At 35.0% G+C, this 72089-nt stretch overlaps 7 protein-coding genes and 1 long non-coding RNA gene across 12 annotated transcripts; 4 read left to right on the top strand and 4 right to left on the bottom strand.

Annotated features, from left to right (window-relative positions):
* Positions 1 to 34817: 34817 nt before the first annotated feature.
* LOC126927339 (uncharacterized) lies at positions 34818 to 35439 on the top strand. The gene is made up of 2 exons (XR_007715395.1): positions 34818 to 35095; positions 35211 to 35439. It is a non-coding gene; the product is annotated as an uncharacterized LOC126927339 (long non-coding RNA).
* A 2940-nt stretch (positions 35440 to 38379) lies between these two features.
* On the bottom strand, positions 38380 to 39907 carry LOC126927124 (mitochondrial genome maintenance exonuclease 1-like). Of its 2 annotated transcripts, none has more exons than XM_050743468.1 (4): positions 39244 to 39907; positions 38975 to 39182; positions 38720 to 38852; positions 38380 to 38611 (listed from the first exon to the last, which is right to left on the bottom strand). In XM_050743468.1, the coding sequence occupies exons 1-4, from the start codon at positions 39725 to 39727 to the stop codon at positions 38606 to 38608; spliced, it is 831 nt and encodes a 276-aa protein (XP_050599425.1). In that variant the 5' UTR covers positions 39728 to 39907; the 3' UTR covers positions 38380 to 38605. The 2 variants fall into 2 exon arrangements, with proteins under 2 accessions (XP_050599425.1, XP_050599424.1); XM_050743467.1 differs by having other exon boundaries at positions 38380 to 38646; positions 39244 to 39904.
* A 2543-nt stretch (positions 39908 to 42450) lies between these two features.
* On the top strand, positions 42451 to 43484 carry LOC126927269 (acanthoscurrin-1-like). The gene is made up of 3 exons (XM_050743520.1): positions 42451 to 42552; positions 42914 to 43046; positions 43223 to 43484. The coding sequence occupies exons 1-3, from the start codon at positions 42541 to 42543 to the stop codon at positions 43369 to 43371; spliced, it is 294 nt and encodes a 97-aa protein (XP_050599477.1). The 5' UTR covers positions 42451 to 42540; the 3' UTR covers positions 43372 to 43484.
* Positions 43485 to 43716: 232 nt separating this feature from the next.
* LOC126927228 (40S ribosomal protein S12, mitochondrial) lies at positions 43717 to 49137 on the top strand. The gene is made up of 5 exons (XM_050743510.1): positions 43717 to 43885; positions 44177 to 44224; positions 44345 to 44392; positions 48113 to 48331; positions 48882 to 49137. Exons 1-5 carry the CDS (start codon positions 43822 to 43824, stop codon positions 49013 to 49015), a joined length of 513 nt encoding a protein of 170 aa, XP_050599467.1. The 5' UTR covers positions 43717 to 43821; the 3' UTR covers positions 49016 to 49137.
* A 5842-nt stretch (positions 49138 to 54979) lies between these two features.
* On the top strand, positions 54980 to 58960 carry LOC126927153 (D site-binding protein-like). 4 transcript variants are annotated; one of them, XM_050743478.1, is made up of 3 exons: positions 54980 to 55227; positions 55353 to 55678; positions 57479 to 58960. In XM_050743478.1, the coding sequence occupies exon 3, from the start codon at positions 57479 to 57481 to the stop codon at positions 58403 to 58405; it is 927 nt and encodes a 308-aa protein (XP_050599435.1). In that variant the 5' UTR covers positions 54980 to 55227; positions 55353 to 55678; the 3' UTR covers positions 58406 to 58960. The 4 variants fall into 4 exon arrangements, with proteins under 4 accessions (XP_050599435.1, XP_050599436.1, XP_050599434.1 ...); XM_050743479.1 differs by having other exon boundaries at positions 54980 to 55232; XM_050743477.1 differs by having other exon boundaries at positions 54980 to 55673.
* On the bottom strand, positions 58899 to 60088 carry LOC126927213 (zinc finger protein 511). Its single transcript, XM_050743489.1, has 3 exons — positions 59775 to 60088; positions 59485 to 59686; positions 58899 to 59414 (listed from the first exon to the last, which is right to left on the bottom strand). The coding sequence occupies exons 1-3, from the start codon at positions 59912 to 59914 to the stop codon at positions 58968 to 58970; spliced, it is 789 nt and encodes a 262-aa protein (XP_050599446.1). The 5' UTR covers positions 59915 to 60088; the 3' UTR covers positions 58899 to 58967.
* A 289-nt stretch (positions 60089 to 60377) lies between these two features.
* On the bottom strand, positions 60378 to 70245 carry LOC126927280 (uncharacterized). The gene is made up of 3 exons (XM_050743522.1): positions 70051 to 70245; positions 69920 to 69985; positions 60378 to 60633 (listed from the first exon to the last, which is right to left on the bottom strand). Exons 1-3 carry the CDS (start codon positions 70147 to 70149, stop codon positions 60541 to 60543), a joined length of 258 nt encoding a protein of 85 aa, XP_050599479.1. The 5' UTR covers positions 70150 to 70245; the 3' UTR covers positions 60378 to 60540.
* Positions 61025 to 64973, bottom strand: LOC126926994 (uncharacterized). Its single transcript, XM_050743299.1, has one exon. It carries the CDS (start codon positions 64245 to 64247, stop codon positions 61377 to 61379), a length of 2871 nt encoding a protein of 956 aa, XP_050599256.1. The 5' UTR covers positions 64248 to 64973; the 3' UTR covers positions 61025 to 61376.
* Positions 70246 to 72089: the final 1844 nt, after the last annotated feature.

Genomic DNA, 72089 nt, shown 5'->3' with positions numbered 1-72089 from the left:
GAGGTGACTACGCAAGAGACCCGCCCATGGGTTATTTATCTTTATACATTCATCTCGACATTCAACCCATTGGCAGAATGTCGAGTACCGTCTCTACTTGACCATGGGCCTGCGTAAAGAAATAGTTGTTTCGTACCCTAACTGCGAAACACGTATCTCCAACGCAGCATTTACATGAATCTTCACAAACGTAGAACAACATACATAAAAGAACATCTATCTCCCACACAAAGATTACATCGATCAGTACATATATCGTACATATATCAGTACATAATTCGTAGCCCTACCGGCAGCATTCGGTATCAAAGACACATTTATCTAACTTGGAACGAGTGAAAGAAAATCAAGCTAACGAACGTACTATCAAACGTACACGACGTACTCCCGTGCACCGGATAACCCGAAGGATTAGCGGAAAGCCCAAGTATTAACCATAACTGTTTCGCCGTTCGAAACTTATACGAGTCGCGGTCGATGGCGCCGACCGATGATGCCAGTGATCCGCTGGTGATCCAGCCGTGGATCCAGCACATAGGCCGGTAATTTAACACACTCCAACTGAACATGTGGAACCCTGGGAGGGGCCGCTGAACAGGATTACGAAGGCAGAGGCCTCAACTGAACAGTGGGGCCCACCCCTGTGGAGGGGCCGCTGAACAGGATTACGAAGGCATGATCTTCGACTGAACAGTGGGGCCCACCCCCACGGGCCCGAACAGGATTACGGAGGACGTGAAATTACAGGTCCCTGCCCGAGTACCGAAGTACCAATCGGACAGGAGTGCAGATCCACGACTGAATCCCCAACAGATTCGCAAGCATCAGCGGCGCGACGACAACTCCCGCGATTCGATGCGAACGTCGTGCAGTCGTCGAGCAGTCACCAAGTCTGAGGTGTGCTTGGGCCGCCTTACGAATCCAAAGAGTTGTCCAGTGCACGTTGACCCGCACGTACCCGGAATACGCACGAGCGAGTACGTCACGCAACAGTTTGAAACAACTGAGCGATCGCGAACCGACAAATCGCGGGTACAATTTTTCGTTCCAAGATGGATAAGTATCGTTGTACAGAATGAGCTCACAATGCACTGTACATAGGTATCTACTTTACGATTAATTAAGCCTAAAACGCACGCATTCTACGGTGTCCCCCGGTGTCCAACGATATCCGACTATGTCCAACGATGTCCAACGATGTCCAACGATGTCGAACGATGTCCAACGATGTCCAACGGTGTCCAACGATGTCCAACGATGTCCAACGGTGTCCAACGATGTCCAACGATGTCCAACGGCGTCCAACGGTGTCCAACGTTGTCCAACGGTGTCCCACGGTGCAGCCCAGTCTGGATCATCCAAAATTCTGTTCGCGGCATTTGGAGATCCAAACCGGACTGGTGCGTAGTTCTTAGCTTGGCATCGTTTTCCAAAGATTAATCAACGGATTAATTTTTTGGAAAACGATGCCAATTACCAGGTCTCACCACGTGGAGGTGACTACGCAAGAGACCCGCCCATGGGTTATTTATCTTTATACATTCATCTCGACATTCAACCCATTGGCAGAATGTCGAGTACCGTCTCTACTTGACCATGGGCCTGCGTAAAGAAATAGTTGTTTCGTACCCTAACTGCGAAACACGTATCTCCAACGCAGCATTTACATGAATCTTCACAAACGTAGAACAACATACATAAAAGAACATCTATCTCCCACACAAAGATTACATCGATCAGTACATATATCGTACATATATCAGTACATAATTCGTAGCCCTACCGGCAGCATTCGGTATCAAAGACACATTTATCTAACTTGGAACGAGTGAAAGAAAATCAAGCTAACGAACGTACTATCAAACGTACACGACGTACTCCCGTGCACCGGATAACCCGAAGGATTAGCGGAAAGCCCAAGTATTAACCATAACTGTTTCGCCGTTCGAAACTTATACGAGTCGCGGTCGATGGCGCCGACCGATGATGCCAGTGATCCGCTGGTGATCCAGCCGTGGATCCAGCACATAGGCCGGCAATTTAACACACTCCAACTGAACATGTGGAACCCTGGGAGGGGCCGCTGAACAGGATTACGAAGGCAGAGGCCTCAACTGAACAGTGGGGCCCACCCCTGTGGAGGGGCCGCTGAACAGGATTACGAAGGCATGATCTTCGACTGAACAGTGGGGCCCACCCCCACGGGCCCGAACAGGATTACGGAGGACGTGAAATTACAGGTCCCTGCCCGAGTACCGAAGTACCAATCGGACAGGAGTGCAGATCCACGACTGAATCCCCAACAGATTCGCAAGCATCAGCGGCGCGACGACAACTCCCGCGATTCGATGCGAACGTCGAGCAGTCGTCGAGCAGTCACCAAGACTGAGGTGTGCTTGGGCCGCCTTACGAATCCAAAGAGTTGTCCAGTGCACGTTGACCCGCACGTACCCGGAATACGCACGAGCGAGTACGTCACGCAACAGTTTGAAACAACTGAGCGATCGCGAACCGACAAATCGCGGGTACAATTTTTCGTTCCAAGATGGATAAGTATCGTTGTACAGAATGAGCTCACAATGCACTGTACATAGGTATCTACTTTACGATTAATTAAGCCTAAAACGCACGCATTCTACGGTGTCCCCCGGTGTCCAACGATATCCGACTATGTCCAACGATGTCCAACGATGTCCAACGATGTCCAACGATGTCCAACGGTGTCCAACGATGTCCAACGATGTCCAACGTCGTCCAACGGTGTCCAACGTCGTCGAACGGTGTCCCACGATGCAGCCCAGTCTGGATCATCCAAAATTCTGTTCGCGGCATTTGGAGATCCAAACCGGACTGGTGCGTAGTTCTTAGCTTGGCATCGTTTTCCAAAGATCAATCAACGGATTAATTTTTTGGAAAACGATGCCAATTACCAGGTCTCACCACGTGGAGGTGACTACGCAAGAGACCCGCCCATGGGTTATTTATCTTTATACATTCATCTCGACATTCAACCCATTGGCAGAATGTCGAGTACCGTCTCTACTTGACCATGGGCCTGCGTAAAGAAATAGTTGTTTCGTACCCTAACTGCCAAACACATATCTCCAACGCAGCATTTACATGAATCTTCACAAACGTAGAACAACATACGTAAAACAACATCTATCTCCCACACAAAGATTACATCGATCAGTACATATATCGTACATATATCAGTACATAATTCGTAGCCCTACCGGCAGCATTCGGTATCAAAGATACATTTATCTAACTTGGAACGAGTGAAAGAAAATGAAGCTAACGAACGTACTATCAAACCTACACGACGTACTCCCGTGCACCGGATAACCCGAAGGATTAACGGAAAGCCCAAGTATTGATCATAACTCGATTCCTGTTTCGCCGTTCGAAACTTATACGAGTCGCGGTCGATGCCGTCGACCGATGATGCCAGTGATCCGCTGGTGATCCAGCCGTGGATCCAGCACATAGGCCGGCAACTTAACACACTCCAACTGAACATGTGGAACCCGGGGAGGGGCCGCTGAACAGGATTACGAAGGCAGATGCCTCAACTGAACAGTGGGGCCCACCCCTGTGGAGGGGCCGCTGAACAGGATTACGAAGGCATGATCTTCGACTGAACAGTGGGGCCCACCCCCACGGGCCCGAACAGGATTACGGAGGACGTGAAATTACAGGTCCCTGCCCGAGTACCGAAGTACCAATCGGACAGGAGTGCAGATCCACGACTGAATCCCCAACAGATTCGCAAGCATCAGCGGCGCGACGACAACTCCCGCGATTCGATGCGAACGTCGAGCAGTCGTCGAGCAGTCACCAAGACTGAGGTGTGCTTGGGCCGCCTTACGAATCCAAAGAGTTGTCCAGTGCACGTTGACCCGCACGTACCCGGAATACGCACGAGCGAGTACGTCACGCGACAGTTTGAAACAACTGAGCGATCGCGAACCGACAAATCGCGGGTACAATTTTTCGTTCCAAGATGGATAAGTATCGTTGTACAGAATGAGCTCACAATGCACTGTACATAGGTATCTACTTTACGATTAATTAAGCCTAAAACGCACGCATTCTACGGTGTCCCCCGGTGTCCAACGATATCCAACTATGTCCAACGATGTCCAACGATGTCCAACGATGTCCAACGGTGTCCAACGGTGTCCAACGATGTCCAACGGTGTCCAACGATGTCCAACGGTGTCCAACGGTGTCCAACGATGTCCAACGTCGTCCAACGGTGTCCAACGATGTCCAACGGTGTCCAACGGTGCAGCCCAGTCTGGATCATCCAAAATTCTGTTCGCGGCATTTGGAGATCCAAACCGGACTGGTGCGTAGTTCTTAGCTTGGCATCGTTTTCCAAAGATTAATCAACGGATTAATTTTTTGGAAAACGATGCCAATTACCAGGTCTCACCACGTGGAGGTGACTACGCAAGAGACCCGCCCATGGGTTATTTATCTTTATACATTCATCTCGACATTCAACCCATTGGCAGAATGTCGAGTACCGTCTCTACTTGACCATGGGCCTGCGTAAAGAAATAGTTGTTTCGTACCCTAACTGCGAAACACGTATCTCCAACGCAGCATTTACATGAATCTTCACAAACGTAGAACAACATACATAAAAGAACATCTATCTCCCACACAAAGATTACATCGATCAGTACATATATCGTACATATATCAGTACATAATTCGTAGCCCTACCGGCAGCATTCGGTATCAAAGACACATTTATCTAACTTGGAACGAGTGAAAGAAAATCAAGCTAACGAACGTACTATCAAACGTACACGACGTACTCCCGTGCACCGGATAACCCGAAGGATTAGCGGAAAGCCCAAGTATTAACCATAACTGTTTCGCCGTTCGAAACTTATACGAGTCGCGGTCGATGGCGCCGACCGATGATGCCAGTGATCCGCTGGTGATCCAGCCGTGGATCCAGCACATAGGCCGGCAATTTAACACACTCCAACTGAACATGTGGAACCCTGGGAGGGGCCGCTGAACAGGATTACGAAGGCAGAGGCCTCAACTGAACAGTGGGGCCCACCCCTGTGGAGGGGCCGCTGAACAGGATTACGAAGGCATGATCTTCGACTGAACAGTGGGGCCCACCCCCACGGGCCCGAACAGGATTACGGAGGACGTGAAATTACAGGTCCCTGCCCGAGTACCGAAGTACCAATCGGACAGGAGTGCAGATCCACGACTGAATCCCCAACAGATTCGCAAGCATCAGCGGCGCGACGACAACTCCCGCGATTCGATGCGAACGTCGTGCAGTCGTCGAGCAGTCACCAAGTCTGAGGTGTGCTTGGGCCGCCTTACGAATCCAAAGAGTTGTCCAGTGCACGTTGACCCGCACGTACCCGGAATACGCACGAGCGAGTACGTCACGCAACAGTTTGAAACAACTGAGCGATCGCGAACCGACAAATCGCGGGTACAATTTTTCGTTCCAAGATGGATAAGTATCGTTGTACAGAATGAGCTCACAATGCACTGTACATAGGTATCTACTTTACGATTAATTAAGCCTAAAACGCACGCATTCTACGGTGTCCCCCGGTGTCCAACGATATCCGACTATGTCCAACGATGTCCAACGATGTCCAACGATGTCGAACGATGTCCAACGATGTCCAACGGTGTCCAACGATGTCCAACGATGTCCAACGGTGTCCAACGATGTCCAACGATGTCCAACGGCGTCCAACGGTGTCCAACGTTGTCCAACGGTGTCCCACGGTGCAGCCCAGTCTGGATCATCCAAAATTCTGTTCGCGGCATTTGGAGATCCAAACCGGACTGGTGCGTAGTTCTTAGCTTGGCATCGTTTTCCAAAGATTAATCAACGGATTAATTTTTTGGAAAACGATGCCAATTACCAGGTCTCACCACGTGGAGGTGACTACGCAAGAGACCCGCCCATGGGTTATTTATCTTTATACATTCATCTCGACATTCAACCCATTGGCAGAATGTCGAGTACCGTCTCTACTTGACCATGGGCCTGCGTAAAGAAATAGTTGTTTCGTACCCTAACTGCGAAACACGTATCTCCAACGCAGCATTTACATGAATCTTCACAAACGTAGAACAACATACATAAAAGAACATCTATCTCCCACACAAAGATTACATCGATCAGTACATATATCGTACATATATCAGTACATAATTCGTAGCCCTACCGGCAGCATTCGGTATCAAAGACACATTTATCTAACTTGGAACGAGTGAAAGAAAATCAAGCTAACGAACGTACTATCAAACGTACACGACGTACTCCCGTGCACCGGATAACCCGAAGGATTAGCGGAAAGCCCAAGTATTAACCATAACTGTTTCGCCGTTCGAAACTTATACGAGTCGCGGTCGATGGCGCCGACCGATGATGCCAGTGATCCGCTGGTGATCCAGCCGTGGATCCAGCACATAGGCCGGTAATTTAACACACTCCAACTGAACATGTGGAACCCTGGGAGGGGCCGCTGAACAGGATTACGAAGGCAGAGGCCTCAACTGAACAGTGGGGCCCACCCCTGTGGAGGGGCCGCTGAACAGGATTACGAAGGCATGATCTTCGACTGAACAGTGGGGCCCACCCCCACGGGCCCGAACAGGATTACGGAGGACGTGAAATTACAGGTCCCTGCCCGAGTACCGAAGTACCAATCGGACAGGAGTGCAGATCCACGACTGAATCCCCAACAGATTCGCAAGCATCAGCGGCGCGACGACAACTCCCGCGATTCGATGCGAACGTCGTGCAGTCGTCGAGCAGTCACCAAGTCTGAGGTGTGCTTGGGCCGCCTTACGAATCCAAAGAGTTGTCCAGTGCACGTTGACCCGCACGTACCCGGAATACGCACGAGCGAGTACGTCACGCAACAGTTTGAAACAACTGAGCGATCGCGAACCGACAAATCGCGGGTACAATTTTTCGTTCCAAGATGGATAAGTATCGTTGTACAGAATGAGCTCACAATGCACTGTACATAGGTATCTACTTTACGATTAATTAAGCCTAAAACGCACGCATTCTACGGTGTCCCCCGGTGTCCAACGATATCCGACTATGTCCAACGATGTCCAACGATGTCCAACGATGTCGAACGATGTCCAACGATGTCCAACGGTGTCCAACGATGTCCAACGATGTCCAACGGTGTCCAACGATGTCCAACGATGTCCAACGGCGTCCAACGGTGTCCAACGTTGTCCAACGGTGTCCCACGGTGCAGCCCAGTCTGGATCATCCAAAATTCTGTTCGCGGCATTTGGAGATCCAAACCGGACTGGTGCGTAGTTCTTAGCTTGGCATCGTTTTCCAAAGATTAATCAACGGATTAATTTTTTGGAAAACGATGCCAATTACCAGGTCTCACCACGTGGAGGTGACTACGCAAGAGACCCGCCCATGGGTTATTTATCTTTATACATTCATCTCGACATTCAACCCATTGGCAGAATGTCGAGTACCGTCTCTACTTGACCATGGGCCTGCGTAAAGAAATAGTTGTTTCGTACCCTAACTGCGAAACACGTATCTCCAACGCAGCATTTACATGAATCTTCACAAACGTAGAACAACATACATAAAAGAACATCTATCTCCCACACAAAGATTACATCGATCAGTACATATATCGTACATATATCAGTACATAATTCGTAGCCCTACCGGCAGCATTCGGTATCAAAGACACATTTATCTAACTTGGAACGAGTGAAAGAAAATCAAGCTAACGAACGTACTATCAAACGTACACGACGTACTCCCGTGCACCGGATAACCCGAAGGATTAGCGGAAAGCCCAAGTATTAACCATAACTGTTTCGCCGTTCGAAACTTATACGAGTCGCGGTCGATGGCGCCGACCGATGATGCCAGTGATCCGCTGGTGATCCAGCCGTGGATCCAGCACATAGGCCGGCAATTTAACACACTCCAACTGAACATGTGGAACCCTGGGAGGGGCCGCTGAACAGGATTACGAAGGCAGAGGCCTCAACTGAACAGTGGGGCCCACCCCTGTGGAGGGGCCGCTGAACAGGATTACGAAGGCATGATCTTCGACTGAACAGTGGGGCCCACCCCCACGGGCCCGAACAGGATTACGGAGGACGTGAAATTACAGGTCCCTGCCCGAGTACCGAAGTACCAATCGGACAGGAGTGCAGATCCACGACTGAATCCCCAACAGATTCGCAAGCATCAGCGGCGCGACGACAACTCCCGCGATTCGATGCGAACGTCGAGCAGTCGTCGAGCAGTCACCAAGACTGAGGTGTGCTTGGGCCGCCTTACGAATCCAAAGAGTTGTCCAGTGCACGTTGACCCGCACGTACCCGGAATACGCACGAGCGAGTACGTCACGCAACAGTTTGAAACAACTGAGCGATCGCGAACCGACAAATCGCGGGTACAATTTTTCGTTCCAAGATGGATAAGTATCGTTGTACAGAATGAGCTCACAATGCACTGTACATAGGTATCTACTTTACGATTAATTAAGCCTAAAACGCACGCATTCTACGGTGTCACCCGGTGTCCAACGATATCCGACTATGTCCAACGATGTCCAACGATGTCCAACGATGTCCAACGATGTCCAACGGTGTCCAACGATGTCCAACGATGTCCAACGTCGTCCAACGGTGTCCAACGTCGTCGAACGGTGTCCCACGATGCAGCCCAGTCTGGATCATCCAAAATTCTGTTCGCGGCATTTGGAGATCCAAACCGGACTGGTGCGTAGTTCTTAGCTTGGCATCGTTTTCCAAAGATTAATCAACGGATTAATTTTTTGGAAAACGATGCCAATTACCAGGTCTCACCACGTGGAGGTGACTACGCAAGAGACCCGCCCATGGGTTATTTATCTTTATACATTCATCTCGACATTCAACCCATTGGCAGAATGTCGAGTACCGTCTCTACTTGACCATGGGCCTGCGTAAAGAAATAGTTGTTTCGTACCCTAACTGCCAAACACATATCTCCAACGCAGCATTTACATGAATCTTCACAAACGTAGAACAACATACATAAAACAACATCTATCTCCCACACAAAGATTACATCGATCAGTACATATATCGTACATATATCAGTACATAATTCGTAGCCCTACCGGCAGCATTCGGTATCAAAGATACATTTATCTAACTTGGAACGAGTGAAAGAAAATGAAGCTAACGAACGTACTATCAAACCTACACGACGTACTCCCGTGCACCGGATAACCCGAAGGATTAACGGAAAGCCCAAGTATTGATCATAACTCGATTCCTGTTTCGCCGTTCGAAACTTATACGAGTCGCGGTCGATGGCGTCGACCGATGATGCCAGTGATCCGCTGGTGATCCAGCCGTGGATCCAGCACATAGGCCGGCAACTTAACACACTCCAACTGAACATGTGGAACCCGGGGAGGGGCCGCTGAACAGGATTACGAAGGCAGAGGCCTCAACTGAACAGTGGGGCCCACCCCTGTGGAGGGGCCGCTGAACAGGATTACGAAGGCATGATCTTCGACTGAACAGTGGGGCCCACCCCCACGGGCCCGAACAGGATTACGGAGGACGTGAAATTACAGGTCCCTGCCCGAGTACCGAAGTACCAATCGGACAGGAGTGCAGATCCACGACTGAATCCCCAACAGATTCGCAAGCATCAGCGGCGCGACGACAACTCCCGCGATTCGATGCGAACGTCGAGCAGTCGTCGAGCAGTCACCAAGACTGAGGTGTGCTTGGGCCGCCTTACGAATCCAAAGAGTTGTCCAGTGCACGTTGACCCGCACGTACCCGGAATACGCACGAGCGAGTACGTCACGCGACAGTTTGAAACAACTGAGCGATCGCGAACCGACAAATCGCGGGTACAATTTTTCGTTCCAAGATGGATAAGTATCGTTGTACAGAATGAGCTCACAATGCACTGTACATAGGTATCTACTTTACGATTAATTAAGCCTAAAACGCACGCATTCTACGGTGTCCCCCGGTGTCCAACGATATCCAACGATGTCCAACGATGTCCAACGATGTCCAACGATGTCCAACGGTGTCCAACGGTGTCCAACGATGTCCAACGGTGTCCAACGATGTCCAACGGTGTCCAACGGTGTCCAACGATGTCCAACGTCGTCCAACGGTGTCCAACGATGTCCAACGGTGTCCAACGGTGTCCAACGGTGTCCAACGGTGTCCAACGGTGTCCAACGGTGTCCAACGATGTCCAACGATGTCCTACGGTGCAGCCCAGTCCAGATCCGCCAAAATTCTGTTCGCGGCTTTTGGAGATCCAAACTAGACCAGCGGTGTCCCACGTTGCAGTCCAGTGTAGATCATCCAAAATTCTTTTCGCGGCATTTGGAGATCCACACTGAACCAGTGGTGTCCCACGTTGCAGTCCAGTGTAGATCATCCAAAATTCTTTTCGTGGCATTTGGAGATCCACACTGAACCAATGGTATCCCACGGTGTCCCACGTTGCAGTCCAGTCTAGATCATCCAAAATTCTGTTCGCGGCATTTGGATATCCACACCGAACCAATGAGGTCCCACGTTGCAGTCCAGTGTAGATCATCCAAAATTCTTTTCGCGGCTTTTGGAGATCCACACCGAACCAAAGGTGTCCCACGTTGCAGTCCAGTGTAGATCATCCAAAATTCTTTTCGCGGCATTTGGAGATCCACACTGAACCAATGGTATCCCACGATGTCCCACGTTGCAGTCCAGTCTAGATCATCCAAAATTCTTTTCGCGTTTTTTGGTGATCTACACTGGACCAACGGTGTTCTACGGTTTCCAGCGGAGTCCCACGGTGTGCAGCGGCGTCCCACGGTGTCCAATGTCGTCCCACGGTGTCCAATGTCGTCCCACGTTGCAGTCCAGTTTAGATTATCCAAAATTCTCTTCGTGGCTTTTCGTAATCCAAAATGGACTGTATTAGCGTGATTCTGAGCTTGGTATCGAATTATTGTGCAATGTTTGTACTTATCAATGTAGTTGTTTTCTGAAAATTAATCAACTGATTAATCTGCGAAAACAATTACATCGATCAGTACAAACATTGTACAATAATTCGCAACCGTACTGGCAACATTCGGTATCAATGATACATATGTCTAACTTGGAACCACAGAAAGGAAATGAAAGTACTGACACTGTATATACAATTTAGAGTTTTGCAAAAGAGACATACGACTCGTTGTACTAAGCTTATGAAGATATCGAAAAGTTATAAACTCCAACGTGACCGCAATATTCTTCTTTTAAAAATGGGAAAACGGGCAGAAGCCTGAACAATCAGACGATGGAAGAAAAATCATTTGGGCATCTAGCATACGTATTTAATATGCCGTGAAATGTTCATATATGTAACTGAAACGTATTTTCTGTAAATTGATAAATCTGAAACAAACTCATTTACTGGATTATGGTATATGGAAGAAACAGACATCTTTAAAACGAGAACATTTTATGAAACATTTTATGAAAAATAAACTATTAATAATGGTCAATTATAGATCAAATTACTATTGATTAAATTTTAGCAAATATAGAGAATCGTGTGTATCTTTTAATCGAAACTAGGGTTACGTTGGAAACAAGAATTTTAAGTAATTGAATTTAAACTAAATTAAAAATTGAAAAGTTCGTTTGGAATAACTAAGATGAGAGAAACCCCGGTTATTATACAATCACTTGCTTTATCTTTTAACTTTTAACAGTATCTGTTATTTTCTACAACAACGTAGTGATTTGCAACATAATAAACCGAAAGGTATGTGCATAAGTCATTTTTTGCAGAATTTTTGCTACAAACGTGACGATGTCTTTGTTTCGTGACGAAACTTTTGTTTCATGCAAATGAAATTCGAATATTTATAAAATTTTACATTACTGTTAAAAGATTGAAGTGAAAATATCGCGGTCGAAAAAATTCTAAAAGTTATGGTTCTAAGAACGAACAATCACCAGCACTAATTCCAATTGCAATGAATTAAATTTTAAAAAATATTTCCAGCCTTCCTAGCAACATTAAGATATTTCGTTATAATACTTTGTTGCGCATGAAATCGCTCACAATTTCATACATGTAAATATATATATATATTATACATTCGAAATAAAGTTCTGTATTTTAGCAGTCATGGTAACGTTAACGCTGACAAAGGAATATGTCTTATAGCAGTATTTTCAGTAATAAACGTAGTAATAAGGGGCGCATTAATAAGGGGCGCTGAAAAAGAAACAAAGCAGTAGCCAGAAGGGCTACTAAAATTCGATCGTCTTCCACTCTATATAAACCCGATCAACACGCCGAGAGTGGAACTGAATATTCTTGTTCCGCAACGCTAATTTACTACTAATATTTATGAAGCAGAAAATTCTCAAAATCAAACGCGACGAGTGCTTCGTTATATTTGCAATATCAATTAATCTACCATTAAAAAAAAAAAAAGAAAAATCTGAAAATTCCCGATATCTAATGCGCAACGCTAATAAGTATAAATCTACGCACTCGTATTTAAGCAATACGCAACACTAATAGCGAGAGATTGCAGTGCAACCATTTAGGAGGTTGCCGATGAACGATCACACTTGTACAGCTCTTTAGGCTGTACGTGTGATCCAGGAGCAGTGTCCGACAAATGTAGTCGGAGGGTTTGGGCAGTTTGTGAACGCAACTCTACTTAACAAAACGCGATCATTCATTATCGCAACGCTAACAGGAAAAATAAGTAGAACTCGCGATGGAACAATGTCGCAACGCTAATTCTTAAAGTGAATTTAATGAAAATTACTATTTACTATTTGAAAAAGCTACTTTAAATATCCTAGTATTGCTACTTAAACAGAAAAACAGAAAAAATTCTAAAAATTGCAAAAGACAATCGCGATAACGTAATTCGCAACTCTAAAGCAAACGCGATTATCATTTTATCGCAACTCTAATTCAAACCGTAATCATTTTCTCGCCACACTAATGAAAAGCCGTGATATTATTTCGCAACTCTAATACAACCCGTAATTAATTTGTCGCAACAATAATAAGAAAAATCGCGATTTGCCCAATGGGACGATGGACCGATATATACATCGGCCAAAAAAACAAAGACTACTACTACTACTACTACTACTACTACTACTACAAATACTAAAAGCGAGCATAGTGACAAAGTAGTAACGATAATGACTTCCCATGCTCCGGATGACCCAGAGGATGGGGAGCCATTAGTAGTTGCCCTCTTGAGTGACAGTTTGTCGGGCCTCTTCGGCTTATAGCCTCTTCCTTCTTCGGGCGCAATGCCCGCTGTAACTTAAATCTAAGCTCGAGACTTCTAAATCGCAAACAAAAAAAAAACTTATAAAGGTAAAATAAAAATATAAACCGCGGAAGCTGATTGAAGTGCACATGGACTGACCAACGATCACAGCAGTGATCGTTGCCCACTCGCACGTGCGTGCTCGAGCAATAAACGTTCGTTTCGAGCCCATTCGCGACCGCGACCGCGAAATTCGAAAAATCGAAAGGCAAAACCAGAGACGAGAGCATGCTCTACTCGTGCCAGTTTCACCGTCGATTTTTCAAATAAATTTCCAGAAACAGGTTGGTCACGCGAAAACGCGCCTACCCGACCAGAGACTGTGCCAACCTGCCCGGTCCTACCTACTTATAATTAACAGACATACCAGAAAGTATGCTACCTATCCTACCTAGCGCTATATTTAAAAATGGCAAAACAGGCACACCAACACACTCGCTCCACGGTTCTCACACAAACGCCCGGGCGCAAAGGTCCTACACTAGAGAGGACGTCCCGGGACGCCTCCGACACCCGAGCTTAACATATCATGCACACTCTAAGGTACGTACCTTTTTCCTGAAATCGACTGACGAAGGCTAGTGACCATTGCGTAATATGTGATAAAACACGTCTGAGGAAATTATATTTTTAAAATAGATATAAGTAAACTTGGAATTATAATTGCAATTGATAGCAATATTAAGTTAAGTATGAGTACACTTAGTCACGTGGATGATATTATCAGAAATTCTAATTGTATCGAGACGTAAATTGAATCGATATATGTCTCGACATTTTTAATATTTGAAGTTTTAAGGAATGAGAAAAAGCGACGCAATTCCACGACCTAACAACACACACACATAATGTGGAAAATACGTCGTGCACGATACACTAACACATGGTCAGTCGCTGAGAAATTATTTCATTACTTAATTCTAGGTCATCATGCCCAATGTCTTTCTCCCATTCAAGTAGCACCTGGGCACGTGAATGAGATCCTGACAATGGGCACGGAAAGGGTTAAACCTGAAAATCCTGATCTAAAAAGATGATTAGTTTGTGTAATTTTTATTTAACGGACTAACGTTCTTTGCTGCTTCTTTCTGATTAACTCTATTTTATTAATTTAATACTAACTAAATAATTCTACTTTATTAATTTAATAAATCGGAAGAAAATTTTAATATTGCAGAAAAGGTAGCGTTCATTGAAAAAGACTGAGACTCGATCAAATGGAATAATTGACTCTAAATGTATTAGTAAGAAAGAAATAATCTCAGGCGAACTCTTTATCAAAGCAAATACTCGAAAATGTAAAAGCAATGTTCAAAATTATTGCTTTGATTAAAAATTCTGCCTGTCGCGAAGTGTCTTCTTGCACGTAAAATTTCACACATTTTCGTACGGAAAAAATGAATTTTAACTCATATTTTAAGTTCTAGCCAAAGTGAAATAAACGAACGTGACTTAAGATTGTCACGATCAATTTATTGCTTAAGATCAAGTATATTCGTGTCATACAGATACATTCGTGTAGATATTTGCCATTTGCAAATATTCATACGGAATATTAACATGCATATTTATAACTAACACGAATATATTCTCAAGTGTATATGTTTAACCTAATTATTAAAAAACTAATTATTATAATCGCGATGTGCAAGAAGACCTATCCTAAACTAATAAATTTCAAAAAATGAGTGTTACTACTCACGGGTATAAGAAATACCCGCGGTCACTATGCTCGCAAAAAAATTCTACGTAATACAACCGATCACCCGTGCCGATTCGGACCTTTCATCCTACGACATGATTGAGTGACCGGAGGAACAGAAATGCATGCGACTCACCGTTCGAAGCGGAGAAACAAAGGACGTATCATGGATGCTGCGCCACCCCAGCGAATATCATCAGGAACTGTGTAGGGTCCAGTGGTGGAAATGGAGATTGCGAAAAATCTGTTACAGAACAAAACACGAGGAGTGATTGCTGATTATTTAAAAAGTTGGAGATAATGAAAAATGAAAGTTTATTAACTTTAGTAACTTTGGTAATAATAAAGATTGAAATTCTAATAAACTTTGATAAGTGTAAAAACTGAAACTCTAATATGAAAGTTTAAAATCTAAAAATTAAGAATCTAAAGATTTAAAAAATATGTTAGTCATTTGTTGCATAATTCGGTATTAAGATTTTAATAATTATTTTATTTTAATGAAAGAATAACCTCAGAAAATGCTGATCTCCTAAATTTTCAATCAAATTGTATTTCTTAATTGATAGTGATCAAAGAAAAATATACAGAATATACATAATTGAAGTACAATGTGTAAAGATAATTACATTTTTGGCTTTTTAGCCACTGTTAAAACATTCCCAAAGAAGACGAAGAAGTTGAAGCAGTGATATATACATAAGATATCATTAATATCGTTAATATATAATAACAAACTTGAAACTTTAGCAATAATAAAGACTAAACTCTAATAAATATGTAAATTTGAAATCTAATATAAAAATTTGAGAACAAATATTCAGTGATTTTTTATGAGTATCAGACAGTTTTATTGTACTTTAATGTTAAGACTTTAAGACTTTATTTCAATTAAAAAGGACATTTACAGCTTTCTAAATCATCAATCATTTTTATTTTGTAATTAACGATATTTCAAACAAAATATACTAAATAGAACAAATTGAAATACAATATATAAAACTACTTACATTCTTGAGCTCCTGGAGAGGCTTTATCCTCTTGAGGGAGGCACTGACTCTAATACCGGAAACGAATATTCAAAAAAATAAATATATAAAAAAAGAAAAATAAAAGACTACGTTACCGCGACCGCTTAAATTATGATCGGTGAACAAGAACTCTAATATCGCGTACAAATTTGATTGATAAAATTTTATTATTTTCGCGTGTGATTATTTGATCGAATTTGATGAAAACTATCGTGATTTTAAAATATTGAAAAGAAACTATTGCGTAGCAAACACTGACTCTACAACCGCATTGCGCGCGGTCACAAATATTCCCTGAAAATAAAGCAGTTTAGGGGCGGGGGTAGAGGGTGGAAAAGACGCGAAACGTCGTTTCGACAATTTTCTTCTTTTTCCCATCGAACGTTTATTTAAAAAATACTGCTATCTTTTTATATTTAAAAATTATTATTAAGAAATTAGAACAAGTATGAAAATATAAGTTGAAAATTGTGAGATATTTCTCGATAGCGAACAAATGCTTACGAATACCGTGAATGCAATGAAATCGTTTGCAAGAATTATAATGTTAGCAATTAGAATATATACTGTGAATTTTTGTTATTAGAATACGAAATATACATTCCACTAATACACTATAGTCGCGTGTTATAAATATTGGAAAATATTTGCAAGAATTCAAAAGTTCGCCACTATATACACTTAAAGAATACTTGACAAACGCACGCGAAACCTTGTTTCGAGGTATTTGAATCTAACTGTTACTAAGTTGCAAGTTTATGACGTTAACTGTAGCAAATACACATAATACAACAAAAGAAATTGAATTCCATAAGTGAATTATTGAGATATAACTCAATTTGGAACAATAAGCTAATTCGTTTGAAATAAGAGAATGATTTCATATATCGGAAATAGAACAATAATTTATTTAATCGAATCTATTGACACAGCATATACAATTTCGTGTCTTGCAAAAGGGACATTCGAGTCATTGTACTAAACTGTTTAACATTCTATTTTCGCGATTCTAAACTTTTGAATATATCGAAAAGTTATAAACTCTAACATGACCGCAATAATCTTCCCTTAAAAATTGGAAAATAAGAAACCTGAACAAATTACAATGAAAGGAAAATCGCGGCGCGAAATCGTACGTTCGCGATCTTTCGAAAGAATCAATGGATTCACGCGCCGTACTCCCGAGCTCAAAATAACCGCAAGATTCAGTGGAAAGGAAGAATCAATTTTTATATTTCATTCCAAGTCAGATAAGTATCATTGTACAGAATGGGCTCAGAATGGATTTGAGAGCCAAGACATATACCACAGTGTCAAAAGAAGTTCAGCGATGTCCAACGGTGTCCAACGGTGTCCAACGGTGTCCATCGGTGTCCATCGGTGTCCATCGGTGTCCATCGGTGTCCATCGGTGTCCATCGGTGTCCATCGGTGTCCATCGATGTCCATCGGTGTCCATCGGTGTCCATCGGTGTCCATCGGTGTCCATCGGTGTCCAACGGTGTCCATCGGTGTCCATCGGTGTCCAACGGTGTTCAACGGTGTCCATCGGTGTCCAACGGTGTCCATCGGTGTCCAACGGTGTCCATCGGTGTCCAACGGTGTCCAACGGTGTCCAACGGTGTCCATCGGTGTCCAACGGTGTCCCACGTTGCAGTCCAGTCTAGATCATCCAAAATTCTTTTCGCGGCTTTTGGTGACCCAAACTGGACTGGTGCGTAGTTCTTAGCTTGGTATCGCTTTCCAAAGATTAACCAACTGATTAATTTTTGGAAAACGATGCCAATTACCAGGTCTCACCACGAGGAGGTGACTACGCAAGAGACCCGCCCATGGGTTATTTAACATTACACATCGATCTCGACATTCAAACAATTGGCAGAATGTCGGGTTTTGACTCTACTTGACCATGGGCCTGCGTAAAGATCATTGCTTAAGATCAAGTACATTTATGTTATATAGATATATTCGTGTAGATATTTGCCATTTGCAAATATTCATACGGAATATTAACATGCATATTTATAAATAACACGAATATATTCTCAAGTGTATATGTTTAACCTAATTATTAAAAAACTAATTATTATAATCGCGATGTGCGAGAAGACCTATCCTAAACTAATAAATTTCAAAAAATGAGTGTTACTACTCACGGGTATAAAAAATACCCGCGGTCACTATGCTCGCAAAAAATTCTACGTAATACAACCGGTCACCCGTGCCGATTCGGACCTTTCATCCTACGACATGATTGAGTGACCGGAGGAACAGAAATGCATGCGACTCACCGTTCGATGCGGAGAAGCAGAGGACGTTACCCTGGATGCTGCGGTATCCCAGCGAATATCATTAGGAAGACTAAGATCAGGCAGGAACCGTTGAAAGTCCAATGGTATAAATATTGAAAAGAAACTATTGCGTAACAAACACTGACTCTACAGACCGCATTGCACGCGGTCACAAATATTCCCCGAAAATAAACTTGTTTAAGAGCAGAAGTGGAGGGGCGAGTGGCAAAGAAGCGAAATATCGTTTCGATAATTAAGTTAATGACTTAGATGTTACAAATTAATAGCTTAGATGTTATAAATTAATAGTTTAAATGTTGTTAACTAAGAGACATTAATTAACATTAACTAGATAAATGTTGTTAATTAATAGTTAAAATGTTGTTAATAAAGAGTTTAAATGTCATAAATTAATAGTTTGATTGTTAAAAATTAATGGTTTAAATGTTGTTAATTAACGGTTGAATTGTTATAAATTAATAGCTTAATGTTATAAATTAATTGTTTAATTGTTGTTAATTAATAGTTTATATGTTATAAATTAATAGCTTAGTTGTTAAAAATTAATGGCTTGAATGTTATAAATTAATAGTTTAATTGTCAAAAATTAGAGGCTTAAATGTTGATAATTAATAGTTTAATTGTTAAAGATTAATGGTTTAAATGTTGTTAATTAATGGTTTAATTGTTATAAATTAATAGTTTAAATGTTATAAATTAATGGTTTAATTGTTATAAATTAATAGTTTAAATGTTATAAATTATAGTATAATTGTTAAAAATTAATGGCTCAAATGTTGTTAATTAATGGTTGAATTGTTATAAATTAATAGCTTAATGTTATAAATTAATTGTTTAATTGTCGTTAATTAATAGTTTAAATGTTATAAATTAATAGTTTAATTGTTAAAAATTAATGGCTTGAATGTTATAAATTAATTGTTTAGTTGTTGTTAATTAATAGTTTAAATGTTATAAATTAATAGTTTAGTTGTTAAAAATTAATGGCTTGTATGTTATAAATTAATAGCTTAATTGTTAAAAATTAGAGGCTTAAATGTTGATAATTAATAGTTTAATTGTTAAAGATTAATGGTTTAAATGTTGTTAATTAATGGTTTAATTGTTATAAATTAATAGTTTAAATGTTATAAATTAATGGTTTAGTTGTTATAAATTAATAGTTTAAATGTTATAAATTAATAGTATAATTGTTAAAAATTAATGGCTCAAATGTTGTTAATTAATGGTTGAATTGTTATAAATTAATAGCTTAATGTTATAAATTAATTGTTTAATTGTTGTTAATTAATAGTTTAAATGTTATAAATTAATAGTTTAATTGTTAAAAATTAATGGCTTGAATGTTATAAATTAATAGTTTAAATGTTATAAATTAATGGTTTAATTGTTATAAATTAATAGTTTAAATGTTATAAATTATAGTATAATTGTTAAAAATTAATGGCTCAAATGTTGTTAATTAATGGTTGAATTGTTATAAATTAATAGCTTAATGTTATAAATTAATTGTTTAATTGTTGTTAATTAATAGTTTAAATGTTATAAATTAATAGTTTAATTGTTAAAAATTAATGGCTTGAATGTTATAAATTAATTGTTTAGTTGTTGTTAATTAATAGTTTAAATGTTATAAATTAATAGTTTAGTTGTTAAAAATTAATGGCTTGTATGTTATAAATTAATAGTTTAATTGTTAAAAATTAGAGGCTTAAATGTTGATAATTAATAGTTTAATTGTTAAAGATTAATGGTTTAAATGTTGTTAATTAATGGTTTAATTGTTATAAATTAATAGTTTAAATGTTATAAATTAATGGTTTAATTGTTATAAATTAATAGTTTAAATGTTATAAATTAATAGTATAATTGTTAAAAATTAATGGCTCAAATGTTGTTAATTAATGGTTGAATTGTTATAAATTAATAGCTTAATGTTATAAATTAATTGTTTAATTGTTGTTAATTAATAGTTTAAATGTTATAAATTAATAGTTTAATTGTTAAAAATTAATGGCTTGAATGTTATAAATTAATAGTTTAAATGTTATAAATTAATGGTTTAATTGTTATAAATTAATAGTTTAAATGTTATAAATTAATAGTTTAATTGTTAAAAATTAATGGCTCAAATGTTGTTAATTAATGGTTGAATTGTTAAAGATTAATGGTTTAAATGTTGTTAATTAATGGTTTAATTGTTGTTAATTAATAGTTAAAATGTTGTTAATAAATAGTTTAATTGTTAAAAATTAATGGCTTGAATGTTATAAATTAATTGTTTAATTGTTGTTAATTAATAGTTTAAATGTTATAAATTAATAGTTTAATTGTTATTAATTAATGGTATAAATGTTATAAATTAATAGTTTAAATGTTATAAATTATTAGTTTGGATGTTATGAATTAGTGGTTTAAACGTTGTTAGTAAATAGTAAAACTGTTATAGCTTAGTAGTTTAAATTTTTTAAGTTGATAATTTAATTCGCAACAGTTCTTCTTCGATGTTCACAGTGGGACAGGTGTGGGGCAAATGAGCTCGCGCGCGAGTAGCGTGTTCCTTATATGCCTTTGGCATGTACTTGACAATGTACTAAAATGTCAATCGAACGGTAACGGTTTTTTGATATCTTAAAAGTTGGTTTTTTCATTTTAACACAATCGAATTTAATAATTTTTTAATTTTTATTGTAAATTGACGCCTTCAAGAATCTATTATAATAACTATTTCTATAATTTTTATATTTTTTATCAGTTGAAATTAAATGTACATTTCTGGTACTACTTTTTGATGTAAAACTATTTTAATCTATATTCAATACTAGTTTATGACAAACATAATTTTATTATAATAGCCAAAGATGGAGTTGACCAGTGGTCAAGAGTCTCAAAGAAAAAGAATCTACATAATATTTCAATTTGTAACAATTATTGTTTTTTCGGTATTCTTTTACAAACATTTTCTACTTTAATGTTCCATCATAATATTTTATAACAATTTATCAATTTTCATAACTTAATTCTAAGCATATACCATCGTTCAACAATTAATTATTAAACATATAAATCTAATATGTTCTTACATGCACAAGTTTGTTTTATTTCCTAATATAATATGTATATATATTATATTATTTTATATATATATATGCTATATATATAATATATATAAATATATATAAATATATATAGTATATATATAATATAATACGCATGTAAGAACATATTAGATTTATATGTTTAATAATTAATTGTTCAACGATGGTACGTGCTTAGAATTAAGTTACGAAAATTGATAAATCGTTATAAAATATTATGATGGATCATCAAAGTAGAAAATATTTGTAAAGGAATACCGAAAAATCAATAATTATTACAAATTGAAATATAATATATATTATATAATATATAAAATATATATAATATAATATTATATTAAGAAATAAAACAAACTTGTGCATATTATATATTATTATATATTATATATATAATAATAATATATATTCGATTAAAACTTCTAAGAAGTACACTTATATACATAAACGGCATTTCAAATTATATTACATAGTATTACATCAAAGATTCAAGAATGGACAGTGGAATTTGGACTACAGATTGAAAAGTATAAATGAAATATTAATTGATTAAATATGTTTAAACGAGAAAAGCTAAAACTCACGAAGCAGCTTTTCATCCTTATCTGCTGTAAACTATAACTGTCAAATTCTTATAAAATTCTACCAAGCCTCATCTGATTTGTTTCAGATACCATCGAGAATCAACGAAAAATGGTTCATGCAGGATGGTACACCACTATATTCTACCAACGCAATGTAAGAGCGAGCACTTGTCCAGCTGTTTTGGAAACAGGTAAAATTTTAAGAGAAAAAAACGCACGACATATCGAGCTACTACTATTGTAATTTGTTATATCTTTTCTGTACACTCGCAGACGGAATAATTTTGTTCTCTCATAAACAAGCAAAATTTCCATCGCAAAGAATTAATAAAATACTTGAAATTCGTGTTTCCTGTTAAATATATCTCAGATATTCAGTGAATATCAGATTTAATCGTCAAATCTGAAATAAATCTGCAATCTATAAAAAGTCCTTTGTATTTTTACCTCCACCTTTTATCGACATAACAATGAACCTAACGAAAATTGAATAATTCTATTCTTCCTGTTATATCCACGAACGAAATTTATATTCTATAAATTTACATCCGATCGTCGGTTTATATTTTCCAATATTGTTGAAATATTAAATATTCGTAGTAAAATATAAAGTACTCGTTTATTCATGTTACAGTAAAAACTCATTCTTTGCTATTAGCTCTTCTAATACATTTTTCCATTTCATGCACGTTACTGATCATACAAATGGTCTTACGAAATGGTTTCAGGTCTTAGTTAGAACCTCGAGAAACATAGTGGATACAAAACTAGATATTAATATTCAAATTTCAAATCAGCATCACAAGGTCACCATCAAATTCTCAATACATATAAATACGAATATATCCCATACAAATGCAAAAGAATTAAAAAATACGATTTCAACGAATCATTCACATAAAAGTAAAAAGTTCTCAAGTTAAGAATACTTACACCGAATAAAATGAGAAGATAAGTATAAATCCTGGCATATTTTTATCATCGCGTGACTCTACCATCACAACATAAGTGTTAACCATCCGAGTTTACCATCCTCTAAACACGAACCATTTACCGTCGACGTAAAAAATTCTCAAGATAAGGGACCTACTTACCCCGAACAGGTGTCATAGTGAAGCGTTTCATTGTAAGAAGTTCTGGGAGGAAGGCATCGAATTCAGAACAAATGTCTCGCCTCGGAGTGTCCCTTTAAGAATCGCGCTCGAGGGGCTTCCGTTAAGTAGCGAAGTTGAAAAGAAACACACCGCCCATGCTAAACGTACCCTATCTGCATCTGTGTACATTTACATACAGGCTATTTCACAGAATTGGAAGCAATTTTCAGTAGCACGTAGTACAAATTCAAATAAATAAAAACTCTTAATAAAAGTAGATAAAATTATCTCCAACTTAGAAAGTATGCGGATGGTTACCATAGACAACTTTTATATATGAACCTTTCAGAAGCCAATGATTAACTCTACTTTTTAGTGGCTTTTTAATTTCTTTACATATCTTTCATAATTTCAATACATGATTAATATTCAATCCTTAAGGAACAAATAATTTACCAGTATATTTCGTTAATTGGCAGAAGACATAAATAACACCAAGATAAATTTGAAAAGCAGTGTTCGTAATGTCATTTTTTATTCAATTTTCAATTTACAGACTTGACTAATGTGACTCCTGAAAGACTCGCATATCGTTTGTAAATATTATACAAAACATTTTGAAATTTCAAATCTAAAAATGTACAGCCCTGACCATAAATATTAAAATACGTAATACACATACTCAAAAAAGTTTCTACACGTTTTCGTATTTTCACGAACAACTGTATATCGTGATTTGTTGTCGAACAAAAATGAAACAATTTCAAAAAGAACTTTCGTGGAATCTACTATTTCATATAGTTCTACGATATAATCACAGATACTCTCGTATATATTATGTAAAATTATGTAATATAAGAATTATATATCTATACTATACAGTATAAATAGAGATCAGTATCTGTACATATCAGTACTGTACAGATATATCTCTGTGTAAACAGGGATAGTATCCACTTGATCGATGCTAACGTCTTTTAACTCCGAAACTCATGATATTTGATCCCACGTTTATTAAGACACTTTTGTTCCTTTTGATGAGTACTACGTGTTCTTGAAGTTTGACCAACTTTTTGAAGCATCCTGTATGTATGCACACGACGCGCGTGTCTGCAGAGAGAAAACCATGCAACTCGCAAGTGCATCCGCATTCGGCGGCACACGTAAGCCGGCCACTTGCGCACCTCGCCCCGTAATGTATACGTTCCAACGCACATGACTGCCTCGTGTTCGCATTTTCGCGAGCCAATGGCTGTGAAATCGAGCGTTTTTCCCGGTTCTTTCTCCGTTTCGTCGCAGGACTCACCCCCTATACCCGCGAAATCCTCACAGTCGCCCTGGTTGGATTTCTCCATGAAACCGTGGCTGATCAATAATAAGCTTCCGCCGAAACCATCGAACGCTTAAATCGATTTATGAAATCTCCTCTGTACATCAGAGATAAATTTTCGTTAAATTTGTTCGTTTGTTGGAGCGCGTATAAGAGCGGTATTATATGACATGGAATTAAGAGATGATGTTTGCTTGAGCGGTGGCGCAAGAGGTCTTTTAGATTATGGAGGTGAGAATGAATTCTGAAAGAGATAAGTTTGTTGGAAGTGTGGATTTTTATTTTATACAATGCATATGATGTAGTACAGTAGTATGAACTATATAATATGCTTATCTAGATTTGAAAGAAAATTGATTAGCTGTAATTTTAAAGAAAGACTAGATTCTTTCCTTTTAATAATAAATACAATGATACGTATTAATATAATTATTAAAAGAAGCATTCGTCTCATATAATGTAATAGTACGGACTTAATTATTCACTGCTGTGGCACACTGCTGCAACGAAATATTAGAACATGGTATATAATTTATCGTGTTAGTTAATAATATTTGTTAATAATTCTTGCTGCATCCGTACCATGTACCATAAATTTGTACGATAAATGTGATTCGATATAACAAAGTAAGTCAATTTACGCTTCTACAAAACTCTAGAAACCTCCAAAATTCTCTCGTACGTTATTCAAATTACGCTAGACTTTCTAAAATCGCTTCAATATCACTCTTCGATATTCGATGCTCCACACATAGACTGTTCGATTGACGACTCATCCCACTCGCTCAGTCAATGTCAGATCTGACAGACTTTAATAAACGAGATTCGTTACTGCGGAATGAATCACGGCCGATTAACAAGTCGCAATTCTATTTTTCTTTGCTCCGGCTGAATAACAAAATTCACTACAGATCGCTGGAGATCGAAGCAGAGATCCCGTTAATAATTCAGCATGCCGGAGATCGAGCCACACACCGCCCTCCTCCCCGTCGATAAATAACGAAACACTGAAATGTAAGTCCATCCCCTTTGAGGTGGCGTTTTTCGCTTCGGTTTCGTGCCGGCGCAAATATTTACGCGAACGTCGCCGGCCGTTTATTAATAGAGACGAGCAGAGTCGCAGAAACGAAGTTGGGAAGAAAAGGCAGGAAGAAACGAAGGGAGGAAGAGTATAGCAAGAGAATGGGCTGGGTGGACGTTTGTGAAATATAAAAGCGATGGATGCGAAACGCGAAACGCTGGAAAGAAAGGAAATGCGATTTCTCAGGCAGAGGCCGTGGACGTTCCACCAGCCATTGGAATCCCGTACACGAACCTCGAAGGCGTACGAGAGCATCGGGGAATTTAAAATACGCTAGCCCGTGTTCGGGGGTTATATTTTCAAGCGCCGCGCGGATCTCGCCGATTTCGCGATATACACGCCACGGGAGTTTTCTTTGTAAAATATAGCACGCCATCAAATTGCTCGTAGCTAGCCTGAGCCCGTATTGCAGCTCGTATCACGGCCTGATTCTTATAAAGCGACTGATAGGATTGTCTGCGTGCAGGGATGTATAGAAAAATTGCTCGCGATGAAAAACTTCGAAGGGATGCGTCTTGTGATGCTTATGCTTTGTACGGGGGCGGTAGGAGAGGGGTTCCCTTTCCTTTCTTTCCTGATTTATTAAACCGGGGTCGAAAGTAACGATTTCACTTTGCAATATGATTTCAAGTTCCCTATACTTATTATTTTTGTAACATGGCAGGAGGTCGATGGTGGTATAATTGCAATTTTAAAAGATTAGAATATTAAATTATGATGAATGAAGATAAAATAAATAGAAACGTAAGCGTGTCATCGAGTCAGTTTTTTTACTGATTCTTAGGAGTGGAAATGGGGAAGCAGTGTTAGAGTGCGCGTCTGACAGAGTCTTTCGACGGGTATAATTTTCGATTAAAATGACGTATTAAAAATCCAGTTGCGTCCAAAAATGATAAAAACTGTATTTTTTTATATGTCTATTGACATTCACAATTTAAAGGATTAAATTAAATGTCCAACAATCAGTTTGTGTTCAATTGAACGCATTGACTGCAAAAAGTGATCAGCAATTACACGTGAAACGAGACTGAAATTATCGTTGTTAACGTCAAAGCATAAATCTACAATTAGTAGCTTTCCTAGAACGATGTAAACCGCTGAGAATATCATTCTTCTTCTGAGAACTAACGTTCGCGAAAAAGTGAAATAATCTTAAAATTCGTTTCTTTTGATCTTCTTATTATACATAGAAAATAATTTTGAATTCGTTTCTTCTAATCTTTTTACTATAGAAAAAATTGAAAAGCTTGAACTTTCATAATTCTACTTTCTAACAAACGTACATCTTTTACCAATACAGTAGGAAATTAAGAAAATATTTATAATATCCTATCTATATCTATTATTAATAATTCATAATTATCAATTATTAAAATTTATTAATATCCATGAATATTTAAAATATTGTAATTCTCTTCGTTTAGAACATAATTATCTTTCAAAATGAAATATTTTTAAATAGATAGTTTGAATGCCGAGATAATCTAGTCACCTTCTTTATGACAATCGTTCCATAGTAAAGAAGAAACAACGGAAAAGAAAGACAACGTACACAGTAATATTTCAACTTCGCATTTAGAGATACGAATTGGTCCTCCGATAATTTTCTTGCCATTGTCTACGCAGTAATAATCCACATAAATTTCCCGTCGTTCGTTACGTTGCGCAAAGAATAATTATCGTGTAATCTCCGAAGGAGTTTATTGTTCACGGTTTAATTGCTCTGGCAAACGACGCGTGAAGTTAAATCTTTTTCGCTGGGTACTTCTAGGTATAGACCCTTTTCCGCTTAAAGTATGCGTCATCAAAAGAACGAAAGAAAATATTTTACAGAGGCTGCATCGTTTGTTTTCAAACCCTCGGACTCGCTATTAAGTCGCATATGCGGTACTGAGTCAATTAATTCTTAGCATTTGAGGTCTATTAACGAAGCGATTAATTTATAACGGCAAGTATAACGAATATCGGATAAATTCATCTTTTATTGCGAAGAAAATAAAGAATGGGAATTATTGGTATTTTTAATGTTTCGAGGAATTTCGATGTTTGGATTTCTGTATACTAAGAAATGTTCTCTGAGAATATTAAAAAGTAAAAATTAAAATTCTGTCAATTAAAAAGTGTTAGATTTAAAATCTCCAATTCAAAGACTAAAAGTCATAGATTTAAAATCACGAAATTCCACATTCACTATTTCAACGTCCAAAAGTTCAAAGTTCCAGAGTTCCAAGATTTCAAATATTCCATACATATAGTAATACATAATTTTGTCTATATCTAATGCATTAAATATTTGAACATACGATACATGAATTTGAAAAAAATGATCATACTGTATGTCGGTACAATATACATACATATAGATATATCGTATAAAAGTATACGGCCATCTATACAGACTATTATGCTAGATCATTTTCGTGAGGAAACTCTCGCTGATTACAAATTTCTTCGTTAATAATACCTTAATGTAAATTTATTAAGTTCTCGAATGTTTCATAACTGCATAAGACATTCTACGCGTCGTTTCTTCATTCCCTTCATGGCTGAAATACTTCGCGAAGTATTCTCATTCCAACGTGCTCTAATAATTTCGAACGCAGTACGACGAGAAGACTCGATTTACGTAACAGAAAGAATACACAGTTTTGTTTGAAGAGAACGACAGATGAATTATTGGACTCGTAGAAGAGGTAGAAAAGGTCTCAACTCCTATGGAAGAGTCAGACTTGCCGAAACTACTTAACTTTTTTCTTCTAACATTTCTCCTTATCTCGTGACGAAAAACAGAAAGGTAATTTATTTCGAATGACTTATTGCGTTCCAGTAAATAGACTAAACTGTACTCTAGTACGTGATAACACGACGAAACAAATACAGAAAATGATCATTCTACCTCGACGTGAAACGTACATCATGGCGGAAGGAAGTCATTCCCAACAATTCGCTTTGAAACGAGAGGAAGAGTAATATCCGCCCCAAGATCGAACCTCTATGAATTCCTAAGAATTTCTGTACATTTTGTTACAGGCGAAAATTATCGTTTAATTTTTCTGTCTAATCTACATAGATAAAGTTACTATTAAAACCATTACTATTAAAAATTAGACAGCTGAAAGCTTGATCTCTTATTTCTTAAAAAAATTATTTTATTAATCACGTAACACAATTTACAATTTTGGAAACTTTATTCATAGAATGAGATAGAATACGGATCGGAGATTTAAAGCAAGTATGGTACTAGACAACATCTACACGTATGTACATATAATATTTATAAGAGAAAACGTAATGTACAAGAACAGAAGGAGAATTCTGTGAGATCGATCGTATATAATTATTGTTACAATTAATTCTAAACAATTTCCTTAAACTTCTTAATGAAATCTTGTTCGTACTTTGTTGGGAACAGTTTCTGTAATCCAAGCTCGGCATCTTCCAGTTTTACATCTTTCAATGCGAAAGTAACGCGGACAGTTTTATCAAGTTATGAAAGACGTTCGCTCACAAAAGAGGAATATTCTCATTATCGTCACGTTCACCTAACGCGCTAATTTTCATCATAGCGGTAATGACGTGCACCGAAACAACTACCCCTGGTTAAATAAACCAATCGATACTCGACTAATAATAAATTTGAACGACAGATGCACTCTCTAATAAACCGATACTTCCTCTAAATTATGCACCGTGCTGGAAGAGCAGCGACGTGTGCGGTCGAAACACGCGAGAAAGACGTCCGATAATTTTCGATACTCGCGCTTGTGCAGAAAACCAGCGAAGTCGATAATGCACGAGGTGTGAATAAGTTATGATCAGATATTTTGCAAACTGACGAAATACATCAGACATAGGGGTTTCCATAGGTGTTAGTTGTTATATAAATATTTTATTTTTTAAGTCACGAATCTCGCATAAATTTTGTATAAAAATCAACCGAAGGCCAAAACTGAAACATATGATAAAGATTCTAAACCAATTTCACTAATGAAAACTATCTTTTCATTTGATTCTCAGATTAAATACGTGTTTTTATCACGGTGTTGAATATCGATAATGTTAGTTATACATATCCATAGATATTAATTAAGTTGAACCACCGCAAGTATTTGATCAATATTGTTCATTTCTTACAAAACATCTTAAATTTTTTACGTGCAGAAAAATTTAAAAAATGAACGAGATAGGAAGAAACGAGGTTAAAATTAAGATTCTCTTGGAAAGAAATAGCCATATTTTAATAATAACGAATATATCAAAATAAATGAACGAGAATTCTTTCCCTAAAAGAGATGTATCTTTGTACTTTTGTATTTAAAGTACTTGTTTTAAATGACAAATTGGACGCCGAGAAACGAGAAGAATAATTTCAGGAGAGAATCGAGTTGGAGGACATACTTGTATGAATTACACCTAAGAGCATCGAATATAGAATTTTTTCTTCTTCCCAATATTCGGTATATATTGTGGAATATTTTGTAACGCAGATTGTAACGTGCGATAATACGTGGCAAGTTCCGATAAAAAGAATCTAACAATAAGAAATTTACATATCGACATTAATGTTGTAAAATATAAAATATTTGGAAAACGTGTATAAAATCCATTCTCATAGCGATTATTTTAATACTCGGTATTATAATACTTTTATCGCTAACGTGAAAGCATCAAAAATTCTAACAAGATTTTTCGGACAACTCAGATTAATCCGCCAAAATTCTCTAAAGAATTTAAGTCAGTCTCGTGCAAAATTAGCCGTTTCAATCACTCCTAATCACCATACTCGGTTCTTTCACACAAACGAGAGGCCTCGCACACGCCCATTTTCCCATCAAATCGCACGAGTTCTCTCATGCAGGTGGTCCAGACACCGCGTAATTCATTAACACCCTGTATGCAAACGTCGCGTTAGAGCGGCTGACGGGTGCCGTGCGAACGGCCGTTTTCCATCCGGCCAGTAATTCGGTCCTTTGTAGGCTGGCCATCAGATTATTAACTATCATCGGAAGGTAAATGTAGCGTGGTGCAGACGATCGATAATTCATGCGCGACTAAGTGTCTCGCTCTCGAAAAGGATTAATTCGGGCATACGAGCCCGCCCGTAACCGGCCATCGATAGACTTCGACGTCCATTGTCGTCTTCCAACTACCCCTTTGCATCCTCTTTCACTATTCAGCCATCCAACTTCGACGTATTTATAAAGTTTTCAACGGGAAAGCCTTTCTCAACTGGTTGAGTGGCCAGTAGATAGGTCTCTTCCTTCTAACGGAAGATTCGCGGAAGAAGAGCAGTGCCGTGAAAAGCGGCGCGATGAAAACTTCTTAATTCCAGGCCTGCTCCAGTTTCCGGGTAGAGAGGCTTCGTGATTGGTCCAGACTGCTTCTTTCTCCCGTAGACCTCTTATACGTGCACAGCGTTATTACGAAGCAAAGAGAAAAGTTCCGCTTCACACTCGACTGGCTATTAATGGTGGCCAACCCCCGCCGTCGTTAGTTCGCGACACGAGAACGTTAAGTCGTGCCGCGCCACGATAAATGCAGGCTGCCCCGTCGTAATCGGGAAATAAGTTCACCCGGGGAAACAGTCGCAAGCTGATTTATTTCGATCGCCGCCAGGACGGAAAACAACCGACCGCGGCAGAATGTATCGCGTGACTATGATTTTATTACCCACCGCCACGACGTCACCAGCTTCCGGCCAATTTACCGTGAATCGAGCAATCGCCCCGGAGCTGAGAAATCCTATCGGCTCATTTTGGCCGGTGAATGCGCCGTGCTTATCGGAGGATAAGTGACGTTGTAATTAAGTTTTGATTTTAGGGTGGGTTTAGATTAGACCACCGGAGACTCCAGGTATACGATATCGATCTTTGGTAGGTTTGCATCTACTGAGGATGGGAATTAATTTGGACGATCGAGAGTTGTTTGGTGGATTTGTTTCGTATGCAATTTGGATCAAGAGGTTGAAATCATCTTGTGATAAGGTTACAGGTGAGATAGGGAATGAATTGATCGCTCGTGTTATTATTATTCGTATTCATATCACATCGTGGTATTGTTACTCGTTACTATGTATCTCTTTTGTTCTATGTTTAGAATGAAATACTAAACTAGTGTTAACAAAGCAGGCTTGGGTTAATTTAATTTTGGTTTTGTGTATGTTCGATGATTTAAAATAGTCGGGTGTGCATGAGAGGTAAGAAGTAAGGAAATAAATTGTCTACGGTATTGCAGCACTGATGTAATGTGTTCTTAGCTAACGTAATCAATTTTATAGTTCAGATCCATTGATTTGAAAAGGTTATTACGTATTACAAAGCTCCAGAAACTTGAGGAAAACACGAGATAATGTAACAACGTGTACAATGCGCAATCGTAAATTAATCCAATCAGAAGCTAACTACGTATCTTCTTCTTCATATGAATGTATAAATTCTCAAGTTCTCAAATTTTCAAGTCTTCGAATCGTTAAATCGTAAAAATTTCGAATTCTTAGGTTCTTAAATGCTCTCCATTCAGATTTTAATTTTTTTAATTTTTGAAAATGAACAGAAAATTAATTTTAACTGTCCCGTATATCCTTTAGAAGTATCACCAGTGTTCCCTGTAAAACATTTTTCTGCAAGGTCTAGAATAACGTCTGTGCTTAAGTTAATCGCTCATAATATCTCAACTTGTCACATCCTGATTATTCCTTATTAATTCTAAGTACAAGCGTACTTCACGATATTAACGTTTAAGCTTTTAACAGTTTTTATATATATTAAATGATATATTTTCGATAATACTTTGCTATACTTTCATTAATGAGCCTTGACTATATATAATCGTTTTAATTGTGCTATATATAATCTATAAAAAATCGTTTGAAATATTACAGATTTCTACATAGAAGGATTGCTTCTAAAAGATTTTATATAAATTCGTTAATGTGTAGAACTACAGCTTGTTACTGTCTCGACAGATATAACCGTGGGAGGTTCCCTCTGTAAAAGTTATCGTTTTCATAACTCATCTCGTTCAAGGAGGGTGGTTCACACCAGGGGTTGACCGACCAATGAAAATATGTCCCTGTTACGAGAGGATCAGCAAGGATTAGCTAGAAGATTTAGGACAGTCTCTTGGTTACTGTTCGCTAAACGTCTAATCCGAAAATATGATTATCTTTCTACCGAACGCGCTTTAAGCACATTAGTACTCTATAGCATAATATTTTTAGAATCTACCTTATAACACAACCATAACTGAGAATCACTAGACATCAAATACGATGAATAATCGCTTCAGCTGTATTTTCTATTCTGAAAACATTAAAGCTAATAGTATTATGCGGACTGTTTTCGATTTGCCTGTCAATCTACAAGAGAATAATTATATATAAATGAAAATAAGAAAAAAGACGTTATATGAAGTTCTGCTTGATCGTAAAGTTATAAATGAATATTGAACGTAGCTTGAAATACATGTAGAAGCGGATTCTGTATCATAGGATATGAAAAATCGACCGTGTGTAATATATCTGCATTTACATAATACTATTACGTATAAAATACAGACTGCAATAGATTAAAAATTCACCTATTAATATTCAGCATAATTCTACTATATCTCTTTCTTAATTTTACTTGTAAATTATGATTCTATACTTTAGCAACAAAAATTGAAAATATTGTGTATACGTATGTCTTGAATAAAAGTACGTCATATTCTGTTTACAGTCGTAAAATGTATTTCTTTCTTCTTACTTTATATATATACGTTCTTGTATATCTAAATTTATCATAAATGCATAAACATCCGCGGTCTAATACATTAGTATGCATAATTTTTCGTTTCGTAACATCTTCTTAAAATATTGCAAATGTTTGAAAGATCGAAACATAAAAATTTAAAAATCACGTCAGGGTTAAAAGTTGTCGCCACAATGAATAAGGAAAACAGTAATAGTATGTGAACTTTATCCATGCTTTCATTCATGAGAAAATTCAATTTCACCCCATGTCGCCACTCTTTACGGTAAAAAGCTTTCGGATGATTCACTTTTCTCCATATCATTCGAGAAAGAAAAGGATAGCATACGGGGCAAACAAGTGTCTCATCCCCTCTGAAAGAAACATAAGAATGCAAGATAGTACGGATATGCTGAATTCAGCGAATTCGTGGTACACCCTTGGCAATGTAGTCGACGATGAACAAGAACGAACTTGTGTTCCGGCTCATCGCGTGCTGAGATTACAAGTTGGCCGAGTTGCCATCCACGCAAAGAAATGGAAACAGCCTTCTTATCTTGGGACAACTACGTAAATCTCATAAGAACGCTTTTCATAATTTCAGTCGAAATAGTTCCAGTTTCTTGTGAAGAAAAAGATTCTCAGCTACAAAGTATCCTCCGTGATTTTCTTCCACTGATCGTTTAATTAATTCAAAGGACAATAAAAAATTATACGTCTGTTTTATCCAAAAGAAATAATAATTGCTTGTATTTATTTCCTTTTTATCTTGAAACTGGTGCAAAGAACTTTAGAATGTATCACACTATTCCACAACTTGAAATGTTAATAAATACCCTAATATGAAAGGTTTATTGTATTTATTACTGAATAATTATTATTATCTTGGCTTTTAAGACCATGTTTCACTTTATCTGTTATTTTAATCTCTCGAATAATATATTCAAAGTTACTGCCGTCAAATCTTCCATTATATTAAACCTTTCACGCTTTATAATCCGTAGAATATTTCGTAATGATTAAAATGAACGAAAATTTATCAATGCTGAGTCCAAAGAACAGAGTAAATAACGTAATAATCTTCAATTACATTCTTTTAAATATTTATCCAATATAATGTTCGTTATTTGTAACCAAGAATTATTGTTAATATATGAAACAGAATTCCTTTCCGATTTATTACTTCCAATCATTTCTGTATTAATGCTATTTGTAATTCTAGTTACTAATTATAAATTTCATTAATTACCGTTCTAATAATTAATTTTAATGTAAAATGAATAAATGTGCAGCATTATTATCCCGAAATTCCATGTAAGTATCGTAAAGGTACCCGTTTGATTATATGCACGAATACGAACAGATTAAACGCCAATTAAACTGCAAACAACACAACAAAATTGCGTCATTTCGTTATCAGCTTATTCGTAAACAAGCTTTTCAACGTCTGCTGCTGTAATCAACGTTCGGCATATGCCGTGCTAATCTGGATGGTCAAGAATTACTCGAAAGTTCAAATACGGCGAAATACAATGAAAGATACGTTTCCGCTACATAGCTTCAGCATTAGTTTACGGTTCCCAGGGGCATGCGAAGGGTTGCGGATCATGCTTATAAGAGCCTGTAACGGGGAGTTGGGTAATGTCGCGCCCTACGGAGGGTGGCTGACTCCAAGTTATAATTGCTATATGTTAACCAACGTAGACAGGTGGGGAAGCGACTCCGTACATATGGAACGTTCTTGATACCTTTCAGGTAGGCACTGTTACGATTATTAGCACAGCAATTTATGGCAATGTATATTTAAACGATGATTTTCAAGAAGAAGATATTGTGTAATAACTTTTGTAACTGATTGGGATATTAATAGATATTTAACGTATTTAAAAGGCACGAGGGATTATGTTGAAAATAACAACGTGAGTTCTCGCTCGCCATCTATATGCTGACGGCTAGTTACAAAAGGAGTAACTAGAAGTTATTCCTAGGCACAGTCGATAGACCTGATCGATAGTTTTAGGACCTCTCTTGCCTTTTCTTCTTTCATTCGTTTGTGACCCTTCTAAGTGTGTGCAATAAAGGTTTTTCTGCTCCGAGAAGTGTGGATTTATTATCTATATAACATAATAATAACTAACGCGATCCTACCTCTAAAACATAAAATAACAACAGATTATTTGGAAAGATAGTTAGCGCTTTTTATATAGATATTTAAGACAAAATTCATAAGAACGAATTTTATTATGAAATTTATTAATTTAATAATATTATTAAATTTTATTATTATTATTATTATTGTTACTATTATTGTTACCATTATTGTTACCATTATTGTTACTATTATTGTTACTATTATTGTTATTATTATTGTTACTATTAATGTTACTATTATTGTTACTATTATTGTTACTATTGTTACTATTATTATTATTACCTTATTTCACGTATATTTATGTGCTACATAATATGAACAAAAGAAAGAAAGTTTAAAAACATTATTACCATTGCCAGTGCGTTATGGTTATAGCGTCATAACCAGCAAAAATGGGGAATGAAAAGCGTTAAAACGTCCTAACTTCAATTTCCACGGCAAATGAAATTGTTTACTAAAAGGTATAATTTACATCTCATGGCTAACATATGTACATGCTCGTTAATGAACGTTGCAACACCAACTGGTTTTCTATAACATTAGAAAATAATTGATCAGGATTACTAGATAAATGATACGATAAAATAGAATTTTTCGGTATTCGTACGAACCAAGGATAGACGAAACGCTGAGTGAAAGTTTCTGAGTGATAATTTCATTTATTGTAATTTCTGTTTCATAAAACTCAGTCTTACGTGCGTTTACTCGTTAAGTTTTTTCTTTTATACTCGGACGTACATGAAAGTTAAAGATTCCAAAGTACTCCGTTATACCGTGATAACCGACTATTGTTACTATTGTTACTATTGTTACTATTATTGTTTCTATTATTGTTACTATTATTGTTTCTAATATTGTTTCTATTATTGTTTCTGTTATTGTTTCTGTTATTGTTTCTATTTTTGTTGCCATTTTTGCTTCTATTTTTGTTTCTATTATTGAAAACTTGAATTTCTAAAAGTTTGAAAATTTTAATTTTTGAAAATTTAAATTTTTAAAAATTTGAAAATTTGAAAATTTGAATTATTAAATATTTAAATTTTTAAAAATTTGAAAATTTGAAAATTTGAAAATTTGAATTTTTAAAAATTTGAAAATTTGAAAATTTAAATTTTTAAAAATTTGATAATTTGAATTTTTGAAAATTTGAAAATTAGAAATTTTGAAAATTTGAATTTTCAAAAATTTGAATTTTTGAAAATTTGAATTTTTAAAAATTTGAATTTTTGAAAAATTGAATTTTTAAGAATTTGAAAATTTGAAAATTTGAATTTTTAAAAATTTGAAAATTTGAATTTTTAAAAATTTGAAAATTTGAATTTTTAAATATTTAAAAATTTGAATTTTTGAAAATTTGAATTTTTAAATATTTGAATTTTTGAAAATTTGAATTTTTAAGAATTTGAAAATTTGAAAATTTGAATTTTTAAAAATTTGAAAATTTGAAAATTTGAATTTTTAAATATTTAAAAATTTGAATTTTTGAAAATTTGAAGTTTTAAATATTTGAATTTTTGAAAATTTGAATTTTTAAGAATTTAAAAATTTGAATTTTTAAAAATTCGAAAATTTAAAAATTAGAAAATTAGAAAATTTGAATTTTTAAAAATTTAAAAATTTGAATTTTTGAATTTTTGAAAATTTGAAAATTTGTTTCTATTATTGTTTCTATTTTTGTTTCTGTTATTGTTTCTGTTATTGTTTCTATTTTTGTTTCAATTTTTGTTTCTATTTTTGTTGCCATTTTTGCTTCTATTTTTGTTTCTATTATTGAAAACTTGAATTTCTAAAAGTCTGAAAATTTTAATTTTTGAAAGTTTAAATTTTTAAAAATTTGAAAATTTGAAAATTTGAATTATTAAATATTTAAATTCTTAAAAATTTGAAAATTAGAAAATTTGAATTTTTAAAAATTTAAAAATTTGAATTTTTGAATTTTTGAAAATTTGAAAATTTGTTTCTATTATTGTTTCTATTTTTGTTTCTATTTTTGTTTCTATTCTTGTTTCTATTTTTGTTTCTATTATTGTTTCTATTATTGTTTCTATTTTTTTTCTATTATTGTTACTATTATTGTTTCTATTATTGTTTCTATTAGTGTTACTATTATTACTATTATTATTATTACCTTATTTCACGTATATTTATGTGCAACATAATATGAACAAAAGAAAGAAAGGTTAAAAACATTATTACCATTGCCAGTGCGTTATGGTTGTAGCGTCATAACCAGCAAAAAAGGGGAATAAAAAGCGTTAAAACGTCCTAACTTCAATTTCCACGGCAAATGAAATTGTTTACTAAAAGGTATAATTTACATCTCATGGCTAACATATGTACATGCTCGTTAATGAACGTTGCAACATCAGCTGGTTTTCTATAACATTAGAAAATAATTGATCAGGATTACTAGATAAATGATACAATAAAATAGAATTTTTCGGTATTCGTACGAACCAAGGATAGACGAAACGCTGAGTGAATGTTTCTGAGTGATAATTTCATTTATTGTATTTTCTGTTTCATAAAACTCAATCTAATCAATTATTTAATTTAATTATATTTTAAAATTAAATATTATGGGTCGTTTTTCCTGGACATGTTTTTATGTAATTTTGTTAAATAAAGAGAAATTGATTCACACTAATTTTCATGCAATTTGTTTGCATGACTATTCTACTTCAATATCACAAAAGATTATTTTTTTTAAATAATGTTGATAAAAAGTTAGAGAAGTTGTAATATTAAATGGAATTAATATAAATTATTTGGTTTTCTATTTTTAAATAAAATATAGTAATACAGAGTATATAGCCAGGAACACCTTTCTCTTTTTCGCCACAGTAAAAGAATTCTCATCTTCTAAAATTTTCCAAGTAAAAAAACATTTGTTACTACAAACAATATGATTTTATTTATACAAAAGTACTATAGAACTTGTTCAGTGAAATATATAAGTAGTATAATATGTACACTATTTTAATTTACAAATATAAATTAAATATTTAAACTATCTTTCTTTATAATTTGCGTGAAACTGTTCCAACCTGCTCAACCATTCTCTCCATGCTGTTTGTAAGGCATCACCCTTCAATTCATGAATACTTGCAGGTTCACCACTTGTATAAGCAACAATAACCAAACCTTTATCTATCTATTAGTGAAATTACATAATTTGCATAAAACTATTTGAATGTCTTTATATATTACTTCTAAAAGGTAGTTACCTTAGATGAATACTCATTAGAAGCATTAATAGCTCCAATATGAGCAGCAACTTGTATAGGTGTGTCATGAGTTGCTGCAAGCGATGTTTTCCGTGTCGTTGACCTTTTCCAGTAAATTAAATATGTGTGACCCCTAAAAAAATACTATTTTAAACTATAAAAATGTAAGTTTCAAATTAAAAACTAGTATACTATACTGATGACCACATGATAAGTTATATTTCCTCGTAACGATAAAGGCAATCTCTGTTATACCTAAAGGAAGCAATACAATCTACGATGCTTTTGTATCTCAATGTTGGATGTATTACAGTTATCTGAGTTTTATCAAAAATTTGTATTTTGTCTATTATTGGTTTTACACTAAAGTATATTGGTTTGATAAAAGATGGAATTTTAGTTCCTTCCTTTGAAAACATCATTTGTGCATAAGAATGAAATAATTTATTATTGTTCAATATACCTAAAATACATAATAGTCGCTGATATCTAAAGTTCTCATTTTTATTATACAAATGTTATACCTTTACAGTATGTCTTAAAATATTCTTCTCCACATATACCAATCATATCTTTCTTCCACCACTCTAAAGCAGTTTTTACTTTGGGAGATATGGTTTCGCTAAGAACATGTGTTACAGTTGGAATTTTTAAATCTTCATTATCTTCAATATGCTGTATTTCACAACTCTCAACTATCTCAAAACCAAAAATAGATACTGGTTTTATGTTTACCATTACTTTAAACTTATTTACAGATTTTAAGTTATTTGTTTCAGAACCTCTTTGTTGCTTTTGTAACATAGCTTCCATATTATTGATTTGTTTATGCACATCACCATCAATATCAGAGTCTGTAGTATCCTGCAGTTTAGATGTATCTTCTGTTTTTATTGTTCCATTGCTTGTCTTTGAATCACTCATACATTTGATTAAAAATCTATTTTCGTTGATATTTAATTTTAGAACTACTCCATTTACACTTTGTAGAATACTTAATCGTAACATATTTATAGAAAAATAGTAGTCAGAACAACTATAGCTTTATTAATAAAAGAAATATATGCATAATCTTATAAATCAATTTGGTAACATTTTATATGTTATAACTATACTATTATTTCTTTCTGACACTTACTAAGTAATTTCAGGAAGGTTAGAACAAAAACTCTAGCACTATTTTCAATACCTTGTCATGCCATCTATCGGTCACTGTGTTGCCTATTTAATGAGTATTTTTTTTCTGTCGATAACAAAATTTCCACTAAAAATCATTATCCTCCTTTGACATCGTTGTTATACGTATTACATACCCGGTTATCTTATATATTTTCTTATTTTCTTTAAAAAACAAAAACTATTTTCATGATATTAAAAACGAAGGTATTCATCTCATATTAACTCATATTAATTCAATTCTTAAAAACAATTCTTAAATATATCACTTCTTCCACATTTCATGTGATTATCATATAAAATGTATCATTTAAATTTGTAGTCAAGTCACGTCAAACGAAATGTATTAAAAATCTTTGAAAATATATGTACTCGTAAATTTATTAGAATCTGCGTACTATAAGTTTAAATTATCTTCGGATGGTGAACTGGTGTACTTTAAGAAGAAGAACGGTCCCAGAACCCCAATGGCTACACATCACCACAGCCAATGAACGTAAAACGTAGCCGTAATTTATCAGGCTTTACACGGTTCGGTTCGTTTTAGCTCACGATCGCAATTTCGAAGTTAGCCGCTTATCAAATTACCGGGTATCAATCTAATGATGCGGAGTGCGACCCTCTTCATCGATCTTGCACAATAACCCTGTCCGCGATCTCTGATACCTTTCGAAACTAATCACTTAGTAATATCTACGTGTGTAAACTTATAAGAAATTTGTTCAACTTTTGCCGACTGCGTTCCATTTACGTAATCGTAGTGGTATAATTACTTTTACAACGAAACAAACGAGAAAAATGCCGATCAAATCAACCTACCTTTATATCTTCTGCTTTTCAGATTCCTATCGAGCTCTAGAGTTGAGTCACATGATATTAAAACCGGCGATGCATATTGGGCGAGCCATTAATCAATCAGAAAATATTGCATGGAATCGTTCTGACGGGAAATATTTATTGCATTTTGAAAGTTGTTTACAAAACTTTGAATAATGAAACTTTTACTTTTCATTAGGTATTCTATTCTCTATTTGAAAAATCGTCATCCCTTATATCGAAATTCAAATATATATTTCGATGAATTTAGGGGATCATTTTAATAATTATTTTGTGAAGTTATAATATAATATAGCTGTAACTGGAAATCACGAATTCATTTATCAATGTTCTTTCGTGATATTGGAATGGACCATTTCTGAGATCTTAATAGTGCTTTTAGATGGCATCCTATATATTAAATCGCTAGCGCTTCTGCATGATGATATACGGGTTTGAATTTCAATTTACGAAAATGTGTTTGAACAGTACAAACTTGTTCTTACCATAATCTTTACAATAAAGGGTATAAAAATTCATTTTATATTAGATAGTGTAAATTGTAATAAAACGTGGCATTAATTCATTTAAAAAGTCGTGTTAGAAGAAAGATAATCGTAACAAAGATTTCTGATTTGATGTAGGAAATATTTGTAATAATTTTCTACACGAATCATTTACTTTTTCATAGAGAGTGCAATTCTTTGATAATAAATTCAATATATAGATAATGTTGTGTCACTTCAATATCCCTATTTTTCATACGCAGAATATTTAGTCCAATTCGCTATTACTTGATGTCCCTACGCAACACTCAAGGGAGGAAGCATAAGATGCAATATAAAAATTTGCATTCGTAATTTTACGTAACGATGCAACCGAAAACCGTCCTCTTAGTACGTTGTAATAGTGAAAGTTACACAGTATAGATGAAATTCGAGATGCGCGGAAAATACGAGCTAACGTCTCGTATTGAAATTCTTGTTAACCGACGTGCCAACTGAATCGAGTGAGAAAGGATCATCGTATAAAGCACGGCGTGACGCGACATCTCAAAGAAGCTCATCCACTTTTGGAGCATCCGATGCCATCCTTAAGCTAACCGTAAATATAATACTATATAATAGGAGAAGAACATGATAAGCCATCACTTTAGTTTTTACGAGAGTATTTTACAGTTGGATACTTCGTCGTACATGTTATCAAAATTATCTGAATATATTTATTTCATTCTCCCTGTGATTTTAAAAATATTACTTGTCATAATATTTTATAATAATAGTAATAATAATAATAGCACGTGGTACTAGGCATACGAGAAGTTTACTCGAGAAAGGAAAATAATCAACGTAACACTTGGCGATTTCTTTAATTAAAAATTCGTGTGCGCAAGAGAACCTGTATACGTTACTCTCTAAGTTTGGTGGAAACGACTGCTTGAATTTCGAGCGGTCAAACCGATTTCAAAACCAGGAAGAGTAACAAATCTATTGCTTTCGCGTATGAATGACGATTTCGTTATGGTATCTATTACTAATCTTCACAATTGACCTATTTTATTCCAACCGAATTGACGGTACCGTGCGGCTAATATCATGGCGGTGGCCGGTAGCCTCGCGTTGAAAAATTTTCGTGACAAGACAGCGACGGGAAAACAACGTATTAGAAAGGCGTGTAGACAAGTGCACACACACGCGTAATTCAACTTCGCCGGGATGCGATACCGCAAGAAAAAGGCTCGAATAGTATAAAAGGGGTGTATTCTATCCGACCTGCATCAGTTTCAGTCGCGAACCAACCGTCGCTACACATTACATTGCACTCGCAACATGAAATTTCTCGTGAGTAATTCCTTTGAAGTTGTACTCTTTATTTTGTTATACTATCTATTCATAATAATGTTAAATTACTGTTTCGCTTTAATTAGTAGTTAAATGTATATGGTACTTACACGATGCTAACAAATAAGGGTCTAAACCTGGAATTTACCCTAATATCTTGAATTACTCATTGAAAGCAGCAAAAAATATTTGATTGGTATTAAATATAATTAAACAAAGCTGTTAACTAACAAAATTACATTTTCGAAGGAAAGCATAATTTTATATTTTACGAGGAACTTAGGTGTTTACGTCGAAGTATATAGGTATTACGAAGTATACTTGCAAGATTATTACATACAACTTAACTTTCTATTTTCAGATTGTTCTTGCTATCTTCGCTTTGGCATCTCCCTTGTATGCCCAATCTGAGGAAAAGGTAATCGAGAAAAGAGGCATCAGCTATGGTTTGGGAGGTGGCTTAGGTCATGGAGGTGGCTTAGGTCATGGAGGAGGTAACGAAACGGAAAATTTTACTCTAATCTTATGTATTCTAATTTCTGCAAGGGCTACTCCTGTTCTCTAAACAATAGGATATGTTTAATAATTCCTATATTTATATTATAAAGATGATCTATGACTTGTCAGTTTACTAATATGACAAAAAATTCTTTTTATTTTTTACTTACAGGACTTAGTAGTATATCATACAGCGTTCCAGTAGTCACCAAAAGCATCCGTATCTCTAGCGGTGGACTTGGAGGATATGGTCTTGGAGGACATGGTCTTGGAGGACATGGTCTTGGAGGACTTTCCAGAGGACACGGTGGTGGATGGTGAAAAAGCCAATGTTAACTGTTCTGATCTTATGGTATTGCTTCTTTTCACGTATTGGATGGCGAAAGGAGCTTTTGTACTGCAAACCGTAAAATAAATTTTTAATAATTTTGTAATCAGTGTTATTACTGTTTCCCTGTTATACCCCATACGCTGTATGTAATTAATCGTTAAGTAAAATTTTGAATATATATCATAACCTACTTTAATAAAATTAATTTTAAGATTCTTGATGGTTTAACGAAAGAGTTGATTATTTTTATTAACATTTTTAATGAACAGTCATAGGGTTCGTGTCTCGGATAAAGATAATGTAGAAATGGATTTTATCTATCTTCACTTTGGTGACGTAACGAGGTTCGATATTTTGACGCTAGATTGAATTGTAAGAGTGTAGATGCAAAGTTTTATTTTATAAATTTGTGTGGTTAACAATTAAAAGTTGGAACAATCATGAATTTCTTAGCAAGAAGTATGGTGAGCGGAGCTAGATCTTGTCTTACAAGTTCCATCGCAGGTACGATTACTGTATCAGAGAATTATAACCTAATCCTAACCTAACCTCTAACCTAAACTATCCAAATAAAAAATATCACAATTTTTGTTTACCGATAATAATTCACGTTTTTTTATGGCCCTAATTTCATATACGTACCATAAATATTATTTAAAAGTAATTGGTTTCTGTTGTCAGAAATAAATCCTTGTATCGCTCCAAATTATCAATTTTTGCTTGCTATTTTAGCGTATTTTTTAATAAACATTAATTTTATACATGATTTTAATAGAAAATATATTTGTTTCACAGGTAGCAAACTACAATTAACTAGATTATGTGCAAACCCTGGAATTCAAGGTATTATTCTCCTAATTAACAGAGTTCTAAGTATATATTATAAGGCTATGATTGGAAAAAGCTAATTTAGAACATAATTTATTGTAATAACGTAAAAATAATATGCTTATTTCTGAATAGGAAATGTGCTGACTACTACTAACTCATATATTGGAAGCTTGATACAAGGTAAGCTATATTTTATAAATCAAAGACGATATTAGATATATAATATATATTGCAGAAGATATTTATCAATTAATAAGAACTTAGTAATCTTTCAATTTCAATTTCCTATTAAATAAAAAGTTGCTATTAATAACTGTTAGTAAAAGTATTCATAATCATACTGTAAGCAAATATCAAAACCCTAAATATTCAACAAAAATATTATAAAAATATTCTCCAAAATTCGTAAAAGCAGTCACTTTAATACCTAAAAATAATTGGAACGCTCGGAAAAATACAGAAGTTTTTCAAAATATCGATGAAAAGGGCTTTGCTTGAAGCAAACCAAAACCAGCATTGACCCATTTACGTGAAATCGTGTGAAGGTCCATCGGTATTATTTGCACTTTCCATAAGTGTAACCAGGCCAGACAATTTCATAGGAATTCGAGTGACATCTCGAATTTCCGTAAGCCTTTCCGAAAGATCGGTATCTCCGTTTTCTCAACGGAGTAAATGCAGTAAAAGGGGTGGTCGACCTAAAAAGGGACCACGATTTTCTTCCCTTATTCTTCGTCCGCGAAAAAGCGCGTGGCCTGCAAAAGCACACGCAGCGCTTTACCTCTTTGATGCCTACAAATAGAAAGAAGAGACATCTCAAAATGCAAAAAGGGATCCGGCTACTACACAAGAAAGGACACGAATGAGAGAAAGCAAGCTTTTCCTCGGCCAACAGCGAAAATCGCTGGGAATCGGAGGGGTGACGTGTCCATTTGTGGTTGACCAGTTGTCAGATGTGATCCTGTGAAGGATACAGCCTGCAGTAAGACTGTTATCCGCATTTTCCCAGTTTTCGCGACGATACAATGGACCATTCGTGGGATAGTTTCGTTCTCGACAATTAAGAACGGATGTTATCATTGGACGCATTTTTATTTATTTTTTTTTTTTTTTTTAGATCATTGCATGCGATATTATCTTTTTAAATATCGTTGTATATCTTGTATAGATTATTATCATCGTATTCATCTTCTTCCATTTTGGGTGCAATCTTTCATTTTTCAATTTCCTTGCTAAATTTGTATTTCTATGGTAAATGTAAAAATATAACTATAAAATTTGCAAACTATGATAAAAAAATTACTCGTACAATTATAAGTATGCTTTAGTTTACTCAATACAAACATCATGAACAAACTATAACAATTTCTACAATATTCTTTATTAATTTTATTAAACATTCTCACATTTCACTACCTTTCCTAATATAAAAAACGTCTTTCTATTCACTTCTCACTGTTTTCCTTTTTTCCATAAATGAATGAGATCCTTAATTTAAACTAAACTTGAAACACGACTGATCCTAATATTTCCAGATTACGAACAATGTTTGTTTTCCGAGCAAGACCTTTTTATCAGCTTCTAATTACACCAGTTGTTCATTTCATTCACTAATCAGTCGCAACCGGAAAGATAAGCCTCGGATTTAACAAGTGATAGATCCTTGGCACCGTGTATGCGACAAGGCGCAACTACGAATTCGTAAATTTTCGCAATGTAATCTTGCGTATTGATTTTCGAGAAAAAGGGTTGCCATCCATGCATAATAGGTTCTGCTGGTCTCTTGCACTAGTTAAGTCCGAGTTAGGTTGGATTAGTAGCAACAGGCTTGGACATCTGTCGTGTTGGAGAACGGTGGTCAGTCAGATCTCGAAATGAACAACAATGGCACAGTCTCGACTAACAGACCCTGTTAAATCGTGAACTTCCATGAGCGACCAAGGAAATATCACGAAAGTGTCGTGTCATCGTTGACATTTCACTTCGACTACGAATCTCGTCGGATTTATGAACGTTTTAGGCGAATTTCTTTCATACGACTGCGAACGACTGATTCTGCACGACGATTTAAGAGTGTTTCGAATATTTAGAATCTTTCGTGGAAAATTGAAATGTTCGATGTAATTATAGCGAACTTTTTATTGATATTTTGTTATTACTGCTTTCTTTGAAAAATTATAGAAGACGCATTAACGTATCTTTTCTGTTTCTAAAGTATCTTTCACTCCTCTATGTAATTTCATAAAATGTTGTATTACGTAAATGATTTTGAAGACTGGCATGCAGGTGGTAATTTATTATTCATAATACTCTCCTATTTTAATGTATTTTGGCTTTCTGATATGAATTTTTTCTAACAAATTGCCTATTATCTCTATTCAACATTAATTGCGTGCTAGCCTATAATCATTAGTCTTATGACTGTAATTACTACTTCCATTTGCATACATACATAATATCATAACTACTCGACTTAAAGAATTAGACAGAGAAAGTCAATCGAAGAATTTCATCACTACGTACTGTTCATTTTTTCCAATTTTGCAAACAGTAAATTGCTGTTCGTTTTCAGGTTACGCGATCTCATGGATCGTAGCGTTTTGTACAAAGATGGATGGACCTTACCTCGTAACAATGTTTCTTAATAAGCTTATACACGCTTCAGCGAAAAAGGTCTAAAACTTGGACGAGCGGCTTGCAGATGTCAAACGTCCGTCATATTTGATATTCCATCAACTCCGGCAACTCTCCTTTCCTTCGGCTCGTAAGATTATTTGCGAAAGAGTTTTCAGTTTCTCCGTACTGTTACCATGCAGTGGGTCTCCTATTTTTCCAGACTTCGTTGACAATAGCCTTGACTAGGACAGGGTCATCCTTAGGGATTATTTCCTTGTCGCAATCCTTAGTCATGTTGTAGGATTTTTTTCTCATACCATTCACGCAATTCTCGTGAAAATTGTGTCGACAATTTTTATTCGAATTTTAGTTCGAATTATTATGTAAAGACATTCAAATAATTATTCTCAAAGTTATTCTCAAATTATTCTCAAATTCTCATCTTTGTAGAACTGTCTCCAAAAAAATTTTATCAAGTATTTTGAACAATTATTTTCGAAGAAATTATGTCCAGATTTTTCTATTTCTTTTCTATTTCAAATCTTCTATTTCTTTTACATGTAAATAATTTCTCGCAAGGCATTCATTGCTCAACGTTTCCTAATTTATCGAGTTCGACAATTAGTTAAGAAGTCGTGTCCCTGGGCGTAATTTCGTCACCGAAAAGTAGACTCGACGCTAATTGGGCCCGGTTTGTCGTTACGTAATCGAAGAATTTCCAATGAAAATCCAATTGTACCCATTCACCGGGCGATTACTTTCCCTGTACGGCTATACATGTCTCGAAGATAAGAGTATCACGCCTGTAATTGCTTCACGACTACTCCTTTTATTTCCCTTAGACTTTTTTGGGGACCAAAGGTGTTTCCTCGGATTACCACACAAAGCCTAATACGTCCTCTTCGTTTGGTAAATACAGGTTTTTGTCTTTGGAACTTTGACAAAGGAACGCGAACGAGAGAAAGGCAAAACTGCTTAGGAAATGGGGGGAAAATAAAAGTTACGTGTTACGCTCTACAAAGTTGTTCGTAGCCACAAACATTCGCAGATATTTCATTTTTATTCAATCAGAACATTTATTGGAAGGGAAAAGGAAAAACATACCTTAATGTAGTAAACAGTAGGAGTCTACCAATTTTTAGAATATATTGAATGAGAGAGAAATTTGTTTCATATTAGTAGCTTATTTGAAAAAAAATTCTAAATTGTTCTCCTAATTTGTTATTTTACTTTATATTTGTTTTATCGAACTCATATTATGTAGTATGTATTAAATTAAATTAGGCTTACAGATAAGACTCGGATCATCATTAAGAAGGTTGCATCTATTTGGGCCGTATAAAAAATATAAGAAGAAGAAAAATCCTTTAGATGGAAAACCATTTGCAAAAGGCGTAGTCATACAAACTGTAATCCGAAAGCCAAAAAAACCTAATTCTGCGAATCGAAAATGCGTTATCGTTCGCTTATCAACCGGCAAGGAAATGGTCGCTTTTATACCGGGTGAGCACATTTTACATTTAATATTATAGAACTACTATAGAAATATGCTAAGCACGAGAAAGATATTTATATAGCAGCACATGGCCGTAGAAAAAGTTTTAAGTTGAAATGGAAAATTCAAATCTGGCAGAGACCCATATTATGCCTTTGAATACAAACGTTGTTTTGGGTTACAAGGTGTAGAAGCAAAAGAACTTTGAATAGATTGTTATTGATGTTTCTTCTAATCTTTAACCAGAGTTACATAAAAAGGTTAACTTTTTGTGGTAATGTCCGTTGATATAAATGTATGAACGTGCTCCCTATGATATCAATATTATTATCCTTTCTACGTTTGGTATAGTAGCATTGAGCGAGCGACGATTAAACCTAGCATACACTATCTATATATTTGTACTTATACTTATTTTAATACATCTGACTACTACAAATTCATCCATTCGTTACTTTATTAAATATACCTACACGTTATAACCACCTCATTAAATATAATACATCCTAATCATTTTATATATCAATATTATAATAATTATGTCTCCTATCGTTTTAGGCGAGGGCCACAATCTTCAAGAGCATAACATGGTTCTTTGTCGCCCAGGAAAAATAAAGGATACTCCAGGTGTTAAAATCAGATGCGTTCGCGGCAAGTATGATCTACCTCACGTAATAAAGGAAACTCGTTAGTTACACAATTTATCGCAACTTTTGTAAAAAATATTCTCTTCCTATATTATACTGTATAATATATGATGGTGTACAATGAATGATAATTAAAATAAGCTTCTACAGTTAATTTAAAACAACAATTTAATTTGATTTATAATTAAAGATCACAGACGAGAACCATGCCAACTCCATTTTTATTGATTTTTTGACTTGTATGCAAACAAGAGTAGTTTAATAAAACATAGTTGAAAAGAAAAAAATAGAGAAAACATTACTTCAAGAAATCTATAAAACAGATACTAGAAAATAAAGAAAAGGGATAGCAATATAATTTCATGACTGAAGTACATAATCCTATACATACAGGATTTTACGGAAGCGTTTTGAATTTTAAAATATTTTATAAAAAAAAAAAAAAAATAATAAGAAATGCATTATCATGCTTTCCTGCTGTGGTCTCAATTCTAATTTCAATTACAGATAGTTATCATACAGACATCATAAAAATTTTCCTGATACTGTCACGAATTCAATCGAACAAAGACAGAAAGGGTTCGTCGAGATTACGGTTTTAGAATCTAGCGGTCCACAAATTGTGGCCCTTTGACACACATTTTCGAGTGCCGTTTCTTACCGTACGTTTACCGTTAGCTGAACCATGCGTCGTCCTAGGAGATGGGCGAACGCCAACACAATGTACATTCTCCTATATCGACATGTCACAATGCGGAAAGAAGGGTCGTAGCACAACTCCCTTCTTTCCACGTTATTACGGAAGGGTTGGCCTGCTCTTGCATCTGCACCCTACATCCACCCACGCGGCCACTGGCTATTGGCCACATGACATGCTGACCAACATCCCGGTATTTTCAAAAGAATGGTTCTCAACTTTGCCTCGCCTTAAATAGTCTCCAGAAAAATATACTCTTTCTCATCTTGTCGATAAACGCAAGTGGTAGACGTTACAAGATTATGAATGTGTATTTGTGATAATATTATTGGATATAAATATGAGACTTTTTTTATAAAATAAGATTGGATTGAGAAAGAAATATAATACAAGAATGGAAGAGTAAATGAAATGAGAACCTGAACAATGGTCAACGATTGAAAGGGTTGACGATGGTGCAGCATGGATCCTAGATTCATTTCCCATGTATGATTTGTTTTTCGGTAATGTGAAAGAACACGAAAACTTAGTCGACCATCTTCTATCATGTTAACCTTACTGGTTTTTTTGAATCCATATATCCCAAAACATAGATAATTTTTAAATATTTAGCTTTAGTATCCTATATAATTTTACAATCTTTTGTGAATTGTAAACTTTTTATGAGTAGAGTATCCCCAAAAAAAGGTATCTGAAGAAGTGAAAAAAATAACAGGCTCAAAAAAAAAAAAAAAAGAAATGTGTGGAAAGCTAATTAAAACCTAAACCGGCAACAAATATCCTAAATATAACTGAAGGACTTCGTAAAATTGCAGTTCTTACCTAACAGGTAATTTTATATTATGTAAAACTAATAAAAACTACTCTGCAAATATTCGAAAGGAATAAGCTATCGTAAAAAATAAAAAATAGCGGATTATTACTTTAATCCGTACACTAAAAATCCTGAAGGTAGTGAGAAGTGTATTTTTGCTGCCTAAAGGTGGCTTTAGGTAAAAACTGTTTTCGAAGTTAGACGAAGTTAATTCATAGCGATGTAATCGAGTTTTCAAATTCTTACAGTTTTTCTTTTCGCTTCGTTATGAGGCAACTCTGAAAAATATAATAAACACAAATTACATCATTGTATTTTTGATGATGCCGTTATGAAAACGTGTGCAGGTAATGCAAAGTTTCATTGTGTAATTTGCGTCTACCTGGCTCTAATACAAGAAAAAATTCCTTATTACCATTTGGTAATAGCCCTTCGTTTCATATTGTGAAATCCGTTTTGTCATTTTTGTGACCATACCAATTGCTTTATGACTTTTCGTAATAATTATGCATTTTTTGTCACTTGCGAAATATTCTGATAAATCTCTTTTTAATCACTGTTTTTTCCGTTAAAAAATTGGGAAACTTGTAAGTATTTTCCAGGTTAATGGAATTCAGGTCTTAGACAGAGAAAGTATGGAGAGAATGTTACTAGTTTATAAAAGCTTATGGAATGGGGAGGGGGGGGGGCGATGGTCTTCGTAAGTTCGTAAACAATACACGAATCTTATTACGTTATTTTTTTTTGAAGGCTTCTTAAACAAATAGCATGTAAACGTTTTTGACCTTTTCTCTTTCTAGAAAAAGAGAGACATTCAAATCTTTTTTGTTTGTAATTGTACAGCTTAGTAACGAGTACCGAACGATCTGTCACGAATAGTGACAGTGTTCGTAGATGTTTCTGTCCTCAAATACTTTGTTTATTATTATTATTATACTTACTATTACTAAACTAATCTTGCAATCGGTGGATATTTCCATACTTATATTTTATAAGGATTACTATCGTATACATCGTAAAAAACATTGTTGTAATGAAATATAAGTTTGAGGGACTGATAAAGTTTATTAGAGAAAGAAGAGTTGTTTTAGCACTTAGTATTCATAAAAAAAATTAAGAGAGCAACATACCCAATTCACATAACAAGCAAGAATACATACAATATCCAAAGTATAATATTTGCTATAATATTTAATGGTAATGAAAGACATTTCCGCGTAGGTTATATAACATAGCGTAAAAATAATTAACGTCCCAGGTAATTTTATTTATGTTATAAACTGTTTATTTATCTGTCACAATATACAAAGTTTTTAATTCTCTTATAACAAAAGCTTTTCTCCACCTACAAGCTAGTTTCTCAGACATTTCCTCAAACTCGGGCCTCCCTTGTCGTAAATAGGTAATGTGTGTATTGGTAATGTGTTTATGCCGAAGGCTATTCATCTGAAGCCATCTCTGAAAGGAGACTACTTGGTCGACGAATAAAATTCCTTGTCGAAAAATCTGCCCAAAGGCGTGTCTCGCGATACAGTGAGAACGAAATGCAAAAGCTTTCGTGGAAAGAAAAGAGTTCTCGCGGGGGAAGGAGGCGTGCCGAGGACCGGAAGCAAGCAAATCTTGAAAGTCTGTTGGCAAAACTTGGTCGGTGGTCCGATCGCAAGATAAATTGAGAAGTAATTATTGTGAACGACATTCACCACATACATCTTAATGCATCTCTTTCTTCAAAACGCTTTGGTGTCGAATACCATTAGAAGGACTAATGTCTGTTTGAAAACGAAGTCACACCCTGAGACCTCCTACCGAGAGGATTGTAAATTTCATCAAGATCGGTAATAAGTTGAGATATTTTCCATACAAAAAGGAGAAAAACTGAAAAAGGAAACGTTATAAATATGATAACATTTTGATAATATTCAATTTCCACTATATTCTCGTCCTATATTTATATAAAAAATTAATAATAATCTTGATTCAAATATAAGATGAAATACCTATTAATAAATTTTTATAATTTTTAAAGTAATATATAACATATATGAATAAATAAAAACTGAATAGGAAGAAAATTTGCATTATATGTAACATAAATATGTGATAACATATGTAATATAAACGTTTATGGTAAAAGCTTCTTTCGAAACAATTGTATTCGGTGGATAAGATCCTTAATGTCTAATTCCGAACTTATTTCATATGCAATCCTTCGAAGAACATACGAAAGTACACTGTTATAGACAATTTTCGACTATTTTTAGTAATTTTATTAAAATTGCATCCTATCATAGAGTTGACAATGAGCTATATAGGGTTCAATATAATCCTAAGCGTTCCTCGTGCTATATTGTACCCTTCTTAAAAATTAGTAAGCTTGACGCTTTTAACGAGCGATATATACATGAAATATGAGAAATCTTATTGGATACCTATTCTATAATAAGATATTCTTTTACCTGCTAGTATTACTTTTTCTACTTCTAATACATAATATAATATTATATATTATTTATATGTACCTCTTCTACAATATTGTATTGGGTATTATTCAACGAAAAACAAATACAATCAAACACATCACGTAAATCCAATTCTAAGAACTATTATCATTATGAAACTTTATGGTCCTCATAAATCTGGAAAATCTGTGTGAAAGTTACAATCATAACCAAACCCAATTTGGGTTCAAAGATTATAATTGTTTGGTTTATCAGAAGCTTTCTACTAGCTATTTGTGTTATCTACTAGTACATGCAAACTACCGGACCATAGCTATTGATAATCTAATGATTGTGTAATTGATGTGGCCACGAGCGTTTTAGAACATTTAACTACGGAAACTCACGTAGACCGTGAATTTACTAATTCTAGACATTAACACAAAGTTATTAAAGTAGTTGTTTTAAGTGAACGAATTTGAAGTAAAAAGTTATAAAACTAAAATAAATCATAGGAAAATTGAGTCATTCATATTTAAGTATTACTTTTACATTGTCTGAGGCTTCCAAAAAATTTGAAGAAACTTCTGAGGTACTTTATTATACAATCTTTCATTAAGTCAAATGTTTAAAAAACTTCGAAGAAAAAAGATTCAAGACTGAAAGTTGTACTACTGGCTTATGGGCCGCTCCGTTTGCCTACGAAATATTGGAAGGAAATATTGGAAATATTGGAAGGAAATAACGAAATAGAGGAAACAATAAAGCTAAATCTATTAAAAAGAAATCTTTGGAATATCATCCCCTCCTTTTATATTACTTTTACACTTTACTTTTACCTGTTTTTGTCCGATGATCGATATATCTATTACATGAATTGAAAAATTTGTATTTCATTCCTTGTTCGTTCGATTCTCCTTGAACAAAAATTGATTATTCACAGCGGGACTATTTAAAAAACGTCAACGATGCCGGTGAATTGAGACATTTTCCACATCGAATCATGGCGAAAATTTTGCATCGACATACCGTTATAGGGTTTATATACACTTCGGTGCGGTAGGAGCAGATGCAAATACGGGGATCCATTCATCTGTCGTCGGATGATGGCTACAGAAAATATCGCAAATAACGGGTTGCAGTTGCTCCTGCACCATAGAAATGTGGGTTATGTGGCCAAAAGAGCAAAAATTTGTATACGAGAAAGGAGGCGGTGCAGTGAATTGATCGCTAGGATGCTTTTCCATGGACGGCACGTCATTTTAACGGGGATATGAAATGGAGGACTAAATTTGGCGTGATCTTGGGACCAAGACATAATGAGACGTCTATGCTACCGCATAACTGGATACCTTCATCTTTCCCCTATTTTTCTCACACTCGAATTTCTATAAATTTTCTTGAGAATTCGGAAGAAAAGAGGGCAAAGAAATCTTTCAAAAACAATTGACAAGCTTACAATGCACGCTGATCTATTCTACATATTAAAAAACGAGAAAAAAAAAAATGATTATGTTACAACTTACTTTGGAACTTACAATTATTTATGCCATTTTCTTATAAATTTCTTATTTTTAGAGAAGTTTCTTAATCTAATGATTAAGATAGAAGGTAATAATTATTATCAATAGATAGGATAATACAATAATAAGCAATACAATAGTGCAATGAAGGAGAGTAAAATGATATAGTGGCGATCGAAGGAATGAAGATTTATTAAATATGAAATATAAATGAAAAAAGTATAACTTTCAAGTCATATGACATTGTAGAGAGCTTTAAATATGAATTTACAAAAAATGAAATTAATCATTATAGTCTTGTAATAAATTCTTGCCAGAAATATAATTTGTGCAATCCAATCACTTTTTAGTATGATATAAACTTAAGTAATTTTTAAAGTTAAGTAATTTTCAACAACATACCGTAAACGTTTATGTTAATCGTCTTAAGTAGAGCTCAGTTAGTCTTATGACAATATGTGTAAATTAAAGATGTTAAAAGATATTAAATTTGCAACAGATTTCCTCAACATCTCGATGCTATTCTCAAAGAATCCCATTTTACCTAAGAGACAATGGAATCCATTAAACAAAGAAACGCCATGGGAGGCTCAAATGAAAGTTGAAGTAACGATTAACTAATGAACTTACATAGTCAGCCATGAAACTGAACCATTAATCAACACGAGTCGAAGAAAAGAGAAGGTTCATCTTCCGGTGACACGCTCTTAAGATTGCCATATGTTGTCCAATCCTAACGAGCTACCAGGACCAAAAAAATCCATCACACACAAAAAACAATCATTGTAAAGTACAAACCTCTTCCTCATTTTTCTTTGACATACAAATTTCGAGCAAATTTCACTTATTTGCAACACTTTCACCAGTTAATTTATGAGCACTTTATGCAAATTCCGCGATTTTCTTTCAGTGGTGGCCATCGTAAATCATGCAGTACAAAGCAGAAACAAAAATCACTACGAAATATTACGGAAAATAGTCAAGGAAAGGGTCACGAAAGGGTTATGCATAGTAATTGTATACATACTATTTGTACGGGTAACCATTACACGAAAAGATGCCTCAGGTCTGCTATTTTGAGGGTCGCCCAGTTAGCAGCTACCGATCGTCGAAAGGCTTAACCCTTTGACGAACTAGTTATTAGAAACAGCATGCGGTCCCTGACGTCACACAGGATTTAAGAGAAAAGATTTTTATATGTCAAATGGTAACTAGATTTTTCAAAATCTAGGTGAGGTAAGAGGTAATTCACTACCCGGATTAATTTAACGGGATTCCATTGTATTCCGAACACTTGCCGCTGTAATTTGTTTTATGTACAATGGCAACGACAGGTAGGATGACACACTAACTACAAAAGTATTGTGAATATTGAAATAACTTTTGATTTTATGGGACATTTAGTACTTTCCAGTATTATACTGGTTAACTTGACGTAATAAACTAAAGAAGATTTATTTATTTGAAGGAAGACTTAACTTCTTTAATTTTTGTATTTAAAGTTCGATTAATCCTCACCTTATTTCCTTTTTAAATGTAGAAATGTTTTTCTTTTTTAAATATATTTAATGCGTGATTTTCATTGTATGAATTGGTTTTGAATGACGGAAGATATATAATAGAAAGAAACAGAAAGATAACAAGGTACAATAGAAGTAATAGAAGTACTAAGAAATAATCAGGAAAGAGGTTAATACATGAACAACAAAATGAAGAAATAACTAACAAATCTAAAAGAAATGAATAAATAATTAATAAATTCAATTAATAAATTCAGTCAAATTTTTTCAACTCTGATACTATCATTAATTCCTTCCTAACTCATATTTAATAAACAACCCTCATAAATAAAACATTTTGAATAATAACATTTTTCCATTTTCGAACTATTAAACTAAAATGTAAATTCCCTTGTAAGATCCTTTTATTACAAGATATACTATACAAGCTCAACAAAATACATATACAATCAATTACTCGATCATAGATAACCCAACTCATTTTCTTACGTACGCGATTACGTAGTCGTAATCATGTGAACGTGTCGTCCTATAAACATTTCGGGATTAGGTAGTGGCGAACGCGTGCCAGTCAGACCCCAGCGTTGTGGTCACCAGGATTGCCGTTCCCTACCATTTTCTAAGGGATTCTCTCCTACCCCCAGTTCTTACAAGGGTTGGGCAGTATATAAGCGAAACTGCGCCCCCTCTCGTTCTAAACGGTTTTGAAGAACCGCCGTGTGAGCACATTTTACCAAAAAACCGATTCCAGAACTTCGTTAAAAAACGATTTTCGTTTCGAGTAATTATTGTGTGAAGATCTCTAAGAAAACGTGCGCGATTTGGAACTACGATAGAGTGATATTGTTGTGATACATCAGTGACCGGTGCGTGACCTCGGATTAACTATTAAGACATATGTTCTATGTTAATTGATAAACATAAAAGAATTCCAAACTTTCGTAATTAACGGATACACGTATTCGATGCCTATTCGACTACACGTTGTCTATATTTCATTTCTCGTCAAATTAACTGTATTCCTCGTTAGACAAATTATATTTCGATTTCTTACAAAGTAAATATTGGCTAGTTTATCTTGGAAAACATCGAAATAACAAATGTTATTTAACTACAAATTAATGTTTTGACTTCATTAACATAATATTCTTACTCCTGACAATATCGAAATATAATTTGTTACACTCGCTTCCCGTTGGTTTCCCACGTTTTCAAACGATTGTTATTATTAATTCGAGCACGTGAATCTCTATTTAGCCGCTATACATTTCATTTTTATGATTGCCACGTGTAGTAATGTATAATTAATACATATTTGGAAAACTGAAAGAATTGAAAGTTAAAAAGTATCCATTTATATCATTATCTATTTATTATTATTTTAATTTTTAAAACGTTCAGAGGATAACCACTAAATATGCAATACTTTTCAAAACATAGCAAACGAGAATTTGCATTTGTATGAAAAACGTTCAAAGAAATATTTTTTTCTTTTCATGCAAACTTTTTGTTTTAGATGATGATAAACTGCAGAATGAATCCTTTTTTCCAAGCGGGGCTGGATAATGTACAAGTAAAAGAATGCGCTTCTAACGAAGATACTAGCATACAATTTTCTGACTCGATACTAGACTTGTCTTTTAAGAAAGCAACAATCTCGAAAGAGTCAGCAAACTCCAGTTTACATTCAAACTCACATGTAACAAACACAACGAAACAAGATCAAGTTACGCATTTTTCAGAAACTGGGAGGAGTCCTTTGGAAGTTCGAAAATTTATGATAACGCCACCTTCCGAATGTGACTCACCGAAGAAGCTTAAACCCGAGCCAGTTCACAATCTTACGGACGCGCCATCGCAAAACGATGGCTTTTCCACTTCGCCAACGAACATTTCGATTCCATTCATTCCTACTATATTGTCAACATTATTGAATTCAAATAATGAAACTATTGATCCAACGAAATTTTTCGACTTCTCCAATACGTTGATTACAGATTGTGACAAAACTGCGATGTACAATTTGCCTATAGATATTACAAAAAATACAAGACCCTTTAAGGCTTATCCAAAAGATCCACTATCGCTCACGATAGGAGGAACCGAATTAGTATACGATCTAGAATCCAGCGAAGCTTATTCGGAGTTTCGAAAGCGAATGCTGGAAACGATGAAACAATCGAACGAAAGCATGATTACAAAGATGCGAAAGGTCACAAAAAGTCCTGTACCAACGAGCACTGCTGATGAGAAAGATGCAGCTTATCGAGAAAAAAGAAGGAAGAATAACGAAGCCGCAAAACGCTCGAGGGACGCACGAAGAGCCAAGGAAGATGAAATTGCTATCAGGGCAGCTTTCTTAGAACACGAAAATAAGAGACTTAAATATGAACTTTCAGTACTTAAAAACGAAACAGCCAAGTTAATGGCTTATTTGACTTAGATTACTTTTATATTAGTCGTCGATAATAAAAAAAAAATACGTAGTGTCTGCGCAAAATTTATTTAGTATTCTATAAATATCATGTTTTCTGTAATCGTTAGTATAATTTAATATTTTATGGCTTCGGGTTTAATATTTGATACATAGCAACAAAAATATTATTTTGACAATATATATAATCATATGCATAACAAATATAGTGTAAGGATTTAGAAGTTATATAAATATATAAATATGCTTACTGTTATAATGCTACTTCCAAGATAATAGCAATTGTGCTAGGTAGGATGTCTGATAACTTTGCCCAGAATTTTTTTTATATACAATTTATTGCAAATGATATTCTATATACAGTAAGCAACTCAGAATAGATAAATTTAGAGGTTTATTTGTATATTGAGCAACAAGACTATAAATGCGGATATGTAAATAGAAGGGAGAATAAGATAGAAACGTGGAATAAATTTTGTAAGGTTCATTGTACATACAAAGATTGTTGTGATATTTAAATTATATTTATGATAAAAAAAGACATTAAACCAAAGTTATACATTATTTTCAACTACGTATTTGGTAATGTATTAGCCAAGTCCATCATACATCCTGTTTCAAGCACATCTTTTTCACCAGATTGATTTTTAGTAAGTACTTTTGTATATGATTTATGTACTTGCCTAGGGATAAAAAGTAACGAAGTAGCTCCTACATTATTATTTGAAGGCTTTAATTGACTTTCACGGATGACATTTGTCGAAATTGTAGTTTTTGCTGTAGCTATAAACATTTTAGCTTTTTGATTTTTATTTAACTGTATTTTTCTTGACTTGGATTCCTTCTGCTTTGGCTTTGGTTCATCAATATCCATTTTATCTTTTGATTTATCTCTTACGCAATGTGGAGTATTATCAAATCTAAAATTCTTTGGATATTTGTGTACGCTAACACAATGATCTCTTCTTTCAAATGATGTATTAAATTTTAAATCACACTCAGAAACATAACATTGATACTAAAAGATATTATTAATATTAACAAACAGTATAATGTACATTATATTGAAATAAAATAATTATAAATACCATTGGCTGTTTCACTGATAAAACATGGAAAAAGCTATCATGGGTTTCTTGAATATGAATATCTAAGAATCTAGGATTTGGTAGACATTTGTTACATTCTGCACAAACATATCGATGATTGCTATTGTAGTGCATCTCAAAATCAATTAATTTATTGAATGTTGCTTTACAACCAGTAATGTAACAACAGAATTTTTTTATACTGAAATTGATAAATTATTTTATTAAAATCAGTTATTTGTAGGTTATGCACAATGATAAATGTTTATATAAAAGAAATCTTTATTTACACATCATGACATAGTTCTTCATCATCTTCAACAGTAACACCTTTACGTTGAAAAATTTTGCAAATTCTGTATGAATCGTCGAAAAATGGATCATCAATAGATCTTAACCCTACGCCTATATTTTGTAAGAATTTCTCCATCCTTGTAATATTTTAATTATCAAACTTTAAAAAAGATATTACAATCTATAATATTTAATTATTTAATGTTATACATTGCACTTTTGTTTAATAATTTATTCTTTAAACCACCAAGCAGTTTTAACATAGTAACAACACAACGACAGCATTACATTCTAATGGCGCAATATTTGAATGGAACTTGATGATTCATCTCGATAATTCAGTTCGATAATTCAGTTCGATAATTCTACATATTTCGATTATCGAAAACAAAATTTCAGTTTCATTGCATTAAATGTCGTCCCCTGCACGTCGTAAATTAAAATTACAATTTCCTTAAATAAAACCGAATAAATTAGTGCTATAGTTTCAATTATGTGATAAGTGAACTAAGTGAATAAATTCTAGTCATTCTAGATATGAATTACAACACAGGAGGACAATAAGGGATAGATTCAAGAAAGAAAAAGTTGGTAAGTGATTTATCTTTGTACGTATTATGTATTTCTTACAGCACGTTGCTAACTCGGTAATTCAGTATTAATAATTTAGGTACTTAATCTCAATAATATATTCATGCAATAAACTCATTAGTTATTACAAAAATAAATCAGAAAACGTATAAGTATACATCTTGACAAGAATTACTCGACCAGCAGCCGGGTTTTCAAATTTTCGAGAATTTCCGTCATTTTATGTTCCAATTCACTGCGTCTTTGCATTTCTTGTCGCTTGTCCTGTAACATACATGCGATATTATAGAATATTTTTGTAATTGCCATACGTTCATCTCAATTATTATATTATACAAAGACGGTAGAGAAGAGGTTAAGGAAATAATATTGTTTTCAAATTACCAAAAAATTAATTTTTTTTTCATCTTACAACACTTTATTTCGAAACTGAGTATTTAACATTTTCTATAGCAATTTCTATAACAAATCATATAATATCTTTTGATGTATTAATTATTTATGTATATATATATAAATTTTAACTCGTATATATATACGAGTAGTTTGAAAAATAAATGTTTTTTTCGCGTTCTAAATAATTTTAAATATACACTTGAGATTTTCAGTTAGGCAAATTATTTTGAATATTATATATTATGCGTAATGCACAAAATACATATGTGTATTTGTAGGTTAATTTTTAGTAAATATATTAAATTATAATTGCTATATATACGTGATAAAAGGATCATTTTACAATTTACCTATTATATTTTCCAATTATTTAGCACAAAGCATGAAATATGATTGATTTCACTATATTAGAATATAACAAATGTTGAAATTAGTGAAAAAGTATTTTAAATGAATCATGTAACAAAACATTGATAACTATTTTTAAAATTCTTTTAAATTTCTTTAATTACTATATTTAAAATATTTTTAAATTCAACGTGTTAAATTACTAAAAAACGAAGTATTGAAAATAAATCATATTGCACAATTAGCTTGAAAATAATAATAAGTTATAAAATACGAGAATAATCGACATAACTAATTGGTTCATTCGGATTAATGCGTTCTTGTGCTACCATTTTTATAGTGGTAGCACCATTCGCGTAATCTTCGACTTTCTCGCTTCTGCTTTCCGGTTCACTGGTGAATTTCGTTAAACTTTCATCATAGCGATACACGTCCTGCTGCGGCGTCGTCAAACCAATTATTTCTACGTTTCTAATTTTTTTATTCCCGTCAAAAACTCCGGACAATCTGTCGTTTCCCCTGCCATAATTGAAATCATAAACACGTTCACCAAAATTGAACAAATTATAATTTTCTCTAGGTTCGAGAAACATCGTTGATTCAAACTTCTGTCGAGGAACTGGAGTATCATGCATTATACGATTTTTAACATTTATCTGCTTTTTATTTTTTGAAGATGGTTGATTTCTTGCAATACTGCGTTTCGAGGATTCAAGTTTCATAGAATTCAATGAACTCGGGTCCTGCAGCTCTGGAAAATTTTTTATTTCGATATTTGGTCGTTCTGTGGATCTATAATTATTATTTGAAATATACTTATAACGCTTTAAAAAATCTGGTATTTCTTTTCTATCATCATCATTTTGATTAGATTTCACGGTTTTCGTCTCAAAACGTGTTTTATTTGAACTCACAGTATTTATAGGCCTATTCATCATCAGTCGTTTCCCAGGAACTGTTCTAAATTCGAGTTCCTTTTTAAGACCTTGGTCATAAATATTTTCAGAATAGCCATACGGTCTTTGATTTGAATTATCAAGTATTATTTGACTTTTCTCTTCTCGATGTTTTTCTTTCCTCATTTTATTGGAAGATTCAAATTTTCTACGATTTTCTTGACTATTCGATACCTTAATATTGTCATTATCGTTCGAATTTCTTGGAACAATGTTAGTATGTATTGTACTGTCGAAAATGAAGTCGAATGGCGGTGGCCACATTTGCACTTCCTTTTGTTCACCCTCGTGGAGATTCTTTGGTGTTTTTCTTTCTGCAACACCTACTACCGGTTTCAAATTTTCTTTTTTTGATCGCTTTGGCTCTTTAGACGAGACTTTTTTTGAAGCTTCTGCTCTTAAAGTATTATCATTCTCTGATTTTTCATTTGTCGATGACTTCAATTTCGTCTTTCTTAATTCTTCAGGAGCATTTAGGTACCGAACAGGAACGATTAATGGCATAAATTTACTGAAATCCAATTCATCCGCTACATCCCGTTCTTCGGGGGAAAAGGATCGATTTTCGCCATTCGATTGATTATTGGAAATTTTCATTGGTAACTCAGAATTATCTTCGTTAGGTCCTCTTCCATCTTTCTTCCTGTTATCTGTATCTTCCTCCAGAGTATATTCTTCATACTTGTTTCTTGCTGGAACATCTTCTTCTCTGCTCCTTTCATCACTTTCATTTTCATCTTTCTGATTACCACGCGAATCTTCCTCCTCTCTCGAAACCTCTTCCTCCGATTCAGCAGGCACAGACGAGCTATAAATATTGCTCAATGGCTGCTTGAGTCTTCCAAAAAAATTCACAAATCCATCATCAATCAGTTCACGATTGTACAGAGGTTCCCCATAACTGTTACGAAGATCTTCAGGTCGTCGTTCCTCATCATCTTCACTCAAAGGTAGTGGTTCACTATATTGTATACTAGTATAATTTTCACTAGTTTGAGGCGTGTCTTCTTTATAAACATCATCGTTCCTATAATACTCTTCTTCACTTTCTGCAGGTTGTTTTTGATTCGTGGGATATTCACGAATCCTTTCTTCACTCTCATATCTCTCTCTCGACTGATCTTCTTCTTCTCTCAACGGTTTTCCTTTATCGCTTTCCTCTTGGTTTCCTCCACATCCAGAATCTTGATCTCCGTGATCTATTTGCTTCCTTGAATCACCATCTTCCTCACCACTATAATTATCATCCTTCTGACGATTTCTGTACCATTCTTGTTCCCTCAATCTCTTCGCATGCTCTTCCTGTTTACGCTCCAATTCTGCAAGTCTTTCTTCATACTCTTGTTTCCATCTTGGATCTTCATTATAAGAAGGAGATGTAGTTGAAAGATCATGTATCATTGGCGGTTGAACTAACATTGGAGGAGGTGGCGATTGAATATCCTTTGCATTATAAATTGGCTGATTTTCTATCGTCACTTTTTCAGTGCTCACGTTCTTTCTATACACCATTCCTTGTTCATTGCGAATTGAACTGATGTACGGTTCAGGGTAGGATAGATTAATGAATTGAGAAGGAATCTCAGGTAGAGGAGGTTGAGGTACGGTCGGTAAGGAAGGCTCCGATATGACTGGCAGGGGGATCTTTACCAAGAGAGGAGGTGGTAGTGGTTGATTAGGAGTCTGTTTCCTTGGATCAATCTGTGGTGGCATCGCTGATGATGTTGAAGGCGGTTTGGAGGTTGTAGAAGATGAATTACCATGGAAAATATTCTCATATTGTTGCAATTGAGTTAATATACCTGTTCCATTACTAAAATTCACCACACCCGTGAATTTGATCGTTTCTCGCTGTCTTGGAGCTAATGTAGTCGATTGAGTAGAGTTTGTTTGAGTATTGTTGGTAGCTCTTGCCTCGTCTGACTCGGAATTAGGATTGGGTAACGAGGCTATTTGCACAGGGCTTACCGTGTAGCCAAAAACCTGCGCCAAGCCTGAGAGAATCAGACCTAATGCCCGTTTGTCTCGCGGATTATTTGCATTTAAAAGTTCTGTTGGTTCTTGCGAGCTTGAGGAGGAGTTTGGTGTGGACTGGTTTTCCCAATTTGTTTTCTTAGACTGAACGAAAGTGTACAGTACGCACACGTAGCATAGGAGGTGGAATTTCCTAAGCTTCATTATAGTAGGCTTGAACACTTTCTGCTCGGAAATTACACTTTATGCACCGAGTGATGACGAGATAGCGACCATCGTGTTATCTTCAGTGGCGTCTTCTTTGTATCGTTGATTGCCACATGATATAACCTTCATGCAATACTTCTAACAACGAACTGTTCTTTCAATTTTTGTTAAACTATCGACACAATTTTGTGTTAAATATTAGATTAATTTGCGAGAAAATATCAATTTTTTCGATTAAACTTATTTTTCATTGAAGCGATTCACAATTAAATATCGAAGCGATTCACGGTCAAATTTTGATGAAAAATGTAAAGAATAGAGAGATATGTTTCATCGTGTGAGAAAGTTTTACAAAGTGGCACGAAGAGTACTTTTGTGCCTCGAGATTCCACGAGGACTGTGCGATCAGTGTCGCGTTCGAGCGTCGTTAAACGAAACTTTAGCTGGCGGGGATGGATTTTTGCATAACATCGGAAAGAAATGTCGAGTTTCACCTCAATTGCACAGAACCGCTCGTTGATTTGCGACAACTGAAGCGGCACGTTATAACGCGGGAAAAGAACGTCGCGATATTGCAAACAATCGAACGACAACAGTTCGCTAAGACGCGTACAATACGTTCGACGTGGTCACGCGTTGTTTTTAATTCCACGTGTAACCATGGAATCTAATTACACGAGCCAACGATTCAGAGTACAGGTTTTTTTAATAAACAAAGATACGACTTTTAATCGTAATTGAATTCAATTTGAAAAAAATTTGTTCTACTCGTATTTAGTTACTAGAAAAAGGGATTTCTAAGTTTATTAATGGATTGTATTGAAGAATATGTATATGTTAATAATAGGATGTAGATAATAAAGGACATATTAGTTTGATTGTTTGCTTTTTAGTTTAATCCTTTTATTAAGAAAGAATATACGTAATATGTTACTTTAATCGAACGTAATCGTATGACGTTTTGAATTTCTTGGAAAATTATGTTGCAGAGTTATTAGAAAATTTAGAATATTTCTGTTGCTAACAGAAATTTTTGGAAAATATCATAGGAAGAAATATGAAATCTGGAAATTTGAAAGAAGGATATAATTTTATAGTTATATCTATTTTATCTATGTCGATATCTATTAATGTTACAATTTTGCCACAATTTTGCTAAATTATTGAGGAAACTGGAACTTATTAGATCGTATAAACACATTCGGTATATTGCGCTTTATATTTTCGAACGAGAGGAATATACATTATTATTCAAGTACTTCTGGAAGAATTTCTACCGTAACTAATTTCAGCGCGGCTCTATACGAGGCATTTTTTAAAGAATTTCTACCTAGTTGTACAAAACCGTTGAACGATTACCTAAATATTTTGGTTGAACGATTAAAACGATAAAAGACAATTTCTTTTGAAACTTTCTGCCTTCACGATTATACTACCACAAAATTGTGCTATTGTTGCACAACGTAGGAAGTCAATTCATTAAGGATATCGATACAGATCAAGTTAATCGAGCGATACTGCAGAACAAGTGAAAATAAAACTGTTTCTACGTACGAGACTGATCTTTTCAAAAAGCAATCGGTTAAATTAATTGATGGTTGAGAAATTGAACGATGAAATAGATTACTATACCACTTTTGATCGTAATAATTTACGGTCATTATCGGAAAAATATGCTAGTCTCATCTACGATAATTATACATCTAATTATTAACAGAAATAGAGCAGAAATAGAAGTCTGATCAAATCGAATCTTACAGTTAGTACGTGCGTATATGAGTACAATCATTTAACGCGCAATTCTATGACATATACGAGTACAGGTTACAAGCATTGAAATAGATTAAAGTAAATTTAACGAAGGCTAATTAATTCGAATGCAATCGATCTTGAAGTCATTCCTAAGCGATAAATTTTCTTACTATCATTTTCTTAAAATGAAATAGCGTATTACTTTTATGTTGTATTATATGAATAAACAAATAAAATAGATAAATAGAAATTTATTTTACTTATTTTTGATATTTTTAACATTTTTACTTGTATGCGTATTTTCTATATCTCCGGATCTTTTCCACAAATGCAAAAAGTACTTTTATGTTACAAATGCATTTTGTGTTTCAACACCTCTTTGATATATTTTCGCAGCTGCAACATTTCCTATTCATTTAAACAATCGTATTTACCTACACGCGATAATGTCCGTCTCAGAGTAATCAGATTACTATTTTATTTGAACACGTAAGAAGTAAACGAACCTTTACACGTTACACACGATCAGTTAGGGCAATGATCATATTACCAACGATACCGATTATGTCACCGGACAATGAGCCGAGTTTAGATATTTACCAGCTGTACTTTCATAAGTATGTCGATTATGTCACTTGTTCTCCACCCAGAGAAAGTCCAGCGGCAAACGGTGTCGCTGGTTCGATTTCCTGGACTGGTGTGACAAAACCTCCTTAAGGGGACAATTACGACAAGAGGAGAAAAATATTAACGACGCAAGTTTTCAACGTGACAAGGAATAGGGAGAAGGTTCAGGTTTTTATATAATAAACGCGTGTTCCTGTCGGTGGACTCCTCGAATGGTAGTCGACTCGCTTCGAGTACGCTTCGATCGAACTCTGTGTCTAGCTAATTACTTAATTACCTTGTCTGGCTAATTGTACCACACGCGAAACTCCGCGAAATTACACGCATCTTTTGAGAACGTTCCCAGCTTCGTTCACCTCATTAACTTGATTTTTTTCGCGAACAATGCCGGATTGCAAACATTATGGGTGGTCGGATTACTCGGACGCGTTGCGTATGGTGTTTTACAATCGGCGAAATTGCCGTGAAATTGTCAGCACACACGCTATATTCACGTGGTGATTGTTTAGATGTGGTTGCGCTTGATTATTATATGTTAGATCAAGCTGCTACTTTTAGCTTCGAAAAAGAGATACATACTGTTTTAGAGAACAGAGATTGCGATTATGGTAGTTGAATACAGACGGCGGAAGTAGAATTTGCTATGGAATAGGAGAGTAGTGTTGGGTACTAATTGATTATAATTTTTAATTTGATTCATTGATAATGTCTATGATGGGAAGACATTGATTGTTAAAACTGGAGTTAAAAATGGATTAAAGAAATTAGTTAATTGGTGATTATAACGAATTATATTTTGAGAGATATTCTATGAGAAGTCGAAAATATTCTTGCTGATATTCCAAGTATTTTCTGCTCTGCGATCGATTTTCGAATTATCACATAGTAAGGGAAATTATTCCAACAAAAGTATTAAACGTCTGCTCTTTAACAAATTATGAAAAGAGAATTCTTCAACAAGTTCGAAACGAAACATTCCTTAAATATTTTAAGAACTTTCAAAATTAGTCAGAGAAACGTTTAACAACAGACGTCTAATTTTATAAGCGATGAATGAATATGAATAAATACGTAGATGATGATAAGCCGATTTCATCGCAGTTAACCACCCTTTTTTCTAGATATTTCCAATAATAGATAAAAATCACACACCCTGTATATAAAAACTTGCTTCAAGGAAACGTATATTTGCCATAAAATGCTAGATCAAATTCAGTTAATCAATGACCAAAACAATAAAACCAGATTTTGATTACATGCTCGCTTTTCCATTAAAGAATTTGTGCTTCCGTTCGATCCAGATGAATTCATGATCAATGTATGTAACTAGTTATGAGATGCGGTTATCCATAGATGGAAAATGTAACAGAGACTAATTTAGGCATTAGAAAATAGTTGTGGATCGAGAATTCAGTAGGTATATATAACACGGAGCAAATAATTTCTGAACTGTATCAGGTATAAAAGAACTGCTCACTCTTTGGATCACACAGTCGTATTGTGAATCAAGTTTAACATGAATCTTCTGGTAAGAATAATCGACAAAGTTTTCAATATCCACGAATTTAGTCTATTGAATTAGCGAATAACGTTCCTTGATTAATTCCAGTAAGAAATTAGTGTTTTAGTGATAATAGAACTCTTTCGCATAGTAATTTACCATCTAACGATATCAGTGAATGGGTACAAGTTACAAATTATAAGTTATTAATTTTCTCTTGTACAATTTTACAATTTTAAGTTCAACGAAATAATCATACGACTTAAAATTAATACAGCTCACTCGTAAAATTTCATTTATTTTTTTATCAAACTTGTTACTGTTATGCACAAGAAATCAATAATACTACTAGACTATATAGATTTATGCAAGTTCGTGTTTTTACGAATATAACTAAAAAGATGGAACTTCAGCAGAGATTTGTTTCATTTATTGATTATTATAACGAGTGCCCACGTCGTTTTAAATTTTTCGTAAATACAACAAATTCCCAGTCTATTAACAACCTGTGATTTGTGACTTGTAAAATTTGACTAATAATATTAATCCATTTGTACAAACGAATCTTGATCATCGTTTTAGTTATTGGTATTCTTGACCATTTTCACCTTGGGAACAGCCACTGTGTCCCCAATCAACAAACTTGAAAAAGTAAAGGGCGATAGTGACGTGTCAGAAAGAATAATTGCTGACAATCAGGCCGAACCGAATTCTCAGGATGCAACTGAGGATAAAAAAGTGGCAAAAAGAAGTTACGGTTGGAATCCGTGGAGTTACATAGGATATAGTTACTGGCCCTGGTAGGTAGATTGCCGTAAGAAATTGTGACGAATCTAGGAAGGTTTTGCGGAAAAAATAGCCGCTTACTTCAGATATTTTGTAAGAGGAAGTCAAATATTTTGCGTTGTGTTAACAAATTTCCTGTGCTATTATGGAGTTTTATGTTTTAATTTGGCTCTTAGTCATAGGCTATGAAGCTATTTAATTGCTTCCTCCTATTTTATTTCCAGAAAATTGTACAGATTTTAGTGTATGAATAGAATTCAAAGAAATATTTGCAAGGAAACATCGATGACTGGTACATCGATGACTGATTTTGAAAGTAGAGTTGTACAATTATTTATTGAATTAATCTAATGTACAATCTATATCTAATATTTAGAGTGTATGAGAATTGTTATACAAGAATATTTGAAACAGTTTGATTCTTAGGGTAGTAAGACATTCGTATGTGCAGATGTTCACAAAATACAATTTTAGGTATGGTTTTGGATGGTATCCAAGTTGGCCTCTATATTATAGTCACGGATATAGTGGATACGGTGGATACGGTGGATACGGTGGATACAGTGGATACGGTGGACATGGATATGGAGGATATAGTGGATACGGTTATGGATATCGTAGCCACGGTGGCTGGTACAAGGGATAGTAAATTAAGAAAAAATAGAAAGGATAGAAAATCGTCCAGGAGATTTCTATAATTTTATAAATATTATTCACAGGCTTTCTTACTATCTCACATCTAACTTCTTGCACTGAATAAACAACAGGCTACACTTGAATTTTAATTATATCTATATTAAGTACTGCAAACCTAAGACTGAGATAAAACACCTACAACTTTCGATATTCATCAAATATGTAAAACGTAAATTGATTCAGCATTTATGTAATTTTATTCTCAAGGTTATGTATCGTATATATTTGTACAAATACCAAGATATTCATCAGTGAAAAAGAATAAATGATTCATATTAAAGGAAGGGTGAAATGATTTTGCACATACCCTTAGTCGTTTCCTTATATAAGTTGCCAGTATTTCTTCACAAACAGTCAGATTTTTATCTGTATCCTGCGGAACAAGAAGTATGTGTTATACAATTGTAAAATAATCTTCAAATTTTTGCATCAGTCGACCTTTAGAATTCTCGTCAGCTCTTTGATCTTCTGTAGTTTAACTTGTTGTTGTTCAGATAAATTATTATTGCACACTGGTCGTGGATTAGTTGCGTACATCTCAGAACGAAACAGAAGACGTGTTACTTTTTTCACTTCCGCATTAGTAATCCATAACACTTTTAGTACGTCGCGACACTTCGTATGCACCTGATATGCGGCGTAGTGTTGCTTGGAGACAAGCGAAACAACAAACGTTTTATTGGATTTTTTCGCAGAATCTTAACGTGATTTTCCTTTATGTAAATTAATTTCTTTTTTTCAGCAATTACTAATTACCCTCATCCTTAAATATGTTCTTGAATTTTTGTTAAATTTCGTGTCTTTTATTTTTTATCATACGTCCCACGAAAGGAATCTGTGTTATCTACAACAGATGCTATTCTGAAATGTCTGAATCACAGACCAAGTATCGAAACAGAGTAAGAACCTCGTTGCTAGTCCCATTTAAAGTCAGGGCTATTCTGTCAAGCGTGATCTGAGCGGTTTGAACCATTTATCTTGTGTTGTCAGAGTAGAGTTATACAGTTTCGACGCTCTTTCCCACAGTTTATTATGGAATCCACTAGGGGGCAGATTAAAGGATTGAAGAATCGGTAAAATTTCTTTGGCGAGAAAACTTTCAAATACATACAGCGAAACATTTTTACATCTACGATCTATGTGTATGTCATTTCACGAATTCCTGACATGATATAATTTTCTGTATTCACATAAAGAAATATTCTCTAAACACAAACCAAAATTCGAAGCAATACTGTATTGTAAGAATACTTCAATTCCAATATCCAATTTCTGATAAGAAATAATTTATTTAATACATCATTATACAATACTTACGTTTATACCGTTATTAACCATTATTAACCATTTCTCTTAATAGTTTAGAAATTTTTTGAAAAATGGCATGCAGGTAAACATACGTATAGATAGATAATAAAGTTCTCTAAGAGAAATTATACTTAATAATTCAAATTTAGATAATTAATTTACTCAATTTATCACCTTCTCTTATGGGCCCCTTTCCCACATATCTCCTCAATTATTTATCCACAAACGGGACACTATTCTTAACCCCCAAAAAGGGGAGTGCTTTCGATGATGCTATCCCAACAAGAGAGGCAAAGGCTAACCGGCTCTAGGTTTTATAGTTCGAGTTTATTGCTCTTAACTATCAGTATCTACTGACCATTAAATACAAAGGGATGCGGCAGCATCCCCTTTCTAGTGGACCAGTTTTCTGTCAGCGGAAATTGACCGAAACGATTTCAGAATAAGAGTCAAAGGCTAACTGGATTCATTTTGCGGTTTACCTTCGTCAACAATAGACAGTGGACAGTGGCCATTGTTACGGAGAGGCGGCAGCATCGCCTTCCTGATGGACCAGTTTCCCAACAGGATCTACGAGATTGTTGGAGAGGACAGGACCTCTCGCCACGCGAGTAAACAGGTTCCGCTGGAAGGGATGAGACGCTATTGACGAACAAAAATGGATCGTGATCCAGATCAGGTGGAAAACTGGTCCATCGTCCGCAGACCCTTTCAAAAAATGGGAGCAAGTCGTTTACGTGTTATTTGACCGCGAACAAAGATCAGAGATCAGAAGAGATACAGAAGAGTGGATTGCAGGTTCATGATTCGCGAGTAGAAACAGGTTGCTTTGATTTTTAATTGAATTATATTAGAAATTTCGTTATGTAAGATTTAATTAGGACGAATTGACGAAGACACGACGATGATTGTTTAATCAATTTTTTCTGATTTTGATCGTTACAATTTCTATATTTACTCCTGTATTTCATTTAATAATTTCATATTCTTTTCTTGAAAACATTTAGAAATTTTTATGCTAAAATTTATACAAATAGTTTTAAATATTAAAGGTATAGGTTTATTTACACGTATAATATTTATTGAGTACTCAAAATACCTTAATTATGTACATAAGGATTTAGAGTCCTTACACAGTAGCCCCATATCTCGAAAACATGGTTAAGATG

The sequence above is a fragment of the Bombus affinis genome, chromosome 2 (assembly GCF_024516045.1).
Source record: "Bombus affinis isolate iyBomAffi1 chromosome 2, iyBomAffi1.2, whole genome shotgun sequence".
NCBI lineage: Eukaryota > Metazoa > Arthropoda > Insecta > Hymenoptera > Apidae > Bombus > Bombus affinis.
Note: the sequence above shows the minus strand (reverse complement) of the source record. Positions and strands in the feature narration are given on the sequence as shown.

What these genes read in the sequence shown, in the direction of transcription:
- LOC126926994 (XM_050743299.1), bottom strand. Translation starts at nt 64,247, where the DNA reads ATGAAGCTTAGGAAATTCCACCTCCTATGCTACGTGTGCGTACTGTAC.
- LOC126927280 (XM_050743522.1), bottom strand. Translation starts at nt 70,149, where the DNA reads ATGTACGCAACTAATCCACGACCAGTGTGCAATAATAATTTATCTGAA. An exon ending in AGCTGACGAGAATTCTAAAG is followed by an intron (nt 69,986 to 70,050) that starts GTCGACTGATGC and finishes CTTGTTCCGCAG; the next exon opens with GATACAGATAAAAATCTGAC. An exon ending in ATATAAGGAAACGACTAAGG is followed by an intron (nt 60,634 to 69,919) that starts GTATGTGCAAAA and finishes TGTATGTTACAG; the next exon opens with GACAAGCGACAAGAAATGCA.
- LOC126927228 (XM_050743510.1), top strand. Translation starts at nt 43,822, where the DNA reads ATGAATTTCTTAGCAAGAAGTATGGTGAGCGGAGCTAGATCTTGTCTT. An exon ending in TCTTACAAGTTCCATCGCAG is followed by an intron (nt 43,886 to 44,176) that starts GTACGATTACTG and finishes TTTGTTTCACAG; the next exon opens with GTAGCAAACTACAATTAACT. An exon ending in TGCAAACCCTGGAATTCAAG is followed by an intron (nt 44,225 to 44,344) that starts GTATTATTCTCC and finishes ATTTCTGAATAG; the next exon opens with GAAATGTGCTGACTACTACT.
- LOC126927153 (XM_050743478.1), top strand. Translation starts at nt 57,479, where the DNA reads ATGATGATAAACTGCAGAATGAATCCTTTTTTCCAAGCGGGGCTGGAT.
- LOC126927124 (XM_050743467.1), bottom strand. Translation starts at nt 39,727, where the DNA reads ATGTTACGATTAAGTATTCTACAAAGTGTAAATGGAGTAGTTCTAAAA. An exon ending in GATTGTATTGCTTCCTTTAG is followed by an intron (nt 38,853 to 38,974) that starts GTATAACAGAGA and finishes GTATTTTTTTAG; the next exon opens with GGGTCACACATATTTAATTT. An exon ending in CTAATGAGTATTCATCTAAG is followed by an intron (nt 38,647 to 38,719) that starts GTAACTACCTTT and finishes TTTCACTAATAG; the next exon opens with ATAGATAAAGGTTTGGTTAT.
- LOC126927269 (XM_050743520.1), top strand. An exon ending in TGGCTTAGGTCATGGAGGAG is followed by an intron (nt 43,047 to 43,222) that starts GTAACGAAACGG and finishes TTTTACTTACAG; the next exon opens with GACTTAGTAGTATATCATAC.
- LOC126927213 (XM_050743489.1), bottom strand. Translation starts at nt 59,914, where the DNA reads ATGGAGAAATTCTTACAAAATATAGGCGTAGGGTTAAGATCTATTGAT. An exon ending in GAAGAACTATGTCATGATGT is followed by an intron (nt 59,687 to 59,774) that starts GTAAATAAAGAT and finishes TATCAATTTCAG; the next exon opens with TATAAAAAAATTCTGTTGTT. An exon ending in TATCAGTGAAACAGCCAATG is followed by an intron (nt 59,415 to 59,484) that starts GTATTTATAATT and finishes AATATCTTTTAG; the next exon opens with TATCAATGTTATGTTTCTGA.